The sequence below is a fragment of the Oryx dammah genome, unplaced genomic scaffold, assembly GCF_014754425.2.
Source record: "Oryx dammah isolate SB20612 unplaced genomic scaffold, SCBI_Odam_1.1 HiC_scaffold_11077, whole genome shotgun sequence".
Taxonomy (NCBI): domain Eukaryota; kingdom Metazoa; phylum Chordata; class Mammalia; order Artiodactyla; family Bovidae; genus Oryx; species Oryx dammah.
The window spans coordinates 2,260,781-2,332,869 of record NW_024080471.1 but is presented as its reverse complement, the minus strand read 5'-3'; the positions used below and the strand labels follow the sequence as shown (position 1 = coordinate 2,332,869).

General features: G+C 39.6%; 1 protein-coding gene across 6 annotated transcripts; it reads left to right on the top strand.

Annotated features, from left to right (window-relative positions):
- The first annotated feature begins 26,102 nt into the window (after nt 1–26,102).
- On the top strand, nt 26,103–57,052 carry LOC120860463 (ribosome biogenesis protein BMS1 homolog). 6 transcript variants are annotated; one of them, XM_040236277.1, is made up of 24 exons: nt 27,463–27,487; nt 27,600–27,713; nt 29,065–29,279; nt 29,997–30,187; nt 31,177–31,256; nt 33,345–33,533; nt 34,156–34,298; nt 35,021–35,142; nt 35,820–36,013; nt 37,009–37,148; nt 39,723–40,486; nt 40,699–40,800; nt 41,637–41,794; nt 44,812–44,893; nt 46,718–46,791; nt 47,442–47,618; nt 50,400–50,588; nt 50,677–50,857; nt 51,056–51,114; nt 51,997–52,119; nt 53,095–53,242; nt 53,762–53,937; nt 55,907–56,068; nt 56,602–57,052. In XM_040236277.1, exons 3-24 carry the CDS (start codon nt 29,104–29,106, stop codon nt 56,830–56,832), a joined length of 3,861 nt encoding a protein of 1,286 aa, XP_040092211.1. In that variant the 5' UTR covers nt 27,463–27,487; nt 27,600–27,713; nt 29,065–29,103; the 3' UTR covers nt 56,833–57,052. The 6 variants fall into 6 exon arrangements, with proteins under 6 accessions (XP_040092213.1, XP_040092209.1, XP_040092214.1 ...); XM_040236279.1 differs by lacking the exons at nt 27,463–27,487; nt 27,600–27,713 and adding an exon at nt 26,103–26,116; XM_040236275.1 differs by having other exon boundaries at nt 27,369–27,713.
- The last annotated feature ends 15,037 nt before the right edge of the window (nt 57,053–72,089 follow it).

The following is a 72,089-nucleotide window of genomic DNA, read 5'->3' as shown; positions in this document are numbered from 1 at the left end:
TTTTTGGCTGCACCTGGTCTTAGTTGTGGCACCCGGGATCTTTTTTTTTTTTTTTCGTTTTGGCAAGCAGGAACTTTAGTTGAGTCATGCTAACTCTTAGTTGTGGCAAATGGGATCTAATTCCCAAGGGATCAAACCCAGGCCCCCTGCATTGGGAGCTCATGGTTTTAGCTGATGGACTGCCAGGCAAGTCCCTCCACTGGCTTTTTAAACAGCTTTATTGAGGTATAATTTGCATACCATAACATTCACTCACTAAGTGTACAATTAGTGATTTTCAGTAAATTTTCAGTTGTGCAAATATCACTGTAATCCAAATTAGGGACATTTCTATCACCCAGAAATATTCCTTTGAGTAAATATGCTCTCAGTCTCCACCCACAGCCAACCATTGATTTGCTTTTTGTCTCTGTAAATAGATGACTTTTCTGAATGTTTCAAACAAATATATGACCCTTTACATCCAATTTCTTTTATTAGACAAAAATTTTCTAATTTAGATTTGTCTAATTCTTAGGTTTTTTTCATCTTATGGAGATCCAATTTCTCTATCTCCTGACTACCATTTAGTATTGTCTTTTTATAATAGTCATTCTAGTGAGTGTGAAATGGTATCTCATAGTTTTAATTTGAATTTCCCCAGTGACTAATGATGGTTAGCCATACAAATGACTAACCATTTGTATATCTTCTCTGGTGAAATGTCTCATGCAAGTCTTTTGCACCTTTTCGAACTGATTTGTTTTTCTTGCTTTGAGATATATGCCTACATTTTCTAGTTACAGGTCTTTTATCAGAAATCTGATTTGCAAATATTTTCTCCTCATCTGTGATTTGTCTTTTCATTGTCTTAATGCCATCTTTTGAAGTGCAGTAGGTTTTAATTTTAACAAAATCCATTTTATCAATTTTTTTCTTGTGTAGATTGAGCCATTGGTGCTTGGTCTAAGAACTCTTTGCAAAGATCACAAAGATTTTTCTCCTTTATGTTTTACACTTTAAGCTCTTATAGTTATGTCTTTGATCTATTTGCTTTCATTTTTGTTTATTGTGTCAGGTAAGAGTCTAAGGTCTCTTTTTTGTTATGTGAGTATATGATATTCGCAGCATTCATTGTGGACATCCAGTTTGTTTTAGAACAAAACAATTTCCCCCTGAATTGTGTTGGGACCTTTGTCAAAAATCTGTTGACCTTGGGACTTCTCTGGTGGTCCAGTGGTTAATAATTTGCCTGCCAATGCTGGAGACATGGGTTTGCTCCCTGATCTGGGAAGATTCCACATGCTGCAAGGCAACTAAGCCCATGTGCCACCACTGCTGAGCCCACACTCTCTGAGCCCATGCTCTGCAACAAGAGAATCCATCACAATGAGAAGCCTGAGCACTACAACTAGAGAGTAGCCCAGATCGCCACAATTAGAGAAAGTCCACACACCACAATGAAGACCTAGTGCAGACAAAAGTAAATAAATAAATAATAATTGAAAAAAAATCAGTTGACCACTGATACAGAGCATCTTGTGCAATTAGTGTTTGTGGACTCTTAATTAAGTCGCATTTATCAATTTGCCTGTATTTATGCCAGTACCATTGTGTATTGATTACTCCAGCTTTATAGTATATTTTGAAATCAGGTAATGTATATCTTCCAAATTTATTCTTTTTCAAGATTGTTTTGGCTATTCTAGTTCATTTGTATTTGCATATAAGTTTAGAATCAGCTTTCAATTTCCACAAGAAACCTGCGGCAGTTTTGATGGGATTGTGTTTAACCTTTAGGTCAATTGGGGGAGAATTATCTTTGTAACAGTATTCAATCTTTTAATCTGTGAATGTGGAATGTCTGTTCATTTACTTACTTCATGTAAATATGAATTTACATAAAATATACAAAGGTACAGTACAGTTGTTAACACTATAAAATCATGTTTGTGAAAGAAGCAGTTGTAACCTGTATTATACCTTGAAATCTATAAAATAAAAAGTAGTATTTTTAAACAACTAAACTGATCTTTCATATTACTCTTATTTTTCAGTAGGATGGCTTCTTATGTATAACATGCATAGCATTAAAACTAGACAAACCCCAAATCATGTGCATCTTTATTTTATATAATAGTTATATAATGCATATATTTTCTTTTGTTTTCCAAAATTTTTTTGGCCACACTACATGGCAAGTGGGATCTTAGTTCCCCCAACCAAAGATTGAACCTACATGCCACCTCCCCCACAGGCCCCTGCACCAGAAGTTCAAAGTCTCAACCACTGGACTGCCAGGGAAGGGAAGTCCCTTTGTTTTCCTAATTTTTACTGGATTGCCCTGACATTATACTAGGACATTGGAAAGGACAATAATGGTTGCCTACAAATCATTCCCCATTCTTTCCCTACTGTCAGCCTTTGGGAATGGCATTAAAACACAAGCACGTAAGACATGAAAAACAAACCTATAATCAGAATACGTTTGAATCCCAAATAGGGCAATGCATTGCCTTTTCAGGATGGAAGGACTTCAGTGAAATCAACCTGCCTAATGAATCTAGCTGATCTCCAGCAAAAAAGAAAAAAAAATCACTATGTTGAGTATTCTGCTTTGATCTCTACTTTTGAAAGGTCAGCTATTTAGCAGTAGTTTGCTCAACCTTGGTGAGAGAGAACCAGTGCTGTTAGGCCCATGAATAGTTTTCATCTCAACCACAATGGCTACTCCATTCTTTGGCTTTGGGGGCCAAGGCTGTTATACACTGGATGAATAGTTCTGTCCACCTGAATGCCATGTCTCTTCTGTAGTAGCTACTCTTCGAGGAACCCTGGCAGAAGACTCAGAGATCTGTACAATTTGTGCCTGCTACTGTGTACCCAACCATGTGCCTCCTTCCCAGACCTCCTCAACTCCAGTCTTACAGTTTTGCCTTAACCATTCAAACTTTTTGCCAGTCTTCCAGAATATGGGTATATCCATATCTTAACTCACTTTTCCTGCCACAAAGATGATGAACGAGTGTACAATTTAAAGTCCTACCTGGATTTCCTTGCTGGTACAGTGGATAAGAGTCTGCCTGCCAACGCAGGGGACACAGGTTCAATCCCCAGTCCAGGAAGATTCCACGTGCCTCGAACAACTAAGCCACTGTGCCACAACTATTGAGTTCAAGCCCTAAAGCCCACATGCTGCAAATACTGAGCCCAAGTACTGCAACTACTGAAGCCCACCCATCCTAAAGCCTGTGCTCTACAACAAGAAAAACCACTGCAAGGAGAAGCCTGCACACCACAATGAAGAGTAGGCCCCACTCACAGCATCAAAGACCCAGTGCAGTAAAAAAATAAAATAAAATAAAATAATAAAGCCTTACTCACTGGGAGGATTTCTCCCTCACAGATATCTTTTAGGGATACTCCAGAGTGGAGTTGTAGTGTCCATGAAAAACACTGGGTGAGAGATTGTGATTATTTTTCAATTACACCAGCTGATACTAGCTCATTCATCCTTGATCTGTTTTTGATTATGTAAGCTGAGTACTTGGGAAAGTCAACTGTGGGTTCTCTTTTTACATTCTTGATAATATCATTTGATGTACAAAAGTTTTTAAGTTTGATAAAGTTCAAGTTAAATATTTTTCCTTGGCTGATAGGGCTTTTGGTGTCATATATAAGAATGCATTGCCCTATCCAAATTCATGATGATTCATCCCTACATTTTCTTCTGAAAGTTTTATGGTTTTAGCTCATGCTTAGGTCATGGATCCATCTTGAGTTTATTTTATAAGCATTGTGATGGTGTGGACCAGCGTGGGTTTATTTCTGGACTCTCAATTCTATTCCATTGGTCTGTCCTTATGCTATAACCACACTGTTTTTGATTACTGCAGTTTTGTAGTAAGTTTTGAAATCAAAGAAGTGTGAGTCTCCAAATTTGCTCTTCTGTTTCCAGATTGCATTTCTATATGAATTTGAGGGTTGGCTTGTCCTTTTCTGGAGAAAAAAAAAAATTGGAATTTTTACAGAAATTCCATTAAATCTATAAATTGCTTGAAGGAAGTATTGATATCTTAATAATATTAAATCTCCAGTTCATGAACATAGGCTGTCTTTACATTTATTTAAGTCTTCTTAAATTTCTTTTGGCAAAGCTGTCTAGTTTTCATTGTAGAAGACTTTAACTTCTTTGGTTAAATTTATTCTTAGATATTTTATTCTTGAAAGATGAGAAGATGGGAAGGTGGAAATTCCTGCACTCAACTGAGATTAAGGAGATAGATGAGAAATTGACTTGTACCAGTATCCTACAAGACAGGCATGCAAAACTGTTTCATGGCAGCTCCTTACCAGGCTCGTCTCCTTTTGTTTGTTTGTTTGTTTTGTCTTTATTACAATATTGTTTCTGTTTCTGTTTTGGATTTTTGGCCACAAGGCATGTGGGATCTTAGCTCCCCAACCAGGGATTGAACCCACACCCTGTGCATTGGAAGTGTGTAGTCTTAACTACTAGATCACCAGGGATGTCCCTCTCCTTTTGTTTTAAAAGGAATTGCATCCCACCAGGTCTCAGTAGATGTACCAGCCTACCTGTGTGTCATGGAAGAGATATTTTCTTACAATCCTACTCTCAACCTTTCATGTAAACAGTTAAAAATTTTTTGAAGCATCATATTCCATCCATTCCAATACCATCATATTCCCTAAATAATTATACCCATCCTTTCTATTGTCTTAAACAGGATTAGATGAGGATGATCACAGCTATGAGCACCAGCAGAATAATCAATTCCACTTAGAGGGAAGACTTCGACCAGGATGACTGCATCCAGAGCCAAGACAGGTATATATGTTGCAGGTATCACTGAAGTTAAAAAGCCATTCTCTCTAAGGACTTCGCTTGTGGCTCATCTGGCAAAGAATCTGCCTGCAATGTGGGAGACCTGGGTTCAATCCCTGTGTTGGGAAGATCCCCTGGAGAAGGGAACGGCTACCCACTCCGGAATTCTGGCCTGGAGAATTCCATGGACTATATAGTCCCTGGGGTCTCAAAGAGTTGCACACAACTGAGCAACTTTCACTTTCTCTCCAAGGTGAAAGATTGGTTTGTTCCCTTTCCGTGGATCAGTAATCCAACTGAAGCAAGAGGTTATGGTAATTACACATACTCTGCTTTGTCTAGCTGGCTGGAAATTCTTGGGATCAGGATCCAATTCTTACAAGTCTAAATGGTGGGCTTATGTGAGGGATCTTAAATGACAGAAAGTACCTGTAGGAGGGACACTACCTTCTGAAATGTACAAAGGAACAACCATTAAATTTTTATTAGACAGACAGGATGACCATCCATCAATCAATTTCAGAGCTGTATCTATGGTCTAGGGAAACTGTACAGGGTTTTTTTTTCCCCCACCCCTTCAGGCAGTACAGGATGGCAGGGTTGTTCAATGCCTGGCAGCAGGATCAAGTCCTAGCCCCTGTCGGGTGAACATTATAAAGCCAATTATGCAGCATTCCTTATCCCTGTTGTCACCCATGTAGACTCCCATAGAAAAGGACCTCTCAGCAATGAACATCAGTGGACCAAGAGATCAGATTTGAGACATCCAGATAAAGAATATAGACATCTGGCTATTATTCCATCACACAGAATATCCATCTATATTCCGGGATTGAGACCAAATCTAGGTTTAGTGATTCAGCCCATAAGGCCAGGAAAGCCTGAAAAATCTGCCAAAATTTCCAACTGTCAGGTGAGTATATGCTTCTTGGTTCTTGTCTTGTCACAACAATGATTTGGAGCAACGGACATTAAAGCCCTTGGCGAGTCACAGCTCTCAGGTCTTGAACAAACCGTGTCATAGCTCTTCAAAAAATCAGTGTTACAGCTCTATTTTATTTAGAAGATAGCAGGAGAATCCATCCTGGAAGTAGAGAAGAGAGTGGAGGAGCGTGCCAGCCCACGGGCAGGGTGATGGGGGGGTGGGGGTTAGAGAAAGAGAAAGAGCGTCCACATGCCGAGGGGGGAGAGAGAGAGAGTGCGCGCTTGGCTCCTCCTTTTATATGTTTTCTTCCCCCTGGGCCTGCCCTATGCAAATTGGGCTCAACCAGGAGTGCTGCTCTACCTGAAGTCCTCCCTCCGGTCCTCGAACCTTTCTTTGATCTTCCTTTGTTTTATTTTCGCGGGCTTTTCCCTTCCTTGTCTTTTAGCCACCGCCATTTTGGACTCCTTTTCCCTATTCTAACTACCTAACACAACCATACTATTGAATGATGTTATTAGTTTCCTAGGACTGTCATAATAAAATACCACAAACTGTTTGGCTTAAAACAACAAGCATCAGGAGTGTATTCTCTCACAGTCCTGGACACTAGATGTCTGAAATTAGGGTGTCAGCAGGATTGGTTCCTACTGCAGGTTCTAAGGGAGAATATATTCCATGCTTTTCTCCTTGCTCCTGGTGGCTTCTGGCAATCTAGACACATCACTCTAATCTCCATATTCATATGGCATTTTCCTGTGTTTGACTCCTCTGTTTTCTTTTACAAGGACACCAGTCTTGGGATTAGGGCCCACCCTAATCCAATATGACATCATTTGAACCTAGTTACATCTAGGAAGACTCTTCAAAAATGGTCACCTTCAGATATTGCAGATGGATACGAACTCTGGAGGTGAGGGTACACTGTCCTCAACACAAAGGACAAAATTAGCCATCTTATTAACTGTGTAGTGTCACATCTCCCAAAAGGTTCCTAAAATTCCTTTACAGATTATTCTCCCCACCCCACCCCACCCCCGCTGAGTGTGCCACGTGCCACGTGGGATCTTAGTTCCCCACCAGGAATGGAACCTGCTCCTCCGACAGTGAAAGCAGGGACTCTTAACCACTGGACCGCCAGGGAAGTCCCTACTGGTTATTCTTTTAAACAGATTCACTCAATAACCCCCGCATCCCATTACGATGTTTTGCAATTGCTCACAGTACTGAAAGAAGCATGCTCAGGGAACTCCAAGACCAAGCCAGGAGGGAGAGAAGACTCGCCCTTCATGCAGAGCTCCTTTAAACCCGCCGGGAGGGCATGGCAGGAGGGCTGTAGTCCTACGTTCCCCTGGCTCTCACCCTGCAGGGTTCCCGAATCCGGCTTCCCCGGCTCCCCCGGCTCGTTCTGCGTATGTGCACTTGAGTCTCCCAGGTGTCTCGATTTTCCAGGTCTGTCGGGGAAAATCCTGGAGCCTCCATTCCAGGTCTGCGGGTGCTCAAGAAGCAGGTGCTGCTGGAGCCAGAACTGCGGGTGAATCCCCCATAGTTGGACGAGGCCAAGGGGTGCCGGTGCCGCTTGAGGACCGGTGAGAGGTGGCAAGGGGGAGGAGCCCTGCGGCTGGAGTTCGGTAAGTGAGCACGCGAGGGAGGGTGGGGGTGGCCTCGGCTGCGAGAAGGGACCGCGGGGTGGGGACGCCTCTGTAGGGGGAAGGGGCAGTCTGGGTCGTGGGGTTGCGGGTGTATGGAGCCCCCAGGAGGCTGCTGAGTATGCGCGACTGCGGGGAGCTGGCGGGGGGCTGGCAGCGGGGCGGGGAGGCAGCTGAGCTTTGTATCCAGGAGGTTGTTGTTGTTTAGTGGCTAAATCGTGTGGGACTCTTTATGACCCCAGCAATCTTGATTCCATCTTGTGATTCATCCAGCCCAGCATTTCGCATTATGTACTCTGCTTATAAGTTAAATAAGCAGAGTGACAGTATACAGCCTTGTCATACCCCTTTCCCAGTCCTGAATCAGTCCATTATTCCATGTCTGATTCCAACTGTTGCTTCTTGACCTGCGTACAGGTTTCTCAGGAGACAGGTAAGGTGGTCTGGTATTCCCATCTCTTTCAGAATTTTCCACAGTTTGTTGTGATCCACACAAAGGCTTTCTCATAGTCAATGAAGCAGATGTTTTTCTGGAATTCCCTTGTAAATTAATTACTATTGGCAAGACGATTGATCTACCTGAGGCTAGATTTCTTCACCTGTGAAACAAATATATTAATATGTATCAGATGGGATTGTTCTGAAGATTAAGTTTTTACATATGTTTTTAAAATACATACATCAAGTTTTTACATATAGCACAGAACTTAATAGTTGATATTAGCTGATAACATGTTTAGAAGATACTTTGTTCATTAGCTAAATTTTGTTTAATCTAATCTTTACAACAGCCTTTATGTAACTCTTTTCTTTAAAAAAATTTTTTTATTGAAGTATAATTGATTTACAATGTTATGTTAGTTTCAGGTATATATAGCAAAGTGAATCATTTATACATATATCCACTCTTTTTTAGATTCTATTCCCATATAGATCATTAGAGTATTGAGTAGAGCGCCCTGTGCTATACATTAGGTTCTTATTTTGTTATCTATTTTATACACTGTTATCTATTTTATATATATTTTATATACTGGGTATTTTATACACAGTATTTTGTATACATCAGTTTCAATTTCCAATTTATCCCTTCCCCCTTACCCCCTGGTAACCATAAGTTTGTTTTCTACATCTGTAACTCTTATTTCTGTTTTCATAAATAAGCATGTAACTGCTTTCTGTTTTGACAAAATAGGAAACTGAGGCTTCAAGAATTCAAGTGAAATACACAAGGTCACACTGCAGTAGTAGGTGGTGGTGGTGGTGGTTTAGTCGCTAAGTTGTGTCTGACTCTTGAAACCACATGGACTATAGCCTGCTACCCATGGGATTCTCCAACCAACTCCAGTATTCTTGCCTGGAGAATCCCAGTAGTAGACATCTTGCCTCAAACCAGCATTGTGTTTCTCGCAGCACCTCCCTCAGGGCACAGGAAAACAATCCTAAAATGTGCTGTCGAATCTCACATAATCACATATTCTGGTATTTCTTTGCATCTCAGAACCCTGGGGGTAGACTGCATAATGAGTTGCTTGGACTGCTGCACTGTCCAAACTTCAGTATCCTCAGTGGCCGTGAAGTTTAGACAAATAAGTCTGTGACATGTGGAGCCCTGGATGAAACTTCTAAAGAAAATGATTTTTGCCATCTTTCTAAATTCCATATATATGTGTTAGTATACTGTATTGGTGTTTTTCTTTCTGGCTTACTTCACTCTGTATAATCGGCTCCAAGTAAAAATAAAAATTAGAAAAAAAAAGTTATTCAACCATTAAAAAATAAATAAATAAATAAATAAAATGATTTTGTCCTTTAAGCCTAGGTTCCAGCTCCTTTGCAAGTAGCAGTCTTCGTCTTGCTCAGAATGAGCGCAACACTTCACTACTTTACTAATATCACCACATCCAGAAGGCCTCACCATGAGAGTGAAAGGTCTAAACCAAGCTTCAGAAAAGATAGGTGAGTGGGTCCCTGAGAGCGGTGGACAGGAAAGTATTAATTCTTTGGAGGGTTCGCATGGGCGTTGTCTTCAGAGAGAGATCGTTAGGCACAGCTTTTGAGAAGTAAACCATGCCTTCAGCCTCTTTGCACTTTCTCCAAATCCTGAGCTGCTCTCCTATGATGTCCCTCTAGAGAGAAGCTATTGTTTCATCCGCCCTGACTTTATGTACGTGAAAGTCGGTCAGTCATGTACAACTCTTTGTGACCCCATGGACTACACAGTCCATGGAATTTTCTAGGCCAGAATACTGGAGTGGGTAGCCTTTCCCTTCTCCAAGGGATCTTCCCAACCCAGGGATCGAACTCAGGTCTCCTGCATTGCAGGCAGATTCTTTACCAGCTGAGCCACGAGGGGAGTCATAGAACAGAGTCATCTGGGTCTGCTTCATTTGAAAGCTGATGAACCTTGACTATGAGCGCACAAGTAACCTGGCCAGAGACACCCAGTTTGTTAGTGGTAGAACCAGAAGTAGAAAAAGTCTGTTCCTGTTATAACTGTTATCCACCAGGTTCTATTACAACTTAGTTAGAAACAAGATTTTTTTTTTAATGTATTTATGTATTTGACTGTGCTAGGTCTTAGTTGTGGCATGTGGGATCTAGTTTCCTGACCAGGGATTGAACCCATGTCCCCTGCAGAGTCTTAGCCAATGGACAACCAGGGTAGTCCCACAAGTTTTTTTTTTTTAATTAATTAATTTATTTTAATTGGAGGCTAATTACTTTATAATACACAAGTTTTTAAGTAGAACTTTTCCTCAAGGAACCTCCAGTCCCTTTTTGCAGGGTGATTTCTCTGTGGCTCAGAAGGTAAAGTGTCTGCCTGCAATGTGGAAGACCCAGGTTCAAGTCCTGGGTCGGAAAGATCCCCTGGAGAAGGAAACGGCAATCCACTCCAGCACTCTTGCCTGGAAAATCCCATGGACAGAGGAGCCTGATAGGCTACAGTCCATGGGGTCACACAGAGTCGGACACGACTGAAGTGACTCAGCAGCAGCAAGGATAGGCAACTCAGAAATATAAGTAAACAAATATCTAGAGTATTTTTCCTACAACATTGATATGCAAAATAATGGTTTGTCTTCTGTATAATATTATTTATTCAATTAGTTCTAAATTGGTTTGAAAAGAAAAGTCAAATTAATAAATCATTAGGGAGTAAACCCAGGGTTAAATTTCTCAGCCAAACTCTATAAATTATCTGTCAGAATTGCACATGTTAATTCTTTCTCCACATGGTTCTTGCTGACTCCTCAGGGGCCAGAGAAACTTTTTCCCAGAGGGGCTTTCAACAAGCTGGTAGGCAGAAATTTTTAGGAAGCTAAGTCTCAAAGATTCATAAAAGCCATATCTCACATGATCCACTCCTGTTTTCTTCTCTCATAGATGTGCATTCAGCCTTTTCTGTATTTTCCCGAAAGGGACAGAAAAAGAATAAGTTTGTTCTAGGTGAGTTGTTTGTTTATTCATTTCTCACATTGTCTTCCATTGCAAAAATAATTAAAGATTAAAATGGTAAAAATTTTTAAGGAATATATATAGAGAGTTAACAGATCTAAAACAAGGAAAAGTCAACCTTTATTTATATAGAGATAATCATAATTGCTTTGTTCGTATGTATATTATACATATAAGTATCATTTTTATAATAATAATTATATGTGGCTTTATCTCTGATACTTTATACAAAAGGAAAACCCTTTTCTTTGACTATAAGAATAAACAAAAATAATTCTTCATGGAACATAAAGATTCCTTGGCTTGAAGTTTGAAAAAAATTTCTCTGCTTAATGAAAGTGAGGTGGTTGACAACCTCACTTAACAAGCCTAAAATGAATGCTGCCTCTCTTTTTCTTTTCTGATTGTTCTTTAGCAAGCACAAAGGGAGGAGAGCCAAAGCATGACTCAGTGGATTTAAGCTGATGATCTCTTCTGTCTGCTTCTTGGTATTCTTCCTGTTGCCTTTTAGCAAAGCTTATCCCCAAGCATTCATCCTTGGTCCATTATAACTCTTATCTTAACTATTCTTGACTAATGAAATTTCATATATGGTATGAAATTAACCATATCAGAGATTGAGACATGCACTCCACATTTGAAATTCAGAAGCTGAATTTTATAAGTGAGACCTATTACTGGCCAGATATATTCTCAACGCAAACTGTTGATTTTCTATAGAGTTTTTTGCAAAAAGTTAGTATATTAATTTCCTGTGGCTGCTGTAACAAGTTACTACAAATTAGCCTAGAAAAACAAATTTATTGTCTTGCAGTTCTGGATGCTAGAAGTCTAAAGTCAAGGTGTTGTCAGGGCTGCACTCCTGCTAAGGTTCTAGAAGAAACTCTATTCACCATCCTTTTTGGCTTTTGGTGGCTGTTGGGAGAGAGAGAGGAGATGGAATGGAAAGAAAAACCAAGATAAAAAAAATATATATCCTTAAACCTGTATCAGTCAGGATTTTCCAAAGAAACAGGAACTATAGTTTCTGTGTGTGTGTGCACCTGTGTGCTTAGTCGCGTCCAACTCTTTGCAACCCCATGGGCTGTAGACTGCCAGACTCCTCTGTCCATGGAATTTTCCAGACAAGAATACTGGAATGGGTTGCCTTTTCCTTCTCCAGGGGAACTTCCCTAACCAAGGATCGAACCCATGTTTCTTGTGTCCCCTGCATTGGCAGGCGGAATCTTTACCACTCTGCCACCTGGGGAGCTGTTTGTATATATGTATACATATAATACACTAAAAAGCCTCTTGATGAAAGTGAAAGAGGTGAGTGAAAAAGTTGGCTTAAAGCTCAACTTCAGAAAATGAAGATCATGCCATCTGGTCCCATCACTTCATGGCAAATAGATGGGGAAAACAGTAGAAACAGTGTCAGACTTTATTTTGGGGGGCTCCAAAATCACTGCAGATGGTGATTGAAGCCATGAAATTAAAAGATGTTTACTCCTTGGAAGGAAAGTTATGACCAACCTAGACAGCACATTGAAAAGCAGAGACATTACTTTGCCAACAAAGGTCCATCTAGTCAAGGCTGTGATTTTTCCAGTGGTCATGTATGGATGTGAGAGTTGGACTGTGAAGAAAGCTGAGCACTGAAGAATTGATGCTTTTGAACTGTGGTGTTGGAGAAGATTCTTGAGAGTCCCTTGGACTGCAAGGAGATCCAACCAGTCCATTCTGAAGATCAGCCCTGGGATTTCTTTGGAAGGAATGATGCTAAAGCTGAAACTCCAGTACTTTGGCCAACTCATGTGAAGAGTTGACTCATTGGAAAAGACCTTGATGCTGGGAGGGATTGGGGGCAGGAGGAGAAGGGGACAACAGAGGATGAGATGGCTGGATGGCATCACGGACTCGATGGACATGAGTCTGAGTGAACTCCGGGAGTTGGTGATGGACAGGGAGGCCTGGCGTGCTGCGATTCATGGGGTCGCAGAGAGTTGGACACGACTGAGCGACTGGACTGAACTGAACTGGTAATACACATGCACGCAACCATATGTATTTGTACAGGCATATACTTACTCATTTTAAGGAATTGGTTCATGTGATTGTGGAGGCTGGCAAGTCTAAAATTTGTAGGGCAGAGAATTTGCTGGTGATCCAGTGGTTAAGACTCCACATTCCCAGTTCAGGGGCCCAGGTTCAACCTGGTCAGGGGACTAGATCCCTCATGCTGCAACTAAGAGTCTGCATGTCAGAACTAAAGATCCTGCATGCTGCAACTAAAGATCCTGCACAGCCAAATAAATAAATACTAAAAAAAAAAATTGTAGGGCGGATTGTCAAGCTGGAAACTATAAATGTATGTGTGTGTGCTCAGTCAGTTCAGTTGTGTCCAACTCTTTTTGGCCCCATGGACTGTAGCCCGTCAGACTCTTGTCCATGGAATTTTTCAGGCAAGAATACTAGAGTGGATTGCCATTTTCTCCCTTGAGGGGATCTTTCCAACCCAGGGATTGAACCCAAATCTCTTGAATCCGCTACATTGGCAAAAAAATTCTTTACTGCTAGTGCCACCTGGGAAACCAAAAAATATAAGTTTATGTGTGCTTAGTTGCTCAGTCATGTCTGACTCTTGTGGATATGGAAGTTTAAAAATAGTAGAGCTCACCAAGTTCCCCTTCACTAAGTTCCTCTGGCTACAGATCTCAAATGTCTCCAGGGGCAGCAAGTATCAACATTCCCACAGTCAGCTATTTCTTCTCAAACTCCATTTATATTCAATTTGAATTTCACATCTAATATAATCACTTTACATTTCTTTACTGCTCTTTCATCTTTGTTGGCCTTGTTGCAGTTAACTGTTCTTGCAAATGTCTTATTGCTGAGAGATAAGGAGGCAATACAACTACGCACTTTGCTATCTGTATGATGAATGCATGGCAACCAGTGACTGGCAGACAGAGTCTTGAAGATGACATGACTGATCATTGTTCATGATGTATGTCTGTTATTTTGTAGTGATTTATGAACTGAAAAACAAGCAGTGAAGTTTGTACTTTATATAAGTACAGTTATCATAATAACTAAAAATCTGACCTGTGTTGTTTGGCTGGTGTTACTCAACTAAACAGTGGTGACTGAAATTCATGCATATCAAAGCCATGCAAAGTTGGAAGATCTGTGTAGACATAGATTTTCATACACACCTATTAACACAAATTCATAGATGCTTAAAAGTTTTTCCTGGCAGAGTGGGTCTTCAGATGCTTAGGAGAACTCTTGTGTAAAGGAGTGTTCCCAAGATTACACATTATCTATGCCCTGAACAGACCAGGGCATTCTATATCATTAAAGACCCAAATTCAGTTCTCTCCTGATTTTATGCTATTTGTTAATCCAGTTTGCATCCATACCAGATTCTAAGCTTCCTGAGAGTAGAAACAGTGTTTTATGTATTTTATATATCCACAGAAACTAGGATGCTTTTATGCCTACAATGCATTTTATGTTTGTGTGTACTTATATATATATGGATATAGTGTACGGGAGCAAAATTTGCAACCACAAAATGTGTCCTTTGGTATGAGGATTAACTTAAGCTGATTATTTATAAGAAACAGAAGACTCAGGAAGTCTATCTTTTTACATAAAGAATTTAGATATAGGGCCAGTTCCTGGAGTAGAGCTGTCACCAGAGAATCTGCAAAGAATGAAGGTTGGGCATGGTGGGGGAAACCGCAGTCTAGAGATCCCAGCCTACTCTGTGTTCCATTGTCTCTGCAGAGCCCAGCAAACATTTGTTCAACAAACGTTTGCTTTTCCATCTCCAGGTAAATTGCCTTTCTCCCCTTTGGAATCCCAAATCACTGCCACCAACATCCCCTTTTGTCTTTTGCTGAAGATGATGTTTAAAGTGAGAGTTTTGAGCCATTTTGGCAAGTTACTTAGTTTTCCTGGGTCTCACCTCTGTATACATTTTATTAAATTTTTGTTTGATTTTCTATTATTAATCTGTTCCATGTTAATTTATTTTATTTTTATTTAAGTGTAATTGATTCACAATATTGTGTTAGTTTCAGGTGTACAGAATAGTGATTCAGTATTTTTGCAGATTATACTCCGTTATCAGTTATTACAAGATAATGGCTATAAGTCTTTGTACTATTCAATATATCCTTGTTACTTATCTGTTTTATGCATAGTACCTTGTATATGATAATCCCATACCCTAATTTGTCTCTCTCCTTTTCCCTCTCCCCTTAGAGGGGAGAATTGTAAATTGGTGCACCCATCATGTAAAACAGTATGGAGTTTCTTCAAAAACCTAAAAATAGAACTACCATACTATCCAGCAATTCTGCACCTGGCTCTAACCCAGAAAAAAATGAAAACACTAATTCAAAAAAGGTATATACAGCCAGTGTTTATAGCAGCATTATTTTTAATAGCCAAGACATTGAAGCAACCCATGAGCCCAACAGAAGACTGAATTAGGATGTGTGTTACGCAGTCATAGAAAAGAATGAAACTTTGCCATTTGCTACAGTGCAGATGGACCTAGAAAATATTTGCTTAGTGAAATAAGTCAGGCAGAGAAAGACAAAACTATATGATATCATTTATATGTGGAATCTAAAAAATAATAAAATGATGCATATGCAAAACTGAAACAGACTAACAGATACAGAAAACAAGCTTGACGTAGAGAATATTATCTTTTGTTAATGTGGTGTATCACATTGATTGATTTGCAAATGTTGAACCATTCTTGTGACCCTAGAATAAATCCAACTTGGTCACACTGTATGATCCTTTTTATATATTGTTGGATTTGGTTTGCTAATATTTTGTAGAGGATTTTTACATTTGTATTCATCAAACATACTGGCCTATAATTTTATGTTTTTGTAGTGTCTTTGTCTGGTTTTGCTATCAAGGTAATGGTAGCCTCATAGAATGAATTTAGAAGTGTCTGTCAAAAAAAAAAAAGTGTCATCTTCAGTTTATTTATTTTTGATCCTCAAGTTTCTTTTTTTTTTTAATTTTTTTTTAGAATTTATTTTTAATTGGAAGATAATTGTTTAACAATGTTGTGTTGGTTTCTGTCATACAGCAGCATATCATCAACATGAATAATAGATATCATGCAAGTATACATATGTTGTCTCCCTCTTGAACCTTCCTCCCATCCCCCTCCCCAGCCATCCCTCTAGGCTGTCACAGATTACCAGCTTGAACTCCCTGTGTTATACAGCAACTTCCCACTAGCTGTCAGTTTTGCATACGTAATCTCTTCAGTTTTTTGAAATAGTTTGAGATAGGTGTATGGTAGAATACCCCTGTGAAGCCTCTTGGTCCTGAACTTTTTGTCCAGGGTGTTTTAAAATTACATATTCAACTTCACTTCTAGTGATTGGTCTGTTCAAATTGTCTGTTTCTTCTTGACTCAGTCTTGGCAGGCTATATGTTTCTAGAAATGTGTCCATTTCTTCTAGATTTTCCAATTTGTTGGCATATAACTGTTTCATAGTATTCTCTTATAATTTTTTTATATCTTTGTGATTTCCAAATTGGAAAGGAAGAGGTAAAACTCTCATGTCAATTTAATTCTTAGACCAGTCAGAAGAATCTAGAATGAAAGAGGAAAATTTCTTCCTCCTTGACAACATTAATGCATGAATTAATAAATTAATTGGGAATTTTCACTATGTTTTTCTTTCTCTCACCACAAATAACACAAAACGGCTAGTGTAGTAAACATCTTGTGTAGACTTTTTCTAATTAACTCAACAGTGAACTTGGTGAAGAATTAGTTCCTAAATGTCTTTTCTCTATCTTACAATTGTGATTATTTCAGATTAATCAGATATTTCCTGTTATAGGGATCAATTTCATTTGAGGATGCAACTGTGAACTTCGCCTGCTCAGAGAGTCTTGTACAGGGACATAATGCTAGAGAACTACAGCGTCCTCATCTCCCTGGGTAAGCAGAGGAACAGCATCAGGCCTATCCTCTCTTTGTTACCAGAACATATGAATCCTTTGTAGAATTTAATGATATTTGATTTTGGATACCAGGAATATAAAGTGGCCCAATGGTAAAGAATTTGCCTGCCAATGCAGGAGATGCGATTTTGATCCCTGAGTCAGGAAGATCCCCTGGAGGAGGAAATGGCAGTCGACTCCAGTATTCTTGCCTGGAAAATCCCATGGACAAAGGAGCCCCCTGGGCTACTGTCAAAAGTGTCGTGAAGAGTCAGACACATCTTAGTGACTGCATGGACCAGGAATATTGTTTGTGTTTTCACCTCCCCATTGAAAGATTTCATTGTGCAGCTCCTGAAGCTGGATCTCGGTTTTTCTTCTAAATTCCTGAAGCCAGACAGCTTTCTCTATGTCCTATATCACTTTCCACTGTCAGGGATTGCATTACCAAACCAGAGGAGATCAAGTTAGAGCAAGAAGCACCATGGATATCAGAGGAAGAATTTACAAGTCAGTGTTACCCAGGTGAGTAATCCAGGGGAAACTAGATCCTTGGTGGTTGTTTTAGGTACAGGCATCTTTGGAGCTTCAACAACAAAAATCTTTGGAGCATTTTCAACAAATCCCTTTAGAAGCTTAATCTATTTGGAAATGACTAAGGATATTTAGCTTACTTGCCTCAGATACCTGAATTCACCGCAAGATATAGTGTCACACATAAATGTTTTCTTTTTGGCTTGGCTTTTTTAGGAGTTGAATCCCTATTACCTGTACCTTGAGTTTCATTTCTGTCTCGTAAAAAGTATTTTATCTTCATTAGTTCTCTTTCCTCTAGCATTCTCAGTTGCCCACATTCCCTCCTTTCAAGGACTTCTTTTGTTTTCAGGAGTTAATTAATTAACCAATACTAAATTGAGTATTTGATCCATCCCAATCATGTTCTAAGTGAAAGAGATACCACAGTGGATGAACTAAGTCTTTTGCTATTAGGGAATTTACATATTTGCAGGAAACAGACACAGGAAGGTGACTGCAAAAAATGGTTTAGAAGAATGGCAAGAGTAGAAACAAGGAGATCAGTCAAGAAAAGTGATAGTGCCATGGATCAGGCTTAGGAGGACAGAGTACATATAGTGATGGAGTTCTAGGTATATGGTGACAGTGAGGTTAACAAAATTAGCATGCAGACTCTAATATACCTCCTCTGATAATTTCTTGGAACACTTTCATTCCTCTGATAAATTCTTGAAACAACACCCTTGTCTGCTTGTGCTCCAAGTCACATTTACTGCATAATTCTCTGATTGAGCATGTTTTATGGTGAATTCCATTCTTTGTAATTCATCCATTCTTATTCAACCTTTTATTCTCTATTCCTGATGTTTCTTTCACCTCTTCTATCCATTTTGAAAGGTATGTATGTGAAAGGCCACATAAATATATGTACATTCATTGCCAACTTTCCTCTCCCCTTTTCCACCCCAAAGTAGCTTTGATTAGTTGGTTCATTGTCACCCCTTCCCTTCAACTCCTCAGAAAAGTGGAGGAAATGGGAAATTTTATTTGGGAATTTTATCTCAAAAAGATGGTTCTGAAACCAAAGAGATAAATAAAGTGTATTTGTGTTTTAGCCCAATTTAAGAATTATTTTCATTCATAACATATGTTTAATTTTTCTTGTCTTTAGAAGAGCTGAAAGTTGATGGCATGATAAAGAGCAAAGAAAACCAAGATAAACATATATGGCAAGGTGCATTTATTATTAACAAAAAAGTAATTACAGAGAAAGAGAATATATTAAGAAAGTCATTTAATTTTTACATAGACTATTCCTTCCAGGAAAATGTGGAATAAATATAACCTAGAAGAAATCAGTTTAGAAAATAAGTCAGAGTTAACCACTAATAATAGAAACTATTCAAGAAAGAAATCTGGTGATACCAATGGACATGAGAAATTACTGCCTGAAATTAATCATGAGAAAACTCATCCTGGGGAGAAACATAATGAATTTAATAAAAATGGGAGCACTTTCATCTTAATGAGGATTTTATTCAACAAGAGAGAGGCACAGTGTGGAGCAACTATTTGAATATAATTAGTGCATTAAAGCCTTCCAAAGTAATGCTCTTTTCATTACTCAAGAGGGAACTCACACTAGAGAGAAACTCTGTGATTATGATGATTGTGAGAAAACCATCAGGGATGAGTCAAATCGTATGTTACCTCAGATAATTTACTCAAGGAAGATCACTATGAACAATGCATCTAAGGAAACCTGTGATAAGTCAGTCTTCTAGAAGAAATGTCATGCACTTTAGATGGGTGAGAAATACCACGAGTGTAACATATGTGGAAAAAGTCTTCTTCCAGAAGCCAAACCTCACAGTACACCAGAGGGCACACACAGGAGAAAAACCCTGTCAATGTAATGAAGTGGGAAATCTTTTTACCATAAGCCAGCCCTCACTGTACATCAAAGAATTCATACAGGAGAGAGACCCTAAGAATGTACTAAGTGTGGGAAAACCTTCTATCAGAACTCTGCCGTCCATCAACATCGAAGAACACACATGGGAGAGGCCTTATAAATATAGTGAGTGTGGAAAATCTTTCTCCCAAAAGTCAAATTTGACTGTGCCTCAGAGGTCTCACATGAGAGAAAAATCTTATAAATGTGATGAGTGTGAGAAATCCTTCAGTATACGGTCAAAACTCACAGTACACGAGAGAATACACTCAGGGGAGAAGCCTACAAATATAGTTAATGTGGGAAAATTTATTATATGAAGTCAACCCTTGGTAAACATCAAAGACTTCACACAGGGGAGAAAATAGATGAATGCGCTGAATGTAGGAAGACCTTCTGTGGGAAGTCAGTTCTTCTTAAACATCAGAGACCTCATACAGGAGAGAAACTTTGTGAATGTGTTGCATGTAGAAAAATCTTTTCTGAGAAGTCAACCCTTACCAAACATCAGAGGATTCATTTTGGGGAGAAACCCTATGAATTTAACAAGTGTGGCAAAGCTTTCTGCCAAAAGTCACAACTCTTTCAACATCAGAGGATTCATGCAGGGGAGAAACCCTATGAATGTCAAGAATGTGGGAGAACATTTTGCCAGAAGGCATCCCTCTATGTACATCAGAGAACACACACAGGAGAGAAGCCCTTTGATTGTGAAGAGTGTGGAGAATCATTCTATGACAGTTCAACCCACCTTAAACATAAGAAAATTCACTCAGTGGAGAAACCTTATAATGATAATGAGTGTGGGAAGACCTGCAGGTACAAACCAACTCTTGTCAGACATCAGAGAATACATGCAGAAGAGATATGATGTAACAAAACATTCCTCCCATAATTCAGAGCCTTTGGTATCATAGAAACTATATCTGGGAAAGAAACTCTATGTGTGTAATGAATGTGGGAAGTCCTTGTACCAGAAGTCAGCGTTCAGTTTATATCAGAGAACCACATGGAAGGAAGCCTGGCAGTGGTTTTATATGCAAAAATGCATTTCCCTTTGCTGCTGGACACATTGCTCATCTATATTTCTCAGCCTCTCTCACATCCACATGGGACAATGTGAATGAGATCTGGCGAATGGGATGTGAACATAACGATGTCATTCACTTCCAGGTCTGAGACATAATGGGCTCCATGGCACTCCTTCATGTTCTCTGTTCTCTGTGGGGTAGGAATGTAGCTGACTTCCATTGAGAGGTCTGTACACATTGTATACTGGTGAACTGACACAAGAGTAGAGACTTCTGTCAAAATCCTGAATGTTTAGAAGGCTCATCCATAAATCACGCAAATTTTCATTGGAAAGACCAGAGTCAAAAAATCTATTGGTTACAAACAAATATAGAAAGACTTTACCAAAGGTGATATTTTACTGAACCTCAGGTAAATCAGTAGAATAAAATTTTATAAACATTTGGCTTTCTGAAAGTTTTCAGTAAAACATACGTTATCGTATTTCAGAGAATTCTTATTGAGGGAAGCAATTTAGAAAAAATAGAGAAATTTTTAAAATGTTTTGGTAACAAAATTCTATAATAAAATATTTCCTATGAATGTAGCCACTGTAGTACATGTGGTTCTGTAAATCATCAAAAACATTTTGAATTAATCAGATATATAGTATTATGAAAAGCTCTTGAACTGTGGTGGACTTTTAAAGTATATATTATTTTCTGTGTTTAAAATTTTCACTGGCACTCAAGAAAAACTAAAACATCAAGATCCTGAACTTAATGCCCACTATAACTCTGGGCTGGAAGAAGCACAAGCTGGAATCAAGATTGCCAGGAGAAATATCAATAACTTCAGATATGCAGATGACACCACCCTAAGGGAGAAAGTGAAGAAGAACTAAAAAGCCTCTTGATGAAAGTGAAAGAGGTGAGTGAAAAAGTTGGCTTAAAGCTCAACACTCAGAAAACTAAGATCATGTCATTTGGCCCCATCACTTCATGGGAAATAGATGGGGAAACAGTGGAAACAGTGTCAGACTTTATTTTTTTGGGTGCCAAAATCACTGCAGATAGTGACTGCAGCCATGAAATTAAAAGACGCTTACTCCTTGGAAGGAGAGTTATGACCAACCTAGATAGTATATTCAAAAGCAGAGACATTACTTTGCCAACAAAGGTCCGTCTAGTCAAGGCTATGGTTTTTCCTGTGGTCATGTGTGGATGTGAGAGTTGGACTATGAAGAAAGCTGAGCACCAAAGAATTGATGCGTTTGAACTATGGTGTTGGAGAAGACTCTCGAGAGTCCCTTGGACTGCAAGGAGATCCAACATATCCATTCTAAAGAAGATCGGTCCTGGATGTTCTTTGGAAGGAATGATGCTAAAGCTGAAACTCCAGTACTTTGGCCACCTCATGCAAAGAGTTGACTCATTGGAAAAGACTCTGATGCTGGGAGGGGTTGGGGGCAGGAGGAGAAGGGGACGACCGAGGATGAGATGGCTGGATGGCATCACTAACTCGATGGACGTGAGTCTGAGTGAACTCCAGGAGTTGGTGATGGACAGGGAGACCTGGCGTGCTGAGATTCATGGGGTCGCAAAGAGTCGGACACGACTGAGTGACTGAACTGACTGAACTGATGACATGTTTATCATTGTAAATGTCACTGTAGTCTTTTATATTTTACCACAATATATATTTTATGTGAAATAATGCTTGACACATTTACATTTGACCCTTGAATGATGGAGGGGTTAGGGACACTGAACCTCTGTGCACTTGAAAATAAGAATATAAATTATTGGCCTCCATATCTTCAGTTCCACAATCACAGATTAAACCAACCATTTATTATATAGTCCTGTAGTATTTACTACTGAAAAAAAATCACGTGTGAATGGACCCACACAGCTCAAACTTGTATTGTTCAAGGGTCAACTGTACACACATTTTCTCTATTATTTTATGGCATACATTAATAAGTATGAGCATTGTTACTGAACTACCTCTTCAGTAAAGAAATCAATGGTATTTTTGCCAGCCACATGTTTCTCAAATGATTATTTACATATGAAGTAGAGGCTAAGTTAACAATTTTTATCTCTAGCATAAGCCTGATATTAAGAAAGCATCTGTGAACAGTAATGCTCTTTTTGCTTATCACCATAAAATATGCTCAGTGAGAAAATAACCTCCTCTTTCAATATCCTGAAATGTTTAAATGGGGGAAAAGACTCTGATGCTGGGAGGGATTGGGGGCAAGAGGAGAAGGGGATGACAGAGGATGAGATGGCTGGATGGCATCACCGACTCGATGGACATGAGTCTGAGTGAACTCCGGGAGTTGGTGATGGAGGGAGGCCTGGCGTGCTGCAATTCATGGGGTCGCAAAGAGTCGGACACGACTGAGCGACTGAACTGAAGTAGGTTTGAATGTGCCAGCCTAAGTTAGATGTACTTAGGAATCATTTGTACAGTAACATGCTACATACTGTTGTCTTTATTTCCCAGTGTTAGCAGCCATGGATAGTGTGGTGCAGATGTTGACAGACATGTTCTGTAAAACGTCATATAATAAATATTTTAAACTTGTAGGCCACTTTGCTTTCTGTCACTTTTTCTTTTTAACAACCTGTAAAAACCATTCTTAGCTCAAGGATCATTGAAAAACAGGCTGTTGGCCAGATCTGGCCTTTGGGCCAGTATACTGATCTCTGGGTAAAACAGTTAAGAGCATGGACTCTGGAACCACAGTTACTAGACTCAAATCCCAGTTCTACTACATATTAGCTGTGTTAACTGGGCCAAATCCCTTAACATTTGGTCTGCAATTTCCTTATCTGCAAAATGATGATAATGATATTACCTACCCCAGTGGAGAGTAGGTAAGTTAGTAAATGTAAACTACTTAGATCCTTGTTTAGAGTATAAGTGTTAGCTTTTCTGTGAGTAGTGTAATTTCCTCACAAAAGATTTGTAGGAGCTTTTATAGACTTTAGATATTCCACAGCTATCTCTTATTTGTTCTATGACAGCAGAATGTTGTGTTTGTTTCATTGTCCATCTTTCCTTCATATGATACAGAAGATAATGTTCTAACCTCATTTATTTTCAGTTTTTGACATATAATTGACAAAAGTATAAGATACAGTTGGCTCTCCATATCCAAGTGTTCCACGTCTATGCATTCAACCAACCATGAATTGAAAATATTTGAAAAATAGATTCTGGAAAGTTCCCCAAAGCAAAACTTGAATTTGCTGCATGCCAGTACTATTTACAGACCATTTACATTGTATTTCTAGCTATTTACAGAGTATTTTCACTGTAGTAGGTAGTATTTAATCTAGAGTTGGTTTAAAGTATATGGGAAGGTGTCCATAAGTTATATGCAAGTAATACCCTATTTTATATAAAGGATTTCAGTATCTGACATGGATCCTAGAACCCTTTCAGGACATTTGGTCCTGTCCAAAACATCCATTGAGCCATTTGGTCCATGATTCATTAAATAATGCAAACATTTAACTTCATCAAAAATTTGTTGTTTTTGTTGTAATTCATAATGAATTTTGGATTTCACATTTATTCTTCCTTGTCATAAAGTCTGGCAGGGTTACTCTTCAGTGAATGTTCAATTGCTCTTGAATATGTATTGAAGTGATTATTGGTTTCGTATTCATTATACCTACTAACAATTTTGGTTACATGAATTTGATTTTGTTAATTTCATTGTGAAGTTGGGGTGGCCATCTTTGAATGTGACCACCAAGAACTGGGTGATAACTTGTTCACTGCTTTGCTATTCATCCTTTAACACTTCAGCAGATCTCCAAATTGAAAGATGATGCACTACCATCCGCTTTTGAAATTTGTTATGCCAACCTTTCACTATGTTGCTTGTCCTCTAATCACCATTTAGTACTGAGTTATAAACATTCCAAGTTTCTGGTGGAAATCTTGCAGCTTCTGGTGTTCTGCTTCTGCCCTTCTTTCCATGGACATACACTCTCTCAACCTAATCCATTAGGTACCTAATAATTTTCTTTTGCATTCTCCCCAGGAAATGCAAAAGTGTCCTTTACAACATGGATGTACACTTATCGCTAAGTCATGTCCAACTCTTGCGACCCCATGGACTGTAGCCTGCCAGGCTCCTCTGTCCATGGGATTTTCCAGGCAAGAATACTTGAGTGGATTGCCATTTCCTTCTCCAGGGGACCATCCCAACCCAGGAATCAAACCTGGGTCTCCTGCACTGCAGGCAGATTTCACCAACTGATCATGAGGGAAGCCCATACACTTATACATGTTACTTTCCATTGTCATATATTGTAGCATTAGATCCAAGGAAGATACTTTTCACCACAGTGGTTGTGAAACAAGCATCATTTCACTTGTGCATTTGATAGGGTTAGTTGAATCTTACTGATATTTTCAGTCTTGAAATTCGTTTTGTATAAAGAACAGTTAACACTGAGGTTTCTTTCCCATGCAAAAGCAGTATCTTCTCATATATGTATATCTTTAAGTGCCTTCTCGCCATTTCATTGTCAGGGCATAAATCAATGGCATAGTATAACCCAGTACTAGACTGTACACAGTAAATAAGTGAATAATTGAGTAAAAACTGATGATGCTGGGTATAGAGTGGAGTAGCATCCTGGAGTAGGAAGGGATCCTGCACTCAAGTACAGAATTCCTTCAGGTGGACATGGTGGTAATTAATCTACAGTAACAGGCGGGCAGCAGAGAGCTGCATGGGTGGATGTGGTAGTGGAAATCTTTGGGGGTGGGAGTCTCCACTTCCATTTTCTTGGTGAAGTAGGAAGCAAGAAGGGGGAGGTGGTGGGAAGGATCAAAAAGAGAAGATGAGGTGTGAAATACTCATTTAGAATAATGGCATAGATCAGGCAAAGTTAGAATTATTAAAGTGAGGGCAGTCAGCATGGCTCTGGGTTTTCCTCCAGTTATGTTTATTTGCATTGCTGTAGGATGGAATAGCGGAGAAGGCAATGGCACCCCGCTCCAGTACTCTTGCCTGGAAAATCCATGGACAGAGGAGCCTGGTAGGCTGCAGTCCATGGAGTCGCTAAGACTCGGGCACGACTGAGCAACTCCACTTTGACTTTTCACTTTCATGCATTGAAGAAGGAAATGGCAACCCACTCCAGTGTTCTTGCCTGGAGAATCCCATGGGTGGGGAAGTCTGGTGGACTGCTGTCTATGGGGTCACACAGAGTCGGACACGACTGAAGCAACTTAGCAGCAGCAGAAGCAGCATGGAATAGATAGGCAATTGGGTTTATCCAGGGCTTTCAATTTACCAAGCAGAAATGCAAGGCTATGGTTTTTCCAGTGGTCACGTATGGATATGAGAGTTGGACTGTGAAGAAAGCTGAGCGCTGAAGAATTGATGCTTTTGAACTGTGGTGCTGGAGAAGACTCTTGCAAGTCCCTTGGACTGCAAGGAGATCCAACCAGTCCGTCCTAAAGGAGACCAGTCCTGGGTGTTCATTGGAAGGACTGATGCTGAGACTGAAACTCCAATACTCTGGCCACCTGATGCGAAGATTGACTCATTTGAAAAGACCCTGATGCTGGGAGGGATTGGGGGCAGGAGGAGAAGGGGACAGCAGAGGATGAGATGGCTGGATGGCATCACCGATTCGATGCACATGAGTTTGGGTGAACTCTGGGAGTTGGTGATGGGCAGGGAGGACTGGTGTGCTGCGATTCATGGGGTCACAGAGTCGGACACGACTGAGCAACTGAACTGAACTGAATGATGAGGTGACAGGGAGGTGAGGTTAAGGATGCAAGACACTGATTATAATGATTGACCATGGACTTGAAACTAGTTTACTAGGGAGGAAGAAGCCATACGAGAATAAGTTAGTACTATATGAGTTGGAGATATGGGTTGGGTCATGAAGTCTTGATTCATGGCATTAGAGGGAGTAGACTGTTAAGAAAGCAAGTGGTGGTTAGAGTGGGATGCTTCTGGGGTTTCCAGTCCTTAGACAGGACAAAGTCCAGGTAGGGTACAATCTTAGGGAGCGTGAAAGCTTGAAGTAAGGCAGAGGATAAAAGTGTCATTCATGGAGCCAAGAGGTCGTTGGAAGGATTATAACGTGTATACTGAAATCTCCAAGAAGTGAGAGGAACAGTGTTGCACGATGTCACAAAATTATAACCTCTTCACAGATGAGGGAACTATGTGCCCTGTACGGTAGCCTCCGAAGCACAGCACAGAGGATATAGCGTTCAATAAGTGAATACCTGTGCGATGCTGAGGGTGAAAAGCATAGGTGAGCCTAGTGTTAGGAGGTAGAAGAACTGAGCCTCGGGTGCCTTGGTGGGGACATATTGAAACGAAAATCTCCAGGAGGAAAATTCAAATTCTGAAAATGTACCTAGCATTGTTGGCATTAGAGCATCCCAGATCACCTGAGAGGTGGAAATCGGCAGAGCCCTGGGCGGGGGAGTTGTGCCCCAAGAAAAAGGCAAGAAGTCCACCCCCCAGGGAAAAGCTCCGCTTTCAGGAACAGAAAATGGCAAAAGAATTTCATGCTGGATCAGAGTATCCTCTTAAAGTCTGTTGGTCTCGGCAAAAGAGGGTCCTAACAGTAAAAGCGACCTCCAGCTCTGTCATCTTTAAGGATGAGCAACCAGTGCACACGGACCAACCAGTGCGACTCCCAGTGGAGTGCTACTCCATTTGGCCAGTTGGAGGATGCAGTACCTGGGGCTTTCAAAGTGGATGGGCTCAGTGACTCCGGTGTGACTAGGACAAATGTGTCATTTCTAGCTTTCTAGCTTTTGTTCCGACCCAGGGAACGGGTACCATGCCGTACCATCACCACGGCCTCGGGGCGAACCTGGGCGTGTGCGACGCCGGGGGAGCGGGGCGCAGGGGTACTCCCAGACCCATCGCTGCAGCGCGGGTGTCTGCAGAACAGGGCTGCAGGGCGGGGCGGGGCGGGGCTCCGGGTAGAGCGCCCTCAGCCAATCACAAGCCTTCCTTCTGGCTTTCCTTTGAAAGTCTTCCCCCTTCTGCTCTTTTTCTTTTGCCTCCTTGTTTCCCGCCGGCGTGTAGAGTCCGCTGGTAGGTTACATTTCCGCTTCCGGCGCTGTCCATGCGGGCCTGAGGAAGAGTAGAAGTTGTGAACCCGGTAACGGCCGCGGGCTGGGGGAAGCGGCGGTAGTGGGGTCTTCCGGGCTGGGGCGCCAAGAGAGTCGCGAGTCGCGCGCGTGGTATGGTCCTCCCTCGGTTCTCCTGGACAGTCTGCTCCTGAGGAGCGTCTCTTCTGCGGGCAGACATACTTCGTACCTGCCAGAGAAGTGTTGAATGAAATTCACTCAGAGAGCCAGGACCGGGAGGGAAGGTGACAGGGAGAGGTGAGAGGTCGTTTCATAGCTGGGTAACGACTGAGCGACTGAACTGAACTGAACTGAATCCTAGCAGTGACTTAGACCTGAGCCAGATCTGTTGACTGTAAATTGTGCTTTTCTCATCACCCCCACCTCCACGCCCCCACGCCCCACCCAGCCGTAAGAAGGAGAAAGTCATCAGCACAAGTTCGGAACCAAAATATATTCATAGTAGAGAGGAAAAATAATGTCTCTGAAATTCTACACCTGTTTAGTCAAAGCGTTCCTAGAACGCAGCTCTCCCAACTCCCGGCTAGTGTTTCTCTGGGTATTTGGGTTTTTGTTTTACGTTATGCTAGTATATGTGGCCTTTCTGTTTCCTCTGGTGAGTGTCTGTGAGAAGTCTCTGCCGACAATTGTGCAGACTTCTGATGTCCCTATAGAGTATCACAGAGCATGGGGTTTGGGTTTCCTCCACTAGTTTAGATTTTAGCTGTAGTCGTCTCCGTGTACAATGCCTAGCTTATTATAGGCCGATGCAAATATTTATTGAACTGAAATAAATTTAGTACCTTAATTGAATTAAGTAACCTCACCCCCCGCCTTTTTTCTCCCCCAAGCAAGCGCCAGATTGTATGCGACCTGATTTCCTAAAAAACTCCCCAGTCTAGTGGTTCCTAATTTATGGGCCATGAATTCCTGGGACTCTCAGAAATCATTGTAAGGGTTTCTGCAAACCCATGTGGTGTCCAGGCATCGTCCAGAGTCAGTCACATCTCAGCAGGGAGATATTGCCGTTTTTTAAAATATATATATATATATATATATATATATATATACATGTACTAGAACTTAAAAATGTTGCATATTCAACAGTTGCTAAAAGTAATACCGCTATTATGTTGGAAGATTATAAAATGCTTTTATTTTTCAAAATAAAATATCTTAAAAATATGTAAGTATGAAAGCCATTTCATTAATCCAGTTGATTTTTAAGGCTGAGTTTATAGGGTAACCACTAGTCACATGTGGCTATTTAAATTTAGAGTTGAATTAAGTAAAGTTAAATAAAATTTAAAATTCAATTTCACTAATTCTCAATACCTACATGTGCCTGGCAGCTACTGTGTTGAAAAATACAGGATATTTAAGACAAAAGTAACCTAAGCAGAGGTAACCAATTTATAGCAAAATAGAAAAAAGTGAAATTGGGGATAATATTAAGCAGTTCCCACCCCAACCCTCCACCTCCCATTGAGTAATGGGGGTGGGAAATATATATCTCTTCATAAAGATCTAAATGAAATTTACGGTGTTTCTCTGTGTTTTTTTTTTTTTTTTAATTGTAAAATGCTTGTCTTGCTTTCATCCCACTCAGTGTAGGTTAGAGTTACTTGTGAGTTGGTAAATAGCCACTATGGAGACTAAGGACCAGAAGAAACACAGAAAGAAAAACAGTGGGCCCAAAGCTGAAAAGAAGAAGAAACGGCATCTGCAAGATCTCCAACTTGGTGATGAGGAAGATGCCCGGAAGAGAAACCCCAAAGCATTTGCAGTCCAGTCTGCTGTGCGGATGGCGAGATCCTTTCACAGGTATGTTTAACTGGAATCTAGTGGTTCTTCCATTTATTCTTTTTAAATAGTAGGAGTCTCTCCAGTTATTTGGGTTCATGAGTCTGTTCTAACTCTGAAGGACATGGAGGTGCAAGCTGTGTTTCTTTTACTGAAATGTAAGAAGTCTTTCCTGTGGAAGCCACTTAGCCTCCAGCATCTGCATACAGATTGGCTTCTTTTGTCCAAGAGAAAAGCTTAAGAATTTATAGAATTTGTAAATTTTAAACAATTTCTATCATAACAGGTACACTTGTGTTACTTTCTGGATATCTCTCATATAATTACAATGTGTAGTATTAAATAGCTTTCATTAATGAGTCCTTATTATAGGTATATTAAACATTATTGAATTAAATTCTTCTAGTAAGAGCCAAATTTAACCCCAAAGCCTCCTCTTTTATTTATTATGGTACACTGCCTCCATGTTTGTCTGTTGTTTTCTTTTTAAACTATTGAAGTCAACTAATAAGGCAAACAGATTTAAGGTGTGTATAGTTTTCAAATCTGTGCTATTGAAGTCAGCCTGATATAAATATATTTACTGAGGTGGTTATTTGGATTGGGACCAGAAGTTAACAATGTATAACTGTATTCACTTATTGTCTGTTCTGCTCTCTTTAAAGTCTTTGCTTCTAGGAATAATGCTGTCTATATTGAAAGTGAATTTATTTATTTATTTTTTTAAAAAACAAATAGGACTCAGGATTTGAAGACAAAAAAGCATCACATTCCAGTGGTTGATCGAACTCCACTAGAGCCCCCACCAATAGTGGTGGTAGTGATGGGGCCTCCAAAAGTTGGAAAGAGCACTTTGATTCAGTGCCTCATTCGGAACTTTACCAGACAGAAGCTGACAGAGATCAGAGGCCCAGTAACAATCGTGTCAGGTAAGAGGTGCTATCACAGACTGGCATGGCAGGTGTCATCTGGGGAACGTGCCTGTCTTTGTTGAACACTTTCTTGACTGGTAAATGTTAAAGTAATATTGTTGCCTCATGTTACTGCTCTTGTACTTTTATTGTGGCTGTAGCTTCAGAAAAGGATCGATTCCCCAAGGTAATAATAATGTAGATTTATACCTTATTCTGACTGCTATATGGATTTGCAAGCTGTGCTCCTCTGAAAGCCTTGGCAGACCTGGGTGGGCTGGCTTGATCATGGTGAGCACCTTCATTTAACAGATAGTGAGTACCTGCTATGCACCAGGCACAGCTGCCTGCCCTCATGAAGCCACATTCATGTGGAAGTGAGGGAGTATTTCATTTCTTTTTCCTGTGAGAACTCATCTGCTCTGGAAAATGGTGACCTTTCTAAATAAAGTCTGAGGGAAGATGAAACAAATTCCCATATGACAGTGGTAGAATCTGAAGTCTCTTCTTATAGCAATAATATATCTGGATTAAGGCTTTTCTTTTTCTTTAAGGCATTCCCATGATTATGACTGATTTCTTTTAGTTTAATTTAAAAATAATGATTACTACAGGAAGTTTCTGTTGCATTATGTTTGAGGGTTTTTTCCACTGTTATGAGAACAGGGAAAACTTTGATAGAGATAGAAGTGTTAACCCACTTCTAAATAGCATGATCATGGCCATCGTGAAGCCTGCTTATCTGCCCATCCAGTTGGAATTTTACCTGTTTGAGCACTTGATTCATAGGATGAACTTTTGATACTCTTTTAAAGTTAGAGAACATAGCAAGAAAACTAAGATGGAACTTGTTTGATTAGTTTTCTCCCATAAAAATGAATTTCTGATATACTCTTGTGAATGTATAAGGTGCTTTACCAGATACAATTAAAAAATAATAACAATTAGAATTAACAGATTTTTTCCAAGATTTTTTAAAAGTAAAATTTTCATTTTTTCACTTATAGGTAAAAAGCGCAGACTCACCATTATTGAATGTGGCTGTGACATTAACATGATGATTGACCTGGCTAAAGTAGCAGATTTGGTAAGTCCCTGGGGACAGCATGGGTTTCTGATTGGGACTTACAGCAATGAAATAGGTTATTTATCCCATGCTGAAGGAAAGAAAGGTTTAAAATTATAGAAAGAATGATGAGTATCATCAGGAATACAAAGGATGTGTTTGAATTGGTGATGATAATGATAATTGTTATAATAAAAATACAATGTGCATAATGAAACATATTCCAAAATCTAAAGGCAAACCATAGGTCGAGAAAACGTTTAATGAACGTAGCTAATAAAAGCACATTAAAAAAAAAAAAAAAAAAGCACATTGATAGAACTTCCTTGGATGTCCAGTGGCTGAAACTCCCTGCTCCCAGTGTAGAGGGTTCAGATTCAATCCCTGGTCAGAGAATTAGATTCCTCCATGCTGCAACTGAAGATCCTGCATGTTGCAGCTAAAACCTGGCACAACCAAATAAATAAATATATATTTTTTAAAGCTCATTAAGATATATATACATACATACATACATACATACATACATACATACAAGTTTATAATAATACCATTTCTTGGACCTTTACTAGGGCACTCTGCTAACCGCTTCTACAAATTTAGCTCAGCTAATCCCCCAGTATGCCTTTGAAGTAAGTAGGTATTAACTCTAGTTTACATATGATGAAATTGAGGTTCCCAGAAAGCAACTTTCTCAGGATGGAACCTCTGTTCTTGGTTGTGTCAGAAACTCTGTTCCTAAATTATGATCAAATACGGATCTTTTTACCATATTGGGTAAAAAAAATCTCATGACAACTTCTAAATATTTACAATAGAAAAATCTGTGCTTTACTTAGCATAGGGAAATTTTATAACCTTGATTATGTTTATAGAAATTTAATGTCTGTTAATTACCTTTAAAACTAGCAAAAATAAAGCCAAAGAGAAAAAAATTAAACCATATTGATTAGTAAATGTGGGTTGACAGATACCTTTAAAAAAAAATTTTTTTTTGTTTAGCACTTCTGAAGAGCTATTTGGGACAAAGAGCTGCAGATTTTATCCTTTGGCCCAGGAACTCTCCTAAAACATAAAAAGTAATTTAATATAGGTGTTACAGTTATGCCATCTTAATATCAGAAAAATAAATACCATTCAAATTTTGAATATGTAATGCTACCATTAATAAAAATAAGTGTTATTACCAATACAAAATAGTATAAACTTATTAAATCCTGTGTACTTAAAGTGATTGAAATAGTTCAGCATGTCATTAGTTTCTGTTTTATGTAATGTACACCATATACTAATTTTAAAAGCATACACCTATTAAGAAAAATGCCTTTCATATACATATAAGATTTTAAAAGGCACACGTGCCTTTGGTGAGATATTCAAATTGCTACAGAGTATGCACAATGCATGATTTTTGCTTTCCTTTCTCTGACCCCTCATTCTCAGTCCCCCTCCAATATCTTTCCAGATATGTATATAAACACACATACAACCCTTTTAAAGCTCACACTATTTATCATACATGCTGTCTGTGCTTTGCTTTTTTTCACTTAGTATGTCTTGAACATGTGAAATAAGTACTATAGTTCAACCTCATTCTTTAAGTATGGAATTATGTAGATACTTAAAAGATTTATTGATTTATTTATTCCAGCTTAATTTGATTGCTCTGTTCTGGGTTGTCACAAAGCCTCTGGAGTCACAGTGAAGGCACAATGGTATATGGATTTGTGTGCACATGTATGAACATTGGAGGAGTAATAGTGGCTTCACTTATCTTTAGTTTACAAAGGGTAGTGCTCTTCTCTATCATGGTGATTCCCTAAATAATCATTTGATTTAGTCTAGAGCAGGAATTGGCAAGCTTTTGCTATAAAGGACAACATAGTAGATATCTTAGGCTTTGTGGGTCCCAGTTTCTGTTGTAGTTACTAAGTTGGCGGTTGTAGTGCAAATGCACTATAGACAATATATAAACAAATCAACCTGGCTGCGTTCCAGTAGAACTTTAGTTATAAAACAAGTGATAGGCCAGATTTGGCTCATGAGCCATAGTTTGGTGGTGGTCTATTTTGGGTAGCCTCCTTAAGAAATTGTGTCTTCTGTTTTTAGGTTTTGATGCTTATAGATGCCAGCTTTGGGTTTGAAATGGAAACATTTGAATTTCTAAACATCTGCCAAGTACATGGCTTTCCTAAAATTATGGGTGTTCTCACTCACCTGGATTCCTTCAAGCATAATAAGCAACTGAAGAAAACAAAGAAGCGACTAAAACATAGGTTCTGGACAGAAGTCTACCCGGTAGGAAAAGAATTAATTATTGAATACTAACATTGTAATCCTTTGAAAATAGAATAAGTAGGAGAGATTAACAAACATCTCTACAGGATCACCTCCTTAGTTTCCTTAATATGGAAACTGTTCATAGTCCCTGAAATATTGCCTTTAGATAGTCTTTGTTCTGGACCTCTTTCTGGGTCTCATTTGTCTCTGCATCCCTCCTGCACCAGGCAGTGTCTCGCTCTTAAGTATTTTGAATTTGTGATTTAATAGAATTTATCCAAAGGTTTTCCTTGTTGCGGGACCAGGAACTATAGTGCACACACACTGCCCCTCGTTCCTTTCCCCCAAACCACTGTGTCCCATCTGCTGTAGAATTTTTGCTGTGCCCAGGAGCCTGTGTTCCTTATGTACCGTACTGCAGACACATGATGCCGCTGCTTAACTTGAAACTAAATATATTTGCATTTCTGTCTCTACAAAGCCCTAACAATATGAATCCTGAAAGAAGCCAGAGAAGTTCTGGAAGCGTTGGCACAGTGGATTGGTAGAAGTCTCCCTTTCTTAGAATTGCTTCTTTAAAAGCCTTTATTTTGGTGCTGTATTGACAAGAATTTGATTTTTTGTTTTTCTTAATATTTAGGGTGCAAAGCTATTTTACCTTTCTGGAATGGTACACGGAGAATACCAAAATCAAGAAATTCACAATCTGGGCCGTTTTATTACAGTTATGAAGTTTAGACCTCTTACGTGGCAAACTTCTCACCCTTATATCCTGGCAGACAGGTAAAAAATGAATGTAAACTTTTTCCTTCCTGACTCATGTGTTTCAAAGCTAAAAAAGGTTAGCTTATTTTGTCTTAATTATTGAAAGTATGGAGAGAAGTATAGTTGATGGAAAATATCTACTGTTTTTGTACCATTACTTATAGATACTATGGCTTCAGGGGTAAAAAAAAAAAGTATGAAATGTTCAAAAAAATGTGAAGATTTTGAAGGCTATAGGATGTGAGCCCCATCCTGCTGTCTGAGCCTTAATTCTCAGTGATGCTGTTTTTGGACTGTGGTGCTCTGGTCAGTCCGATGTGCCGTGTGCTCTCCTTTCTTAATGTTTTTTTCATATTTTTTATCAACCTGGAATACCCTTTCTCCACCTACCAAAATCTAAGCCACACTAAAAAACCCAGATCAAAGCTTATCTTCTCCCTTAAAGGGTTTTTCTGGATTTGTTCTCTACTTTTCCTTAACCCCAGGTGCATGTCGTTTCCCATTTCTGGTGTCTCGTTTATGGAATGTGGATCCTGTAGAGCCTAAGAAAGATAGAGACAGGTGTTGCTTCTTTTTTTCTGGTAGATGGTGAACTCTGCTCCCTTATTTTTGTATTTTCTATACTATTCTAAATAATATGTGTAGTGAATTACTGAACGTGAGAATCATTGAAGTGTGAAGAGAGTTATAAGAACTCTGACATTCATTTCTGACATATAATATTGGGTTTGTTTTTCTAGGATGGAAGATTTGACAAACCCAGAAGACATTCGAACAAATACCAAGTGTGACCGGAAGGTGTCTCTTTATGGTTATTTAAGGGGAGCACACTTGAAAAACAAAAGCCAAGTTCACATACCAGGTATCCTTTTGCTGTAAAATATATTTGTAGAACTCTTGGCATGACTTCAGTTCTCAGTTCAGTGGCTCAGTCATGTGCAGCTTTTTGTGACCCCATGGACTATCGCACACCAGGCCTCCCTGTCCATCACCAACTCCTGGAGCTTGTTCAAACTTAGGTCCATTGAGTCGGTGATGCCATCCAACCGTCTCATCCTCTGTTGTCCCCTTTTCCTCCTGCCTTTAATCTTTCCCAGCATCAGGGTCTTTTCCAGTGAGTCAGTTCTTCACATCAGGTGGCCAAAATATTATAGCTTCAACTTCAGCATCAGTCCTTCCAATGAATATTCAGGACTGATTTCCTATAGAATAGACTGGTTGGATCTCCTTGCAGTCAAAGGGACTCTCAAGAGTCTTCTCTTTTGAACCACAGTTCAAAAGCATCAGTTCTCAAGAAAATCAGAAAATGGCCAAACAAGATAAAGCCATCTTGCTGAAGTTTTAAGAGTAACTCAGCTCTATATTGGTCGCCAGAGGTGTTGAGTTGACCAAATTTCCTCTGCTTTGATGGTGGTGTTTAGCTGGACAGGCACAGTGCTAGTGTCAGGCTTTGCCCTTGTGGTTGAAGCCTTCTGTCTGTGTCATTTTTGCCACCAGTCACTTGTCAGCGAACGCCGACTTTCTGTGTCTGTCTTCCAGGTGTAGGAGATTTTGCTGTGAGTGATGTCACTTTCCTCCCAGACCCTTGTGCGCTACCTGAACAACAAAAGAAGCGCTGTTTAAATGAGAAGGAGAAGTTGGTGTATGCACCTCTCTCTGGAGTTGGTGGTGTGCTGTATGACAAAGATGCTGTCTATGTGGACCTTGGGGGCAGCCATGGCTTCCAGGAATCGGTGAGAGGGAAGTCATGGGAAGTAATGTAGTCAGCCTTTATTTAACAAGGCTTTTATCTTTATTCATATCTGTGGTAAAGGCCACAGTGCATGTTGTAAATGTTCAGAATGTGTAAGTGCAACAAGCAGAAAGGGAAAGTCATGTTCTCCACACATCCCTGCTGCCAAGACACACCAGGGATCCCATGTCACCCAGTGTGAGCTTTGGAAGCAGTTTGGTGCCTGTACTTCCCATTTCTCCAGCTCTCTTTGGTCATTCTCTTTTCTTTCTGTTTTTCTCTAAACATATACATATTTACTTAGATTATATTCTAGATGATTATATGCAGATATCATATAATGGTATTTGTGTGTTAGAGACAGAGATAGTATTTGTTATATTCTGACTGTAAATGCTTTTGCAACTCCTGGGAAGCACCTAAGAATATGTGAATCTGTTTTCCCCCATATTTGCTTCAGGCTTTTCATAGCCGTGTTGTATTTCATTGTATAAATAAACTGTGTTTCCTGAACCAATCATTGGAGGACTATGGGGCTCAGTCCCAGTGTCCCCCTAGTTTGAGCAGTTGAGTGCTATAGTGAGTGCCCTCACACATGCAACTTTGCTCACTGGGAGGGATCTTGTTATGTAGTAAATTCCTTGAAGTGCAATGTTTATATCAGAAGATAACACATTTTTTAAAAACTAGACTCCAAATTTTTATTTCTTTGACTGTTCTGAAATGAGATTTTTCTGTAATTGCTTTCTGTAGCATTGACAACACAATATTCAGGTTATCAGATGATTTACTCCATGAACTTTGGAAGAGTTTAATGAGGACAGAGATCAGTTGTAGGCTTTGTTGTAGAAATTCTTTTTTTTTGTTTGTTTGAGGCAGCAAGAAAGGTTCTCAGAAACTGTGTTTAAGGTAATTTTGAGAAATGATTGAAACCAGTGTGTTTTCTTCAGAATCCTTGTGCGTTCCTCACTTCCCCTTTCTTGGTGACCTTGACAGGAGGAGGTGAGGCCCACTCATGAACTGGTCCAGAGCCTCATTTCCACCCATTCCACTATTGATGCCAAGATGGCTTCAAGCAGAGTGACACTGTTTTCTGATTCCAGACCACTGGGGTCAGAAGATATAGACAATCAAGGGTAAGCGTGCTGTTTTTCTATTCTTAATATTAAAAAAGAAAACATGTAAGATTATATCATACATCATTTTGCCATCATAAAACATTTTGGTGGGAATCTTTCCTGGTGGTTTGGTCGTGCTTTGCTTTGTGTGTGCTTCTGTTTCTGAGGGCTCTTCACTTATATGACGATACATGGAGATATTTTCTTTAACTGGCCAAAATAACAGGCAGAGTTCAGGTCTCTGTCTAGAAACCACATACCTTGTCTCTAAAATTTTTACTTAGATTGTATTGTAATATCTCCTGTGGGTTGATTTGGAGTAATATCTGACTTATGTGAATTATTTTCAGTCTGGGTTGGGAATTTGTATATATCTATACATAGTGGGTATTTTGGTTGTATATAAGGCAGAAAGTGAAGAGGAACTAAAAAGCCTCTTGATGAAAGTGAAAGGAGAGTGAAAAAGTTGGCTTAAAGCTCAACATTCAAAGAACTAAGATCATGCCATCTGGCCCCATCACTTCATGGGAAGTTGATGGGGACTGGCTGGGTCTCCTTGCAGTCCAAGGGACTCTCAAGAGTCTTCTCCAACACCACAGTTCAAAAGCATCAATTCTTCAGTGCTCAGCTTTCTTCACAGTCCAACTCTCACATCCATACATGACCACCGGAAAAACCATAGCTTTGACTAGATGGACCTTTGTTGGCAAAGTAATATCTCTGCTTTTGAATATGCTATCTAGGTTGGTCAATGACAGGGAAGCCTGACGTGCTGCGATTCATGGGGTCGCAAAGAGTTGGACACAACTGAGGGACTGGACTGAACTGAACTGAAGTAATAGTGACTTATGACTGCTAATAAAAATTAGTCTGAAAATGATTGAGATTATCTACTTTATAACTTATTATATATTTATATACAAAAACAGGAAAACATTTTTAGAAAAAGATCGTCAGCTGCCCTCTAACTCAGTTCAGTTCAGTCGCTCAGTCATGTCTGAATCTTTGCAACCCCATGAATTGCAGCACGTCAGGCCTCCCTGTCCATCACCAACTCCCAGAGTTTACTCAAACTCATGTCCATCGAGCCGGTGATGCCATCCAACCATCTCATCCTCTGTCGTCCCCTTCTCCTCCTGCCCCCAATCCCTCCCAGCATCAAAGTCTTTTCAAATGAGTCAACTCTTCACATGAGGTAGCCAAAGTATTGGAGTTTCAGCTTTAGCATCAGTCCTTCCAATGAACACCCAGGACTGATCTCCTTTAGGATGGACTGGTTGGATCTCCTTGCAGTCAAAGGGACTCTCAACAGTCTTCTCCAACACCACAGGTATATTGTGGTAGTTAAATTCAGTGCGTCTGCCAGTTTGGGGAAATCAGTTTCCTAATATCTCATAGGAGTTATGATGATTAAACACACCAGTGCCCATGTACTACTTATCATGGTGCCTGACAGATAAGAAGGATCACTAAAAGATCCCTGTTATTATGATCATTATTATTATCTAATATTTTTGAATATTCCTCTGATCATTCTTGTGTACATGGATACTTTAAGATAGTTACAGTTAGTTATAAAACATGTAAAATTCTTGTATCTAATTGTAAGCTTTTGCTTTTTCTACACATTCTCTTTATATAGTCATCATTTTGTTATTGATGTATTCTAACTTACCCATTTTCCTTTAGTACAATTTTTAATATTTTTCTAATTGATTTTTTCACAGTTTTATATAATGCTGCTACATTAAATAGCTTGATAGTTTTTTATTTCTTACCCCAACTTTGGCATCTTGATTCTTCTTTATCAATTATTGTGTTGGTATTTTCAAAATGACAGTATTTGTCATCTGTTGCTGCTTCTATGTTTTTTAGCTGGCATTCTTTGACACAGAACTTTCACCTTTTTATTTTAGTATCGCAATTGAATAATGGGGTTTCAAAAGGGAATTTCCCAGCAGTCCAGTGGTTAGGACTTGGTGCTTTTACTGCTGGGGCCTGGGTTTGATCCCTGGTTTGGAAACTAAGATCTCTCAACCTGTGGGGGCAGTCCCCCAAGAAAAAAATCTACTTGTTATTATGCGATTACTATCATTATTGCTTGTGATGCCTTTATTGTCCCTTCGGTGTCTTCTGTGTCCTTTTGGCATGTTCCTGTTAGTGCCAGAGCACGTCTTGCTTTCTAATAATAGGATATTTCAGGCTTGCTTTGTACTTTCCCTGCCTTGGACCTGGAGTCAGTTATTTCCCTGAGGATCATCTGTTTCAAGCTTGGAAATAATGGGTTTTCTAAAAGATCTGTTAAGCACCCACTTCCCTTTTGAGCCATTTCTTTATAAAATTAGACTTTTTTTTTTAATGTTATTTCTCTATTTTCTCTGTAAGTTCTTTTGAAGAGTGGTACTGCATAAATATACATGCGTTTGCATATGACTATAACTATGCCAGTATTTATCAAATCATTCCTTTATATGTTGTGTCATTAAAACCGTTTCTTGACATTTTTTTCTGTTTCTTTGCATGTTTATTGACTTGCTGGCTTAGCTGGTTCTTGTACAAATAGAATGATTTTGCATTTTTTTGTTCATATAGGCAGTGGATGCCAAAAGAGGAAAAGGAGGTGGATTTGAAAACTGGTCGAGTGCGTCGGAAAGCCATTTTTGGAGATGAAGAAGAAGATGAGTCTGGAGATAGTGATGATGAAGATGATGAAATGTCTGAAGGTGACAGATTGGAAAATAGCTGTAGTGATGATGAAACAGAAGAGGGGCAAGATGCTGAAGTGACTGATAAACAGTATATGTCTCGTAAAGGAATAAAACGGCAAAAATTTGAGATGGAAGAAGACTTTGAGGTGGATTTGCCAGCGTTTGCTGACAGTGATGATGACCTTGAGAGGAGCTCAGTGGAAGAAGAAGCAGAGGAACCTGATGAAAGCAGTGAAGAAGAGGATTCCACTGCAGAGGAAGAGAGGGATATTTTAGAATCTAAGGCTGTTAGAGAAGGTGGTAAGCCAGAACTGTTACAAACTGATGATTCAAGTGATAGTTTGAACATGGAGAAGTCTTTGACGAGGAAAAAAGCAACTTTCACCACTTCAGATTCAGGCCATTGCACAGCTGAAGAGGCATTTGCATCTGAAGATGAACCTGAAGGAAATTCCTCTCTCAGTACAGAGGAGGAGGATTCAGAAAATGAAGAGGCTATTAGGAAAGAGTTTCCAAAACCTTCTCAAGTGGTCAGTAGTCAGAAACTGGGGTCAGGGAACTTAATTGATGAGACCAGTGATATAGAAGACTTACTCAAAGAAGAAGAAGATTATAAGGAAGAAAATAACTGTTCCACAGAAACTTCAGGTATGCTTAGATTTATTTAACTGCCCCTGGAAACTTGGCACTGAAAAGGTTCTACAGACAGAATGTCTACATTTGAGTTTCTGCTGTTTTGGAAATTTTGTTAACTGTTCAAATACTATAACTCATAAAAGGTTTTCAGGATGCATGAGCAATGAGCTTGACGCATAGGGACAGATAAACAGACTTAACTGATGTCTGTGTTGTCTTTTCAGGTGCCCTCAAGTGGAAGGAAGACCTTTCCAGGAAGGCAGCTGAGGCCTTTCTGAGGCAGCAGCAAACAACTCCAAACCTTCGAAAGCTTATTTATGGGACAGGTAAAAGAGCTCATTTTAATTTCTTAAACTGTTTTCTGAAAAGGAGATGAGATTGGTTAGAGGATTTTTGTCATACTTTTGACATCCATAAGATATTCCTGGCTGTCATATTTTATGTTTGGCAGATGTTTTTAATCTTCATCTGATGAGGACTGTAAATCAGTCCTACAAAGTAGATTTATGGGTTTGCCATAAAATAAAACTTTTGATAAGAATACTCTTCTGTTATGTCATTTTGTACCCCCTGTAGAAAATCCTTCAAGGGAATTTTTTTGTAGAATTTAGTATCAGAAAAAATTCTGCCTCTAAAGGTGTTTTTTCTTCTCTGAGAATGAGTACTCGGTATAACTCATTCTGTTTTTTCCTTTTACCCTTCTCTGATTTTATATTTTACTAAATTGTATGTATGTTCTTTATGGAAAGAGCTTGACTCAGTAATGCAAAACACAAAGTGGTGAACCTGATGTTGCAGTTCCTATTTACTATATGATTAGAACAAAGCCAAGGAGTATATGTGACCTAGGAGCTCTGAATTGGGTTGGAGTTTAAGAATTTCTCTTCAAGTTTTGCCTGAGTAATCTTAGTGATTAGAGACTCAACACTCTTAAAGAGAAACTCTTTATGATATTTGAAAGCTCTGTCTTTAAACATCCCCTCCCTGCCCCAGTCAGTATTGTCCCTCTAGACTACATGCTGAGCAGTAGTTTCCTGGCCTTTCTGTGTCTGTGGCTGACGTGCTTAGGGGCATCACCATATCTACCGCAAAGGGAGCCTCAGTACCAGGTCCTCTAGTGGGTAGATTTGTTCTCACCTTTCTATCATGGTGATTTCTTCAGTGACAGAGGATAATGAAGACGAAGATGGTGATAATGGGGAAGAGATTGGAGGGTTGTTTCGTGTCAGCCAGCCTGCCAGCGAGTGTAAGCACAAGGCTGACTCTTTGGACTGCTCCAGATTTCATGTAGAGGCGCCCCATGATTGGGATTTAGAGGAGGTAAGGCTGAATATGAATAGCATATTTAACTTACGAGAGAATTCAGGAATTGTTCTAAAAGATTATAGAATTTCAAAATTGCCTACCTGTTATTAGGCTTATTTTCATAACTTAACAGAGGACATTTCTCCAGATATTGGAATGAGTATATCATGCATCCTAAGCAATAATATGTTCTGAGTTTAAGTCAGACCATATACATGTGTTAATGGAACAAAGGAGAATGGTTAGCTCTTAGTGTGGATAGTATTATTAATCTTTATTTTGAAGTGTTGCATGTAGGTTTTCATACATGTGAGATATTTTGTGTTTTATAACTAGGAGATATATAATATCCCTGAGCTAACATTTAGAATTTCTGCTATTTGTAAGGAAACAGATATCCATAACACTGGTAAATTTTCATCTCCCACTCATCACTGTCTAGTCACAGAATTCATTCAGTTCTCAGACTTTCAAGGTTTAATCCCATCTTAGACCTCTTGCCTTCTATTTTCTGTTCTAGAATGTTCTTCTGACCTTTCCACGGCTGGCTTCTTTTGATCATTCAATTTAGTTGACATGTCAGGGAGGGCCAGTCACTATCAATTATCTGTTTTAATTTATGTTATATAATCCTTTTTTGGAGGGGGGGGCAAAATTTAATACAGATTATAGAAAAACCACATAAAGTAATTGTTTGACTTAATGGCTGACTGGGTGAGTACCTCTGTAACCACCATGTGTCCATCCTAGTCACAGTCCACTCTTCTCTACAGAGGAGGGATAATAAAATGATCTGCGAAGAACCATCCTATGTTGCTACTTGTGGCTATTAAGCACTTTAAATGTGGCTACTGAGACAGAAGAACCAAAATTTTGTTTGTTTTGTTTGATCTTAATTAGAATTTAAATAACCACATGTTATAGCTACCCTCTGGACAACACATCTCAATGTGTTTTTGTTGTTGCTTGTTTGGTATCATATCTAAGAAACCATTGTCAAATCCAGAATCATAAAAATTGACTCCTGTGATTTTGTGTTAGAGTTTTATAGTTTAACTGTTAAAGTCTTTGAAACCTTTTGAATTAATTTTTGAATTTGATGTGAGATGAGCCCATCTTCATTCTTTTGCATGTGAATATCTAGCTGTCCTAGCCCCATCTGTTGAAAAGTCTGTTCTCTCCTCCAATGACTTGTCCTAAAACCCTGGGTGAAAATCACTTGATCTTAGATACATGGGTTTATTTGTGAATTCTTAATTCTATTCCGTTTATCTATACAGCTATCCTTGTGCTAGTAACATGGTATTTTTTTCATTGTAAGTTTTGAAATTAGGAAGTGAATCTCCTGACTTCATTCTTTTTTAAGAATATTTTTTCTTTACTGCAACCTTTGGATTTTCTGGATGTTAGAATCAACTTCTCCATTTCTACAAAGAAACCAGCTGGGATTCTGATAAGAATTGCTTTCGATCTGTATTTTGGGTAGTATCAATACCTTAACAATATTGTCTTCTAATTTGTTAACATAGGATGCCTTTCCATTTGTTTAAATATTTTCTGTCAATAATGTTTTGTAGTTATCAGAGTATCAGCTTTGCACTTTTGTTGAATTTATTCCTAGTGTTCTTTTTAAAAAAGATATTTATTTGGCTGCATCTGGTCTTAATTATAGCATGTGGGATCTTTGTTGTGGTGTGCAGGCTCTAGAGCATGAGGTCTCAGTGGTTGCAGTGCTGATAGTTTTTCTATGGATTCCTCAGGGTTTTGCATGTGTAAAATCATACCACCTGCGAATAGAAATAGTTATTCTTTCTGAACTGGATTCCTTTTATTTAAATTTCTTGCCTAATGGCCCTGACTAGAACATCTAGTACAATGTTGGATAGAAGTGGTGAGAGGAGACATCCTTATCTTACTCCTGATCTTAGAGGGAAAGTTTTCTCAGTCTTTCATTGTTAAGTATGGTGTTAGCTGTGGGTTTTTTAAAGGATGCCCTTTATCAGGTTTAGGAAGTTCCTGTCTAAGTTGTTGAGTGTTTTTTATCACGGAGGGTCTGTTTTTGAAAATTTATTGATCCCTCGTTTCCATAAGTCAGTTATTAAGCTTCATGACAGCAAGGATCTTCTTAGAACAGTTTGTCATTCAGTGCCAGCAGAGCTTCTTGGCATAGAACAGATGTTCAGTAGTAATTAGTGAGTGATTGTAGACATAAAGGGATGAGTGAATGCACAGACTTGCTTTTGCAACCATTGTAATCATACTAGCTTTGGGGCTACTTTTTCTTTTTTTTTTTTTTTTTTGGAGGGCACCACTCCATGTGGCATGTGGGATCTTAATTACTTGATCAAGGATTGAACCTGTACCCCTTGCAGTAGAAGTGCAGAGTCTTGACCACTGAACTACCAGGGAAGTCCCCCAAGGCTCCTCTTAGAGAGTGGGGTTATATATGAAAAACATGAATCATGATCAAAATGTTATGTGAAGATTTGAGCCCTTGGCAGTGAGGGACGTGTGCTGTCTTAGGTCAGGTTCCCTAGGAAGCACTCTGAAACACAGAGTTGTGTACAAGTTTTAGTCTGTATTTGAGAAGTGCACCTAGCATCCACTCCATGTATATACTGGATGATCTAGCAGATCTGGGACTGGGAGCCTCAGTACTTCTTTGCAGTGTTGTACTCATACAAGACATTTTGTCTTTGTTAGAGTATTGGCTAGAGGAATTAAGTTTTCAAACAGCAGCGATAAGTACAGATTAATGAATTGTTAAATGTCTGATTGTTTACTTATGAAGTCACTAGGCAGATAGTATTTCCCTATCCACTGTTAATGCTATGATATGTATGTTTTTATCTCTGTTATTGTATTATCTATGTCAAAGTTTGGAATGAAAATATCCATAGAATTAAAATGAATATATCTATAGAAGTATCTTGAAAAATATTTAAAGGCAAATTGTCAGCTACTGTTTCTAAAAGTGGTTATTTATTGAATAATTGGAGCCTGTCAACTGAGTGCTGTCTTTTCTTTATAAGGTTATGAACAGTATCAGAGATTGCTTCGTGACTGGGAAGTGGGAAGAAGATAAAGATGCAGCCAAGATCTTAGCAGAAGATGGTAAGTAAAGTACTGTATTCTTCAGAGAAGACTGCCTTCTCTATATCTTATTTTCTTCCATATCTTTAATAGTCAAGTTGAAGATGCTAGTCAATTGTGAAATGCTTTGGGCATCTCCTTTGCGTGGTTCTGCCTGGATGCATATTGTGTCTAAGGTGGAAGAGGAGAGTCTCATGGCCAGTGGAATTCCCCCTTGCTGATAACCCCTGGGTACCTGGTGTATCATGGTGGAGGAAAGGAGATTCATGCTCTTTGGGAAAGTGAGCACTTTCCTTCATCACTTGCTGTCAGTGGGATTCCTGATTTACCTGGATTGCTGGTGAGATCTAGTTCAGTCTGAGGCAAGAATGAGCCTGTCTGGGCTGCCTTCTCTTGCTGCTTGGGAGCTGGGAAACACTGGCATTAGGTTGCTTTTCTGTGGGGTGTGGTATAGGGAGACGCAGGCCACTATGTTATTCCTCTGGTCCTGGGGACCCTTACCAACCCATCTTTATCATTCCACCTTTGAGAGTTCTCCTTTGGTTATCCCTTGTGCTCTTGCATCATTTCTGGAGTTGATGGTTATACACAGTCAGGAACAGAGGAAATATGTCTATACCATCTTTTCCAGACTAGAAAGCCTTGGTGATTATTTTCATTGTAACTATGTAAACAAGAGAATTAGAATCTTCATGATACTGAATCTTCCTTTCCAAACACATAGTAGTCTATTTGTTCACTAGATAATACCTTCTTCATTGAGCCATGTTGAAGAAAGTAGTTAAGGAACTTAACTTAGAGCAGTGCCTAGTATGTGAAGCACTTAAAAGCATCAGCTAAGGTTATTCCATGTGTCCTTTAAAAAGCATATTAAAACTTTTAGCATTTTTAAAATGAAGTTCCAGCACATTTCTTGTTTAGATTAGTCCTAAGTATTTTATCCTTTTTTATTTTTATTACAAATGAAATCTTCCCATTTTTGTATCTCTTCTGGTCCTTTTGCTTTATGTTACATGAAAATATTTTGATACCTTTCTAAATGATGCCTCCCAAAGTTTAACTTCTCTGTTTCTTTTAAGGGTAGGATCCATAACTAAATTTAGAGTGAATGAACACTTTTTCTGGGCTCAATATCATTATGATTACTACTGTTACTCTCAATGCTGTATTCTATGTAATCTATGATTTTCCCTGGGCTTCCCTGATGGTTCAGTGGTGAAGAATCCATCTGCTAATGCAGGAGATTTTGATCCCTGAGTTGAGAAGATCTTCTGGAGAAGGAAATGGCAACCCACTCCACTATTCTTGCCTGGGAAATCCCATGGACAGAAGAGCCTTGCGGGCTACAGTCCATGGGGTCACAGAAGAGTCAGACACAACTTAGTGACTAAACAATAACACAACAACAAGATTTTCCCTAGGTATATCATATGGTTGTACTGTGTTAATCTTACATTGAGACTCTTTCACATGTGTTGTTATCATGACATGGATTTTCAAGTCACTCTTTGAACTTTTGCTTTGGGGACTAATGTACATGGCCATGCTTGCTACCTCTGTATGCTTCTTTACTCCAGAATATCTATCACTAATCCTGGGAAAATAGCTCTTGGCTAAGTGGGATTTTGAAGTAAAATATGGAAAAGTGGATTAAGTTCATTTACTTAACCTAAATAGGTGATGGAATACAAAATTTGACAAGAAAAAGAAGGCGTGTAAATGCAGGATTCTTTAGGGGTATGTAGCTATAAGAACAATGAAAATGAAGGTTGAGATGCAACACTTAGTGCTAGGCGGTACTGGAGTGTCACACACAGGGGGGTCATTTGAATGTTCTTTTCCCAGAGGAACTCTACGGTGACTTTGAAGACCTGGAAACTGGGGATGTGCACAAGGGAAAACCAGGCCCAGATACTCAGGTATGACTTGGCCATGGCTCGCGGTCAGCCACTGGCCCTTCCTTGATCTGTGGTCGGTATGTTCTGCAAGAGGCCCCATATTGAGAAACACAAGTCTTGCTTATCTGTGTAGATTACAGACTGGATGAATTTCTTCCTAAAAGTGAAGTGGGTGAGAACAGAGTAAAAAATGTTGGTTTATTTGTTATCCTTGATTCCTTGAGTTTTTTGAGTGAAACTTATTATCTCTTCTTGTTATGATTCTTCAGTCATTGAAAGTTTTAGCTCCTGGGTCACTGTCATTTGTCATCATTTTCCTCTTCTTACACTAAGTGCTGTTTTAAAAAAAATAATTCCCTGTTCTCCCTAATATTTTTAGAACAGTTCCTGGGAGCATTTGGGTTGGGGATTCTTGCTGTTACTTTTATTCATGTTTGGCATTCCCAGCCATATTAAGGAATTGCAGTTAACTGTAATGTAGTTGTCTAAATGTCTCTTGTTGCAGTGCCTGTTATTTAGCGCCAAAGGCTTTATTTTATTTTGTTTTCATGATGAGCATAACTATGATTTTTGCAGCTCAAATAGAACTCTTAAAATCTGCCTTAATATTTAATATATAAAGAAAAGGTCTCCACAAATTTTCACAAAATTTGCTCTTCTGGAAATTTAAGATTGAAAATGTGGAGGAAGAAGTTAAAGAAGAAATTGACCCCAGTGCAGAGGAAAGTGCCAAGAAAAAGCATTTAGATAAAAAGAGAAAATTGAAGGAGATGTTTGATGCAGAATATGATGAAGGAGAAAGCACATACTTTGATGATCTTAAAGGAGAAATGCAGAAACAAGCACAGGTGAGAAAACTCAGTTCCTATCAGCCTCATTTCAAGGTCGTAGTAGTGATGTGAATATGTAACTTTGTTTAGGTCTCTGCTCCCTGACCGGCGTCTGGGCCTCTTGTTTGCACTGCTAGGTCGAGATGCAGTTGAGTGTGTTTATTCATGCAGTCATCTAATTATTTCTTCAGTCAGACATTGACCAGAGTTATATCAGTATCTATTTTGTACTAAGCATTGTATGTTGAGGAGGCAGAAATGGCTGAGACGTGGCCTCCATTTTTGAGGATCTCACAATGTAGTGATTTGAGACAGTGTGTTTATTTACATGCAGGCATTGCCTTAGTATTTTGATTACTGCTCCCTGGAGTGATGATTGAATATTTTGAATGGGCATGTGATTCTTGGCCTTATGTGGCTTATGCACATACCAGCGCTCTCCAGGGAAGATTTTCTGAAAACCCTCCTTGATCAGAGTTCAAAGGATACTTTGAATGTAAGGTCAGATACAGAGGTAAAGGGAGCATGTAGAATGCTGAAAGGGAGATGGTTTTTCTCTGCTGTCTAGGGATGCTGAACAGGCTGTTTGAGTTGATGAACTCTAAAGTTAGAGACACAAAGATGTGTACATAGTTGATGGTGAGTGTTTAAGTTATGCTTTGACAGATGGGGCCACCAAGAATCCCTGTAAACTGGAGCACACCTTAATATGTCTTAAGCAGATTAAGTATATGATTTATTAGGGATTTTTCTGGTGGTCCAGTGGTTAAGAATCCGTCTTTCAGTGCAGGGATTGCAGGTTTGCTCCCTGGTCAGGGATCAAAAATCCCACATGCCACAGGGGAACTAAGCCTGCATGCTGCAACTAAGACCCAGGGAAGCCATATAAATAAATATTTTTAAAAGTATGTGATTTCTGAAGATGCACTTGAAGGGTTTGCTCAATCTAGTCCTTTATTTAGTCAAAGAAGTATGGTTAGTCATTAACTAACATAGTGATTCCTAGTGTGTACTCACCTTTGATAGAAGTGACTAGGTAAGTGTAAGGCTGCTGCTGCTAGGTCGCTTCAGTTGTGTCCGACCCTGTGCGACCCCATAGACGGCAGCCCACCAGGCTCCCCTGTCCCTGGGATTCTCCAGGCAAGAACACTGGAGTGGGTTGCCATTTCCTTCTCCAATGCATGAAAGTGAAAAGTCAAAGCGAAGTCGCTCACTCGTGTCCGACTCTTAGCGACCCCATGGACTGCAGCCTACCAGGCTCCTCCATCCATGGGATTCTCCAGGCAGAAGTACTGGAGTGGGGTGCCATTGCCTTCTCCAAAGTGTAAGGCTAGTTCTGTTTAAAATCACCTGGAACATTGTGGGTCATTGATAAAGAACTTTGAATATGAGATGTACAAGGGGAAATAAGGATGACTTACTGTAAGGACTGGGTTGTCATAAGTAAAATAGGAAAGCCTTTCACTGGTGTCAGTCTACCAAGGAAGATTAAGTTGGGATTGGTTAAGTTTGAGATACTTTTTGGACAAGAGGAGTGTCAGGTGGTCAATGAGGAGAGCTGTTGGGGGCCAGGGACTGAGATGTGCTGTCCTCAGCATCTGGTTGCTTTTTAAAGCTATGAGATGGGTGGAGTGACCTGGGGAGTGAGTGTAGGGGCAGGAGAGGAGAAGACTGAGACTGACCCCAGGTACTCTGTGTGGCTGGGCAGAGAGAATGAAGCAGCAGTGGGGACTGAGCAGCACTCAGGAGGTAGAACTCTAAGAGGACATGAGGTACACTGGAAACCACTGTAGCTGGAAGTGATAAATTGTTTCAGATCCTGCTGATGTATTAATTTTGATGAAGACAGAATTGACCACTAGATTGTGAGGCCTTTAGTGACTTTGACAAGCATTTCAATGGAGTGTTGGTTAAAGTCTAATTTTAGGGCATTTAAGAGGATAGGAGTGGCATAACTGGAACCAGCCTTTAGAACACATCTGTGGCATTTTGCTTCAAAGATAAATGGAGAGATGGGGCAGTAGTTACAGGAAGTGAAGTCAAAATGTTTTAAGAAGAGAGAAATAACAGGCAAAGTTTGTTGGAATAAAGTCCAACAAGAGTACATGATCTAGGGTGCAAGTAAAGGTTGGGATTAAATTGAGGCATGGATAGTCTCTTAACAGCTGCCCACTAGAGCTTCCTGTGATAATGGAATGCCACATGTTGATACTGACCACTTGAAATATGGCTACTGTGAATGACTGAACTTAAATTTTATTTAATTTTTATTAACTTCAATTTAAATAGCCATGTGTTCCTACCATATTGAATAATGCAGAGCTATAAGGCTGAATATGGGTATAAACCCTGGTAGAAGGGCTAGTTGGAAGTTCTTTTAGAGTGCTTAAATTTTGAGTGAATTAGGAGACAGTCAACAGTCGAGAATAGGGATGAGGAAGGAGATATTGATTGATGAAACAAGAAGTGTGAAATAATTGGAGAGTAAAAAGAGAATGTGTGGACGGAAAAGTTCAGGGTGTGTCAACCAACATTAAAGGCTTCCTTCAGAGTTGTTTGTATTTGCTGTACTATAGCTTGGAGCACTAGAGAAGAAGACAGTTGGGACATATCCTCAGCAAACTATAAAGATAAAACATATATTATTTTTAACTAGGATAAAGCCTAACTAATTCTGTTCATGATTCCTTTATTTAGAAATTGGCTTTTTTTTTTTTAATGTTAATCTTACATTTAGTAAAAATAATAGCCTTGTGGATTTTTAATTGTTTTCTTTTTCCCCCTCTCATATACATATAGCTTAACCGGGCAGAATTTGAAGATCAAGATGATGAAGCCAGAGTTCAGTATGAGGGTTTTCGACCGGGGATGTATGTCCGAATTGAGATAGAAAATGTCCCCTGTGAATTTGTGCTTAACTTTGACCCGCATTACCCAATTATTTTGGGTGGTCTGGGCAATAGTGAGGGCAATGTTGGATATGTACAGGTAGGTACCCTTTGCTGCATACTTAACAGCTGAGGTTCTTTGGTCATACTTGAGGCAATAATCTTACTGAAATCTCTTCTCCCCTCAGATGCGTCTGAAGAAACATCGTTGGTATAAGAAAATCCTCAAGTCCCGAGATCCAATCATTTTTTCTGTAGGGTGGAGGAGGTTTCAAACCATCCCACTTTATTATATTGAAGACCACAATGGAAGACAGAGGCTTCTAAAATATACCCCACAGCACATGCATTGTGGAGCAACCTTTTGGGGTAAAAACAGATTAGAATAGACTTGTTTATAGGTTAATTTAGACCTTTTAGGATTTATCATTATAGTTTTGCTTTTTTCCTTTCATGAAATCACAATTCATAAGATTTTTCTCTTTTCTGGGGTTGGAGTATATATGTGAAACAGAATCCAGAATGTGTGATTCACTGTATTTTTTATTTTTTTCTGTTTCCTTTAAGGTCCTATCACTCCACAGGGTACTGGGTTCTTGGCAGTACAGTCTGTCAGTGGCAATATGGTAACTATCTTGGATGTTTTATTTTATAGATTGTGTTTGAGAAATAATGTCTTGATTATGAATATGTACCTGAAACTTTAAGTTGAAAATTACTCATTTTTGGTATTTATAGTCTTCAGGGAATGGCAACCCACTCGCAATATTCTTGCTGGAAAATCCCATAGACAGCGGAGCCTGGTGGGCTATAGTCTATGGGGTCACAAAGAATTGGACATGACTGACCGACTAACACCATCTTCTCTTTGCTTTCAATTTTCCTGCGTCTTTTTAATAAGTAAGGTGTGGGAGCAGAGAAGAGGGAAGTAGAATTGTAATGGTACTGATAATGTTTTATATTTTTATGTTTTTACGGACGTATTTTTCTAACATTACTTAAGCAGTGCTCACCATGAGCTAACCACTCTACTGGGTTCTGACTTCCACTGCATACCAGCTAGACATTAGACTACCCCTAATGATGCTGGTTTAGCAAAGTGTGTTCACACAGCCTTCATTTGACCAATCAGAGCAGGTTTTATTGGCCTCATTTAACAGCAAAGAAAACAGAATAATGAGCAAATATAATCCATCCTAAATGTCCAAATTTTTATTTTTCAGCCATTGTAGCCAAATTTTCATATTCCATTTCATTTATTCATCTTTGTGAAACTGTTACTATGAAATCACCCTCAGTAAAATGCTCAAGATATCATCAGTTTTGGCTTATGTATATTATAGTTTCAGATAACTTTTGTTAAATTACTGGTTTATATGTTCACATATTCTTTTTCTCAGGTGACTGTAAGTCAGTTGCACTTCAGTAATTTATTGCATTACAGAGAAATGTAGTTTTTCTCTTGCTGATATTTTTCCTGTATTCAAATTTTGGGGGTTCCTTTTTAGCCTGATTTCCGGATAGCTGCCACAGGAGTTGTCCTTGATCTGGATAAATCTATAAAAATTGTAAAGAAATTAAAACTAACTGGTTTTCCATATAAAATTTTCAAGAACACTTCATTCATTAAGGTCTGTATATCTCTTTATATATTCAAATATTTTTAATGTATATATTGTTAAAGGAGGGATGAAATACTTCTCATTTAGGTCTAAGATATAGTTCTAATGCTTTCAAAAAAGTATTTGAAATCTTCTCTAAACTTGGTTTTTTATATTTTTAGTTTACTCCTTTGTATTATTCTCTGTGTTACTTAAATATTCTCAGAAATCTTAAGGCGAAATAAAATAGACATACTTAGTAATTAAGGCTATTACTTATTATTTCCCTTTGAGATTGTCACAGAGCCAATATTGAAAATATGTAATCTCATTCACTAGGTTTTGTTTCCTACCTTTTTGGTTTGTGTTGAAAGAGGGGGAAAATCATGAGTTTGTCAAACAGGTCAGTAGAAAAATAGACAAAGCAGTTCTCAAAACTTTATTGGCAGGGGTATGGAGAAATGGATGTTATGTCAAGCAGTATAACATGGGAGGGTAGTTTGAACAACATTTATTGGAAATTTCATTAGTGGGCTGTTTCCATTAAAAATATAGAGTTAAGATGATCATAAAATGTTCTTAAGGTAATATACAACCATCAGCATTTATTTGTCTAGCTTTCTTTATTTTTGGAGTGTGTGCAGATAAGTAATAGGATATGAGCTGTATAGTCCAGCCCCGTGAGATGACAGCAAAGGCCACGTAGGCTAGTTCAGCCAATAAACATCATTTGTTCCTTTCTTCTCAGAGATAGCAGTAATGAGCATATTTATGAGCTCACAATAGAGTCTTAGTTAGTGTTATTTCAGGAAAAATAAAGTTGTATTCCTGTTGACCTAGTAATTCCACTTTTGAGGGGAAATACATTTTGATTGTTTTATTACCCTTCAATGAATTATTGTCTGTTTTTTAACCAAGGATATATTTATGAACTAAGAGGTAAAATATCTGACTTTGTGTCTATATACTCTTTAAATATTTATATATATATATCTATATCTATAGGGAATGTTTAATTCTGCCTTGGAAGTGGCCAAATTTGAAGGTGCTGTGATTCGAACGGTCAGTGGAATAAGGGGACAGATCAAGAAGGCACTCCGGGCTCCAGAAGGAGCTTTCCGGGCCACATTTGAGGATAAATTGCTGATGAGTGGTAAATCTCCTTTGTGGTGTGTTCTTAACAGCATGTTACTGTTCAGTATTGATTTGTAGCCAGTGTGAATTATAGGTGGGAGATTAGATCTTTAGAAACAGGAGTCGGGACTTTCCGGGTGGTCCAGTGGGTGAGACTTTGCCTTCCAATGCAGTGGGTGTAGGTTCAGTCCCTGGTGGTGCAGCTAAGATCCCACATACCTCATGGCCAAGAAACCAAAACATACAACAGAAGTAATATTGTATCAAATTCAATTAAGACTTTAAAAATGGTACACATCAAAAGAAAAGAAAAACAGGAGTCAGCTGTAGTTCTCCCCACTTGGAACATCTTGTGCACTGCACCCAGCAACAACCAGAGAACTTTTATACTATTCAAAAGTAGTTCACTTGGCACAGTCTCTCTCCAAATACTATGCAACCAGCTAGAAAAGTTTGGGGTATTTTGTTTTTTTGCGTGTGCTAAGATGGATATGAATCTTCTCCTGAAAATGGTAATGTAAATACACTCTCTTTCCAGATATTGTCTTCATGAGAACTTGGTATCCTGTCTCCGTTCCAGCCTTCTATAACCCAGTAACATCTTTGTTAAAACCAATTGGTGAGAAAGACACCTGGTCAGGAATGCGGACAACTGGTCAACTCCGGCTTGCCCATGGCATTAAACTAAAAGCCAACAAGGATTCTCTCTATAAGGTACAGTTGCGCATATGTTCTGTAGATGCGTGTCATTCAGAAGCTTTGTATGTAATGTTTTTTTGTGGTTTGAATTTTCAAGTAGAAAGTCTAACATTAAACTTGAGTGAATCTGTTTATGTTCATAGACTATTTTGGAAGGAACACAGAAAAAGTGGTAAAAGTGGGTTTTCTCTGTATTGGAAAGGAGACTTAAACTTTTCACTGTATATACCTCATTTGAACTATTTTTCTTGGCACTAAACACATATATTACTTTTAAAAACATTAATATACTTATTCTCATTGAAACAATGTGGAAGATTATTTTTGAAGGTTTTAATAAACTTTTTATTGAAGTGTTAACATACGTATAGCTTCCCTGATAGCTCAGTTGGTAAAGAATCCACCTACAATGCAGAAATCCCCGGTTCAATTCCTGGGTCGACAAGATCCACTGGAGAAGGGATAGGCTACCCACTCCAGTATTCTTGGGCTTTACTTGTGGCTCATCTGGTAAAGAATCTGCCTGCAGCGTGGGAGACCTGGGTTCGATCTCTGGGTTGGGAAGATCCCCTGGAGAAGGGAAAGGCTACCCACTCCCATATTTTGGGCTGGAGAATTCCATGGACTATAGTCCTTGGGGTCACAAAGAGTCAGACACGACTGAGTGACTTTCAACATACACACGGAGAGGAGGTACACAAATGATAAGTGTGTACAGCTCAATGAATTTTTTTTTTGCTTTATTTTTTAAATTGGAGGATTACAGTGTTGTGTTGGTTTCTGCTGCACAACATTGTGAATCAACCCTAAGTATACATATGTCTCCTCCTCCTTCAGCCTTCTCCCATCGCCACCCCATCCTACCCTTTAAATCTTAAGTTCTCAGTCCCTGCCTGAATTCCCATTTTCATTCAGGTTTTAGTCTCTGAGAATGTCCATTATTTTGTTCACAGCTTAACAAGACATTTGAAAAGATTTGTTTGTGTTAATGGTAGATATTTAATTGTTTTGTAATAAGTGAGTAATTCAGGGTATTGGTTTATCATTCTGCTAGAAACAGTTTTCCAGGCATTAGTTTTTCTGTAAAATAGTTAATAAAATTTGAGTCATGTTGCCATGAATTGCTCTTAAAATATACTCGAGGATATAGTACCTGTTGCCCAGTTTGTGGAGCTTACTTATTTTTGAGAAGGGTATTTCTCTGAATTCTTTTCATTCTAAAATATTTTGGTTTTTAAACAGAGAATATTGAATATTATTGTGGGCGATGTCTTTAACAATAAATTTAAAGATATTGCAGAAGTATTCTCTATGTAGTCTACTTTAGTAAAGGTTTAGGGCAAAACTGTCAGCTTACTAACTACTTTTGAGGCAGTTAAGGATTTTGGTCATCTCAATTTAAGTATAGAATTTGGTTAGCTTGAAAATTGAATGTAGAGAGAGTTTTGCCTTCATTTGTCGTTTAGATCTCGCTTTTTTTATCAGAAACAGAATAAACTTCTTAATGAGAATCAGGGGTGGGGGCACTTTGGCTCTTCATTGGAGGAAGAACTATGTCCTTAAATCCAGAGAGGCTGATAGTCAAGATGAAAAGCTAGATTATTATTGTCAGGCTAGAAAAAGCCATCTCAGTGCTCCAAAGATAATTCCTAAATTTGCCATTAACAGAAAGGTTGGATCTTTTCATCCAATCTATTAAGATCCCATTGCCCATACTGTAGAAATTTGTACAGTTGATTCCTTGGAAGAATTGTAAATATGTATTCCATATATATATTCCTTTGTTTTGCCTGTAGCTGTGCATGCTCATTGAAGCAATTTATATTTGATGGATGATTGAATCCTGATTTCTCATGGTCAGCAAACTGTGGTATTACTGATTTGTGGAAAAATCAATCCATTGAGAAGATTTCATGCAAATTTTAAGTGCGCATAGATCATAATTTAAATATGTCATATTCTTTGTTTTCTTTTTCTTTTTCAGCCAATTGTGAGGCAAAAGAAACATTTTAATTCACTGCACATTCCAAAAGCCTTGCAGAAGGCCCTGCCGTTTAAGAGCAAGCCCAAGACCCAGGCAAAGGCAGGCAAGACTCCAAAGGACAGAGTGAGACCAGCCGTCATACGGGAGCCTCATGAAAGGAAGGTACTGTCAATGGATGGCTTCTAGTACATTGCATTTAGATGTGAAAATCACGCTCTCAGTAACACACTTGGCATTCTTACTGCATTCTCACTTTACATGAGGAAAGGATAAGGGTCAGACTTACTCAGGGCACTAGATCTGGAAGTTAGAAGAAAGGCCAGAATCCATGTCCCTTCTTTTGTTTAGTCATGCTCTGCCTAATGCATTTTAATGGGGAATAAGAAGCACACAGCTGGCACATCACTCTATCAGCTGTACAGAGTATCCATAGAGTGATTAACAAAGGTGGTTTTGTGGTCAAGGCTATTAAATAAGTATTTTGCTAAGTCAGTATGCTCCTACTTATATTTCCATGCAAATTATAATTCCCTAGTTCAGGATCAGTTTTCACTAGATTAATATTCATTTGGATAATGAGTTGATTCTCATTTTGATACAGTCAGCTGCAGTGTTTAAGATCCCTGAAACTTAGAACGAAAGCATGCTATAGCTGTAAGAATATTTTGATGCTCAGTGGGTTTTGTCCTTGTCAGATCCTTGCACTGCTGGATGCTCTGAGCACAGTGCACAGTGAGAAGATGAAGAAAGCCAAGGAGCAGCGGCATCTCCACAACAAAGAACACTTCAAAATGAAGCAGAAGGAGGAAGAAGAGAAACTGAAGCGACAGAAGGACCTCAGGAAGAAGCTCTACCGAATTCAGGGCCAGAAAGAAAGAAGAAATCAGAAGTCCAGCCTAAAGGGCCCTGAGGAGCAGTTGAAGTGAGCTGCGGATAGATAGACTGTCACTTGAACCCGTAGTGATGAATGTTTTCACATTGTAAGTGACAGGTCAGGGGATTGGACAAGCCTGTTTGTTCGGTGCATTACCCAGACTGTGCCTTCAAGAGGAGAAATGAGACTGCTCATAGGACACCTGTTCATTCTCAACATCTAGGTTATGGCAAAATAAAGCTATATAATTTATGGTTTTCTAGATCCCCTCACATTCCTCTTAACCTGTCTCAGTTTAATTTTGTGCTACGAAAGTATTAAAATATTTTCTTGGTAATTTTGCCTGAGTAGTTTTCATTAAGGATGAATGCTTAATAATTGCTTTTTCAGCCAACTTCATGATGCGTTTTCCAGGAGGGAAAAAAATGTTAACTTGAATCCTCAGCATTAAGGTAAAATTTTAGAGACGGATATGTAATTTTTGTTTTTTTGTCTGTTATATGTTGTGTTCTTTGATCATTGATCCTAATGGACATTTTATGTCTTCACGTTTTGCAATTAGCGTTAGCTGTGCATACTCAATCACTTCAGTCGTGTCCAGCTCTTTGTGACCCTATGGATAGAAGCCCACAACACTCATCTGTTCGTGGGAATCTCCAGGCAAGAATCCTGGAGTGGGTTGCCATACCCTCCTTCAGAGGATCTTCCTGGTTTGTGGATCAAACCCACATCTCTTATGTCTCCTGTATTGGCAGGCAGGTTCTTTACCACTAGTGCCACGTGGGAAGACAATAATAGCTAGTTAACACTAAATACTCATTTAATGTTTTAGACCAGGGGTGATGTATATCTGTGGAGATAATTAGGCAAACTGTCTGAAGTTCATATTGGTAATCCCTCTAGGTCTAAAATACATAACTGAGAGACAACACCTACCTGGGAGTGAGCAGAATCATCCAGAGATAGGAAAGGATCAAGATGAAACAGCCAGGTCTTACTTAGTGCAGTGTTCCTGCCATTAGTTAAGCATCTCCACATACGTCAAAGAACATCATCAAGTCCAATCCCCATGTTCAGGCCAACGCCAGAGGAGCCCAAGTGATCCTACTAAGACATCCACTCGTCTAAAAGCTGAACAGGTCCAGCTTAACAAGGCTGTGCACAGAAGCCAGACACATAACTTACATAAAGAGGGCAGCTTGTCCTTCCCAGTGTCCTAGACTGCTACACGTAGACTTTACCATCACAGTGCTAGATGCAGGGAGGGGCTTGGTGTGGCTCCTGGCTCTGCCGCTGTTTATGGTGTGACTCTGGAAGATGATGCTGTGAAAGTGCTGCACTCAATATACCAGAAAATGGAAAATTCAGCAGTGGCCACAGGACTGGGAAAAGTCAGTTTTCATTCCAGTCCCAAAGAAGGGCAATGCCAAAGAACACTCAAACTACTGCACGATTGCAGTCATCTCATACACTAGTAAAGTAATGCTCAAAATCCTCAAAGCCAGGCTTCAACAGTACATGAATTGTGAACTTCCAGATGTTCAAACTGGATTTAGAAAAGCCAGAGGAACCAGAGATCAAATTGCCAACATCCGCTGGATCATCAAAAAAGCAAGAGAGTTCCAGAAAAACATCTGCTTTATTGACTATACCAAAGCCTTTGACTGTGTAGACCACAATAAACTGGAAAATTCTTTTAAGAAATGGGAATCCAGACCACCTGACCTGCCTCTTGAGAAATCTGTATGCAGGTCAGGAAGCAACAGTTAGAACTGGACATGGAACAACAGACTGGTTCCAAATAGGAAAAGGAGTATGTCAAGGCTGTATATCGTCACCCTGCTTATTAACATATTCAGGGTACATCATGAAAAATGCTGAGCTGGATGAAGCACAAGCTGGAATCAAGATTGCCAGGAGAAATATCAGTAACCTCAGATATACAGATGACACCACCTTTATGACAGAAAGTGAAGAAAAACTAAAGAGCCTCTTGATGAAAGTGAAAGAGGAGAGTGAAAAAGTTGGCTTAAAACTCAACGTTCAGAAAACTAAGATCATGGCACCAGGTCCCATCACTTCATGGCAAACAGATGGGGAAACAGTGGAAACAGAGACAGACTTTATTTTGGGGGGGCTCCAAAATCACTGCAGATGGCGACTGCAGCCATGAAATTAAAAGATGCTTACTCCTTGGAAGGAAAGTTACGACCAACCTAGACAACCTAGTCAAAGCTATGGTTTTTCCAGTGGTCATGTATGGATGTGAGAGTTGGACCATAAAGAAAGCTGAGCACTAAAAAACTGATGCTTTTGAACTGTGGTGTTGGAGAAGACTTGAGAGTCCCCTGGACTGCAGGAAGATCCAACCAGTCCATCCTAAAGGAAATCAGTCCTGAATATTCATTGGAAGGGCTGATGCTGAAGCTGAAACTCCAATACTTTGGCCACCTGATGCAAAGAACTGACTAATTTGAAAAGACCCTGGTGCTGGGAAAGATTGAAGGTGGGAGGAGAAGAGGACAACACAGGATGAGACTGACTGTTGGATGGCATCAGCAACTGGATGGATATGAGTTTGAGTAAACTCTGGGAGTTGGTGATGGACAGGGAGGCCTGGTGTGCTGCAGTCCATGGGGTCACAAAGAGTCAGACACGGCTGAGCAACTAAACTGAACTGGGCAAATTCCCAAGTATCTCTGAGTTTCAAGTTTTTTATCTGTAATATGGGGGTGATAAACTAATCTTGCAGTTTGTGAGGCTTTTTAATGAGACCTAATGCAAAATGACTGGCACAGAACAGATTTTTAAATTTTTTGTTTCTCCTGGTCCCATTTTAAAGAGTTGTATAGGGTCCAAGAGTTTTAACACTTACATAGATTTTAACACACTATTTATATGTTCATGTAACCACCACCACTGTCAAAATAGCAGAGTCCCTTCTCCAGAGCACTTCCTCATGCTCTGTAGCCCAAGCCTTCCTCACTTCCAACCCCCATTAACTGCTGCTGAGTTTTTCATCACTACAACTTGTCATTTCAACAAGTAAAACAACAGAGTATGTAATCTTTGAAATTGGCATTATGTCTTTGAGACTCATCCCGATTGTCCTGTGGATCAGTGGTGTATTATTTTTGTTTACTAAATAGTTACCAGCTGTACAGACAGACCACAGTTGGTTATCCCTTCTCCAGTGAAAGGCCTTGTGGTTGTTTCCAGTTTGGGGCAATTATGAATATAGCTGCTATAAATATCTGTATAGAGGTTTTTGTGTGAACATGTTTTCATTACTCCAGGGTAAAAAAAATAACCCAGGAGAAGCACTTCTGGGTCATATGGTTTAAAAGAACTGTCAAACTGTTTTCTGGAGGGGTTGTACCATTTTGCATTCCCACCAGCTAATGGATATGTAGTGGTATCTCGCTATGGTTTTAATTTGCATTTCCCTAATGACCAATAATGTGGAGCATCTTTTCATATGCTTATTTGCCTTTCATGTACTGTGTCTGTCCTCTCTGGTGATATGTTTTATTTTCAAGTCTTTTGCCTACTGTTTATTTGGATCATTATTGTTGATTTTGAGAGTCCTTTGTATATTTTGGAAGAAGTCTTTTGTCACCTATATGATTTGCTAATACTTTCTTCTAGTCTACTGCTGTTTTTTCATTTTCTTAAGAGTATCTTTAACAAAATTTAAAGTTTGTTAAGCCTAATTTATTAATTTTCTCTTCTATGGATTGTGCATTTGGTGTCCTCACTAAGAATTCTTTTCATAGCCCTAGGTCAAGAAGATATTCTTGTATGTTTTCTTCTAAAAGCTTTATAGCTTTATGCTTTTCATTTTGAGTTAATTTTTATATAGATGTGAGATTTAGATTGGAATCCTTTTTTTTTTGCTTTTTTGCTTAAATTGTTCTAGTACCATTTGTTGAAAGGCTAGCCTTTCTCTATTGAAATACCTTTGTGTCTTTGTCAAAAATCAGTTGGGCATATTTATGAGGGTATATTCTGGGCTGTATTATCTTTCTTTGATTGATGCATCCATCACTTTGCCACAATATCTTGATTATTGTAGCTTTATATTAGGTCTGTAAACTAAGAAGTCTGATTCCTCTATTTTTTCAAAATTGTTGCTGCTGTTCTAGGGCCTTTCCCCTTTGATATAAATTTTAATAAGCTTGCCTACATTTACCAAAGAATCCTGCTTTGATTTTGATGGCTTTTGATCTATAGATCAACTTGGAAAGAACTGAAATCAATATAGAGTCCTACAGTCCATGGCATATCTCTCTGTTTATTTAGGACTTTTTTTGGTTTCAAATTGTTTGCTGCTAGTTTTTAGAAGAATGATTGGTTTTTGTGTGTTGAAGTTACATTCTGTCACTGTAATGCGCCCATTTAGTCTAGACCTTTTTGTGGGGAGGAGAGCAGATTTCTTGGGATTTTATACTTAGACTATCATGTTTTCTGCAAGTAGAGAGGGTTTTTATTCCTTCCTTTATAACTGTGAAACTGATGTGTTGCGGTGGCTAGGACTTTCAGGATAATGTGAAATTGAAGTATTGAAGGTGGACATTCTTGCTTTGGTCCCATTGTAGATACACTTTCTCAGTTTGAGGAAATTCGTTTCTATGCCTGGTTAGCTGGGAATCTTTATCATGAATGAATGTTATAAGGGATATGGTTCTATAGAGTTCTTATGTCTATTTGATTATGGTATCAGGGTAATGCTGGCCTTATAAGATGATTTGGAAAATGTTCCCTCTCCTTTCATATTCTTGAATTGAGGGTAGAATTGTTTTTTCTTCTTTAAATGCTTGGTAGAATTTGTCATTGAGGGAATTCTTTAGTGATCCAATAGTTAAGACTCCATGCTATCAAGGCAGGAGAAATGTGTTCAATACCTGGTTGAGGAACTAAGATCCTGCAAGCCGTGAACTGTAACCAGATTTTTTTTAATGTTTATTTAACAATGAATTTAATATATTTAATAGTTACAGGACTACTCAGATTATTTCATCCTAAGTGAATTTTCATAGGTTATGAAATGGAATTGATTTATTTCACCTAAATTGTCAAATTTATGGGTATCGAGTTATTTGTGTGCCCCTTGTGTGTGTGTATGCTCATTGGGTTGTGTCTGACTTTGTGACCCAAAGGACTGTAGCCCACCAGACTCCTCTGTCCATGGAATTCTCCAGGCAAGAATACTGGAGTGGGTTGCCATTTCCTTCTCCAACGGATCTTCCCTATCCAAGGATCATCCCCTGCATTGGCAGGTGGGTTCTTTACCACAGCTCCACCTGGGAAGCCCCCTGTATGACTCTCTTACTATCCTTTTACTATCTTTTGGGTCTGTAGTGACATCACCTCTTTCATTCCTAATATTGGTAATTTGTGTCTTCTCTACTTTTGTTCTTTGTCAGTATTCCTAGAAGTTTATTAATTTTTATTTCAAAGAATGAGCTTCTGGTTTCATTGATTTTTCTCTATTCTCTTCCTGTTTTTAATTTCATTGGTTTCTGCTCTTTATTATTTCTTTTCTTATGCTTGCTTTGATTTTATTATGTTCTTTTTTCCTAATGTCTTAAGACTGAAGCTTAGATTAATGATTTGAGACTTTTCTTTTTTCCTAAAGTAAGCATTTAATGTCATACATGTCCTTGTAAGCACTCTGTAGCTGCAGAGTGCTACAGCCTTCTGTGGGTTGTGGTCACAGTGTCAGTTCCATTTACATACAAAGCCCTTGCAGTCTTATTTGGGTCAGTCTCACATGTGCATTACCCGTAGCCTGTGTGGGCCTGGGACATTGATCTATTTCTTTGGCCCATTCTCAGAGTCAATGATAAGCTGCTTAGAGTCAGATCTATGCGTGCACAGCTCAGGAGGGAGCCCAGGAGCTCATTAACAGCTTTGGGGGGTCACTGTCCTGAACTCTTCCCACTCCATGACTTCCTGGTACTTTCCCTGTTTCCTTTTTAGCCCTCAGTCTAGACACTGCAGCTTCCATACCACGTCTGTGCCCATATCCAGAGTCAAGCAAAGGACCAAGAGAGTAAGAAAACAATGGTTAAAACAACACCTACAACAAAACTCCTTCAAACCCGGATCAAAAAAGGGCATGCTTATGGGCTGCAGGGGGCTGGGCTGGAGAAAATGGAGTAGAGAAGACGAGAGATTTCTTGCACTCTCTCTGGGTTTTAGGAGACTCTTGCTCCTCAGCCTGGAGGCTTTCTTGAGCGGTCTCTGTTTGCACCTACATCTACCTCGAGGTTTAGGCTGCCTTGCTCGGGTGAGGATAGCTGTGAGGTACCAGGAAAGGGAAAATGGTAAAACTCACCACCAGCTCAGTGTTACTTTGAAGTATGATCTCCTGTCCCAGTTCTCCTGCTGTTGTTTTATTTGACTTTAAAAGTCCTCAAATAGCTCCTCTATGCATTCTATTCAAGTTTTTACACTTGCATTTCAGTGGAAGAGTGAAATGTACTTCAGTTCAGTTCAGTTGAGTCTCTCAGTCTTGTCCGACTCTGCGACCCCATGAATCGCAGCATGCCAGGCCTCCCTGTCCATCACCAACTCCCGGAGTTCACTCAGACTCACGTCCATCGAGTCAGTGATACCATCCAGCCATCTCATCCTCTGTCGGCCCCTTCTCCTCCTGCCCCCAATCCCTCCCAGCATCAGAGTCTTTTCCAATGAGTCAACTCTTCGCATGAGGTGGCCAAAATACTGGAGTTTCAGCTTTAGCATCATTCCTTCCAAAGAAATCCCAGGGCTGATCTCCTTCAGAATGGACTGGTTGGATCTCCTTGCAGTCCAGGGGACTCTCAAGAGTCTTCTCCAACACCACAGTTCAAAAGCATCAATTCTTCGGCGCTCAGCCTTCTTCACAGTCCAACTCTCACATCCATACATGACCACAGGAAAAACCATAGCCTTGACTAGACGGACCTTAGTCGGCAAAGTAAATGTACTTACTGAATGTTTTTTCCTGATCTGAAGTCCCCTTTTGTTTTTCCCTTTAAAACAAATTCCTATAAATAAGATTCTGAGGCCACTTTTTAAAAATTGCTTTCTTTTTGAAATAATTATAGATTCACAGGAATTTGCCCAAAATTTTACAGGGAGTTTTCCTTGGGGGATTTACCCAGCTTCCTCCAGTGCTAACATCTGGCAGAACTGTAGTACAATATCAAAATCAGGAAAATTGACCTTGGTACAAATCCACAGAGCTTTTCAGATCTCATGAGTCATTTATGTACTAATCTGTGTGTGTTATTCTGTGTGATAGCCCATGTGTAGCTTTGATGCTCACAATCATACATAACTGTGACGTCACTGGAAGGCTTCCTCGTGCTACCGCTTTAAAGTCACATACCCATCACCCATCCCTTACCTCTAACAACTATTAATCTGTTTTCTATCTCTATAGTTATGTTACTTCACAACTTTATGGACTCATATAATATGTGTCCTTTTAAAATCAGCTTATTTCACTCAGCATAATTTCCTTGAGTTCATGCAAGTTGTTGCAAGTGTCAATAGTCTCTTTCTTTAAATTTTTTAAAAAATTATTTATTTTTGGTTGTGCTGGGTCTTTACTGCTTCCAGGACTTTTCTCTAGCTGCAGCGAGTGGGGGCTACTCTCTAGTTGCAATGTGTGGGCTGCTCATTGCAGTCGCTTCTCATTGCAGAGCATGGGTTCTAGGCATGCGGGCTCAGTATTTGCAGTGCGTGGGCTCAGTTGCGCCACAGAATGTGGAATCTTTCCAGACCAGGGATCAAACCCACGTCTCCTGCATTAGCAGGCAAATTCTTTACCACTGAGCCCCAAGGAAGCTCAGTCTCTTCCTTCTTGATGCTGCATGGTATTTTATAATATTTATTATGTCCTACACTTTGTTCAGCATTCCACATTGAAGGACACGTGCAGTTTCTGAAAAGTGAAAGTGAAAATTCAAGTCACTCAGTCATGTCCGATTCTTTGCGACCCCTTGGACTTTACAGTCCATGAAATTGTCCAGGCCAGAATACTGGAGTGGGTAGCCTTTCCCTTCTCCAGGGGATTTTCCCAACCCAGGGACTGAACCCAGATCTCCTGCATTGCAGGCGGATTCTTTACCAACTGAGCTATTAGGGAATCCCTAGTTTTTTACTATTACAAATAAAACCACTCTGAACATACATGTATAAGATTCTGTATAAAAATAAGTTTTCATTTCTCCAGTAAAATGCCCAACATTGCATTTTCTGGGCCAAATGATAAGTCCATTTTTAGTTTTCAAAGGAACTTCCAAACTATTTTCCAGAGTGGTGGTACCATTTTACAGTCTCACCAGCAATGTATGAACACTCTGGCTCTCTGCATTCTTGCAAGCATTTAGTGTTTAGTGCTTTTTTAAAGCCATTCTAATGGGTGTGTAGTCATAATTCATTGTGGTTCTAATTTGCACTTCCCTAATGACTAATAATGTTGCCCATATATTCATGTGTTTATTTGCCATCTATATAGCCTCTTTGGTCAAATAAATATCTGTTCAAATCTTTAGTACATTTTCAATTTTGTTTAAATGTTGACTTCTGAGAATTTTTTTTAATAAATTCTAGACATCTTAAGTTCTTTGTTAGGTATGCAATTTGCAAGTGTTTTATCCCATCTGTAATTTGTCTTTTCATCATTTGAACAGGATGTTTTGCAGAGCAAAGAAAATTTTTAATTTTGATGAAGTGTGCCCAATCTTTCAAATGTTTGGAATGTGTTCCACTCAAAGTCTATCCCTTGGGATGGCTGTAACAGTTCACAACCCCACCAGTAATGTTTGCATGCATCCATTTGCTTCATCCATGCAAAAACATCTGATGTTGACATCTTGTTTTTAACTTTTGCTTCTTGTTCCTATATTAGGAACACCTATATTAGATGATTAATTAATATGGGCTGCTAACTCTAGTCTATGAACACACACCTTGGAGAAATCACAAATGAAATAACTGATAGAGCCCCCAACAAAGGTGAAAACGCAAGACAAATCCAGAGGAGGCCGAGCCAAGTGGGGTAAGGGCGGGGAGGGGAGACATTCCACTTTGGAAGCTGCTGCTCAGCTGCCTAGGACCAGGCCAGAGCAGCATCTCTCCTACTTGTACCACCCTGGGGTCCCTGCCTGCCCAGCATTGCTCTTGTGAGGAGCAGATTCTGTGCCAGACACAGGCAAGACCAGAGCAGCTTGGAACCTACCTGGAGTGAGTGCCACCCCACCTGGGCAGATCAGCTGGCTGTCCCATGGCACCTCCCCATCCCCAGGTACAATGCAGGTTGACAGCCCCAGGACAAAGACAACAACCAGGCTAGAAGAGAAGGAGGTTCCCTAAGGCCAGAGTGGCCTTGCAGGGATGAACAAAACGGGATGCTGAGCCAGCCCATCTCACCCTGTGCTCTACCCTTAGAGCATCCTGCCCGCCTTCCCTACCGGACCTGGAAGGTGCTGCCTGGGGTGAAGGCTGCCAGCTCCTCCTCCCAAGTGTACTCAACCAGCTAAGTCGGCTGACCTTCATCAGGGAAAGTGAGTGGCTTGGACTTCCGTGGTGGCCCAGTGGTTAAGATGCCATGCCTGCGCTTCGAGAGCAGTGGTTAAGGGAGCGTGGGTTCAATCCCTCTCAGGAAACTAAGATCCTACCTGTCTTGTGGTGGAGCCAAAAACAAACCAAAAAACCCAACCAAACAAGTGAGACAAAAAACAGAAATAAAAGAGAAAAAAAATGCTGTAGGGAAAAATGAGACATGTGAGAAGAGTAAACACCAAGAGGAAAAGATCACAAACAATACCAGAGGGAGCAGATAGACAGACAAGACAGGAAAAGTATTTACATGTGAATAATAAATACCCTCAGTAGGGTACTGGAAATACGAGGTTAGATGAGGCAGTTATGAAGAAGAACCAGCTGGTGATAAAGGGTGTAAACAGGGAAGAGATGATGAACTCAATGGGAAGGTTAAAGGGAAGAAGAGCAAATGAATGAACAGGGAGGAACCAGCGAGATGGAGAGTTAAGGGAGGATGCAGGTGAGAAGGGAAAGTGTTCCTATTTATCTATTAATAATATGAGTGCCAGAGGGAGAGGAAAAGATCAACAGATAAGAGGAAATATTTGAAAAATAACAGAATTTTCCCATTTCCGATTCCTGCCAGTGACAGTTGTGCTCAATGCTTTTAATTTTTGCCAGTCTGGTGGGTACAAGAAATATTTCATTATCATTTAAATTTGCATTTTTATTAGATATCTAGAGGGTCTTAGCATCTCTTCAAGTGTTTATCAGCCATTCTCATATCTTCTGTAATTTGTGCATATTCCTTGCTTGTTTTTCTGTTGGTCCGTATTGACTTTGTAAAAGCTCCTAAGGTATGGATATAAACCATGTGGCTGTTTATAAATCTTATAAATATTTTTTCTCCAGGATAACACTTGTCTTTTGATGAGTCCATGATGCCCTTTCCTTGTATAGAGGTTTTAAATGTTGATATGATCAAATCTGGTGTTTTCCTTTTTGGCTTTGAGGTTTTGTGTCCTGTCTGGGTGAGTCATTCTTACCTCTTTAATTACAAAAATGACCCTCTATTTTATATATCCTCTTTGCCATTCTCCCAAATGACCCAGAGAGATGGTATGGGGAGGAAGGTGGGAGGGGGGTTCAGGATTGGGAATACGTGTACACCCGTGGCGGATTCATGTTGATGTATGGCAAAACCAATACAGTATTATAAAGTAAAATTTTTTTAAAAAATAAATATCCTCTTATTTCTTAAAAAAATCTTTCTGTATGTTTTCTAAATTTTTAATTTTTATTCTTTAGCTTAAAATATTAATAATTATTAAAGTATTTTTCTTTTCAATTTCATATTTATCAGGTGATTATTGGTTTTATTTCTTTATTTTGACTAATTTATTTACATTTAGTTTAATTATTTTGAAGTAATATATGAACATAGATTGTAAACATTCCAACAATATAGGAATAGCAGAAAAAGAATGGTTTTCTCTTTAACTTCCTTCCAAACTCTCTGCCTCACAGTTAACCATGTACCCTGTCTGATGTGTATCTTCCCGATCTCTAATTTTAGACACTTATATTCATGTGTATTTATTTTCTTCCATGGAAGCTCTCTATTTTCACTACTGTATGGGTCTGGAGGATCTCTTATATCATTGCAGCCTGTGTGCGTGTGTGCGTGCGTGTGTGATCCTTGTTCAGTCTGTTAATCCTGTAGAGAGAACTGGGAGCTTCCCGTTCTCTCCTGGGTTCTGGTAACATCCATAACAGCAATCCCTTGTCTCTGGAGGCTGAGGGAGCCCTCCTTCTTTACCTTTTCAGTTATGTTTATTGTTCTTTTCGGGCTTCCCAGGTGGCCCTACTGGTAATGAACCCGCCGGCCAGTGCAGGAGATAATAAGAGACCCGGGTTTGGTCCCTGGGTCGGGAAGATCGCCTGGAGAAGGAAATGGCAACCCAGTCCAGTGTTCTTGCCTGGAGAATCCCAGGGACGGAGGAGCCTTGCGGGCTACAGTTCACAGGGTCTCATAGAATCGAACATGATTGAACCAACCAGCATGCACACACATCCACGTTGTTCTTTTCAGGTTTTCTGCCTCTTGTTAGGCCTATTTTGGTGCTTTATATATTTCAGGAAAATCTTCCATTTGAAACCAATCAGAGTAAAGCTGTATCTACCATCTCCTTGTGGCTTAAAACATCTCCTTCATATCTGCAGTTGTGTCCCTTTTTTTAACCTCTTATTTTCAGCTTCATACTTTTTTCCCTTTTTTTTTGATTTTCCAGAGGTCTGCCTATTTTAACAGTCTTTTCAAAGAACTTTTGGTTTTACTTATCAAATCTACTTTTATTGTTGTTTTAAAATTAAATTAGTTTATTTCTTATTTCATCCTTTTTTTTTTTTAAAGCTCTCTTTCCTATATTTAAGAATACCTATTGATACTCGGGGCTTACCCAGTGGCTCAGCAGTAAAGAATCTGCCTGCAATGCAGAAGCTGCAGGAGATGCGGATTTGATCCTTGGATAGGGAAGATCCCCTGGAGGAGGGCATGGAAACCCACTCCAGTATTCTTGTCTGGAGAATCCCATGGACAAAGGAGTCTGGCAGGCAACAGTCCATAGAGTCACAAAGAGTCGGACACGACTGAAGTGACTTAGCAGGCAAGCATCTATACTCAAAGCTAAGAAATGTCCCCTTATGTGTACATATACTATAGGTTTTGATAGATCATGCTCTTATTGTACTGATCTTTCTTCACTTACAATGCGGTTACATCCTGATAAACCCATTGGAAGTAGAAAATATCATAAGTTGAAAATGCATTTAATACACATAATCTTCCAAACATCGTAGCTTAGCCTGGCCTACCTTAAATGTGTTCAGGACACTCAGGTTAGCTATAGTTGGGCAAAACCATCTGTAAATACAAAGCATATTTTATAAGAAAGTTGTTGATAGCTCATGTAATTTACTGAAAGTAAAAACAGAACCGTTGTCTGGGTACAGAATGGTTCTAAGTTATCGGTCGTTCATCCTTGTGATCACGTGCCTGCCTGGGAGCCGCAGTTCCACATCATGAGACAGTACTGTACTACAATTCCCTAGCCCAGGAAAAGATCAAAACTCAGAAACTGAAGTACGGTTCTACTGAATGCATATCACTTCCACCGTATTATGAAGTTGAAAAATCGTTAAAACATTTTTAGTCAGGGACCATCTGTAAAGAGTTTTTCATTTTAGCTCGTATTTTCTCTTCAACATAAGCTGCCTTTCTCTTACCCCCCTTTTATTCTGTTTACTACAGATTCATTTGGGGATATGGATTTCTCTCTACTTCACAATTTTTTTGAACTCCATATTTTATATAAATACCTTATGGCTATTGAGATCCAACGTTTGATAATTCCCGTTGTGGAAATTAATTGGGGTTCCAAAATGCATTTCTAATGTTCTTATTGTCCCTAACTGTACTGCACCCTGGTGACAGAATGTGATCTGTGAGAGACGCTGATGGCTCCTCGCTCATCGAGCACAGCATCAGTGTTTCCAAATGCTCTACAGGAGCTTGACAAGAACATATGTTCTCTGTTGGGTTCAAATCTTTCTGTAAAAGCACATTAGAGATATTCCAATCTGTTCTCTTATTTTGTAATAGCCTCATTTGTTTTGTTTGCTGAAATCTCTCAAGCTAGTGAGACTTTTAATATATCCAGGATGTTTCTCTGCTTAGGCTGAAGGGGTAGAGTAGAGAGGGGCCAGATGCCTGTCGTCCAGGACTGGCCCCTTTTCATTTGCTCTCGTTGCATCTTGCCAGGTAAGCACTCCCCTGTCTCAGAACGTAGTGAGCACAGTGGCAGGGTGGGGTGCATTTCCCTTGGGTTGGGGGCAGTCCCAGCTGTGCTGTTGCAGCTGAGACACTGCCCACTCCCCTGCCTCATGATAGATCTTGTTGGTCAGCTGGCTCCCACCTGGCCTGGGATCCTGGCCAGCCCACAGTGTGGACATGGTCCCAGCAGGGATGGAGAAGAACTTAGGTTCCTTTGAGAGAACCAGGGTCTCCCCAGGCTGCTGCTGCTCTGATATCAGGTTGTCTGGGAAGCCCCATACCTCTTCCCCAGTGGGTCCTCTTCCTGTGGTGGTTTTCAGGGTGTCCCTCTCGCAGCCTGTCTCTCTTGTACTCTGTCTTACCCTGCTCTTTCACTGCTTATCCTCTGCTCTCCCAAACTGACTCACATCTTCCATGAGGTTTATGGAAACCAACTCTCACACGGTGCTCTAGCAGGTGCTAAGAGTGCGTAATTTCTTATAACAGGGACTCAAACAGATATTTGCACATCCATGTTCTCAGCAGCACTATTCCCAATAACCAAAACTTAGAAGAAACCTAATTGTCCATCAGTGTATGAATGGATGAACAAAATGTGGTACATCCATGCAATGTAATATTATTCAGCCTCTAAAAAGGAAGGAAATTCCAATACATGCTGCAAGGTGGATGAACCTTGAAGATATTATGCTTAGTAAAACAGGCCAGACACAAAGGGGCAAATATTATGTTATTCCACTTATATGAGATATCCAGAAAAGACAAAATCGAAGGGATAAAAAATAGACAGTGGTTGCCAGGGGCTAGGGGAAGGGAGGACCCGGAGTTGTTTCATGGGTTGGGAGTTTCACTTCGGGAAGATGAAAAAGTTCTGTAGATGGTGGTGACATTTGCACAACATTGTGAATGTACTTAATACCACTCAACTGGACACTTAAAAATGGTTAAATGCAAGTTTTATGTTATGCAGATTTTATCACATTTCTTTTTTTAAGGCCTGGATTTTGGAAACTGTCTGCCGACCTTGGCTGTTAAGTCACTGGATCTTAGGCAGGTTACTAAACCTCTTTGTTCCTCAGTCCTCATCTGTAAAATGGAAATCCTAGTATTTTAAGCATGATTCTGGGGGATAACACTGGCAGAGTTGTTCGATCGGCCCCGCCCAGTGTTAGCAACGGCCACTGCCACCTTCCCCGGGTGCCTCCTTGGGGGTGGGGATTGCAAGAAGAAACTCGTTTTATCATCTCGTTTATTCCCAGCCTTCTTCCAGGAGAGCTTAGCCAGGTTTCCCTTCCCGCCCAACCCTCAGCACCCCTCCTCATCCTGCCCTACCTGTTCCTTGACCTCTAATAACACCCCTTCATGCTCAGCCCCTGCCCACTGACGTCCGGGTTCTCGGTGAGCTCAGCACAAGCGTTCCTGTGATGTCTCCAACACTTCGTTGCACGTTTGTTGAGACACCTGCTTCTGCCACTGAATGCTAAGATCCTGGACAAGGTCCTCAGCTGTGACTGACGAGGCCGTGGGGCCCTCCTGCATCCTCCGCTACCACATTCAGCTTGCCGGGCTCGGCGTTGTGGGCCCCACCTGGGAACTGAGCACGATGTTACGTTCTCTGCTGCCCTTACATCCGGCCCTGCAGCCCGTCAGCAAATGCTGTGGGGCTGGACTGGACACAGTGCGTCCTCTTCTGGGGCCTCAATTTCCCCATCTGTGACATGAACCAACAAGGCCATCGTAGCACAGATACTGTGTGCCTGCCTTCCTGATGGTGAGCTGTGTCTAACCGGTGTAAGCTGAGCAGAGCCATCCGGGTGCAAAAGATTGTGAACACGTGTCCGTGCGTGTGCGTGCATGTGTGTCACGTGTACGTGCGGCTAAGCGTGCACAGGTGTGTGTTCAGGCCCGAACTGCCAGCAGAGCGGAAGACTTTCTTT

Coding starts and splice junctions, on each gene's coding strand:
- LOC120860463 (XM_040236279.1), top strand. CDS start 29,104: ATGGAGACTAAGGACCAGAAGAAACACAGAAAGAAAAACAGTGGGCCC. Junction 29,280..29,996: donor ATGGCGAGATCCTTTCACAG/GTATGTTTAACT, acceptor AAAAACAAATAG/GACTCAGGATTTGAAGACAA. Junction 47,619..50,399: donor AAATGCAGAAACAAGCACAG/GTGAGAAAACTC, acceptor ATATACATATAG/CTTAACCGGGCAGAATTTGA.